This window comes from Sminthopsis crassicaudata, chromosome 1 (assembly GCF_048593235.1).
Source record: "Sminthopsis crassicaudata isolate SCR6 chromosome 1, ASM4859323v1, whole genome shotgun sequence".
Taxonomy (NCBI): Eukaryota; Metazoa; Chordata; class Mammalia; order Dasyuromorphia; family Dasyuridae; genus Sminthopsis; species Sminthopsis crassicaudata.
The window spans coordinates 469,883,866-469,955,954 of NC_133617.1; the positions used below are offsets into that span (position 1 = coordinate 469,883,866).

General features: G+C 34.8%; 1 protein-coding gene across 1 annotated transcript; it reads left to right on the forward strand.

The window, feature by feature from the left end:
- The first annotated feature begins 13,207 nt into the window (after window positions 1-13,207).
- On the forward strand, window positions 13,208-43,001 carry ACSM5 (acyl-CoA synthetase medium chain family member 5). Its single transcript, XM_074280949.1, has 13 exons — window positions 13,208-13,458; window positions 15,594-15,804; window positions 19,717-19,924; window positions 21,654-21,797; window positions 26,716-26,869; window positions 29,782-29,861; window positions 31,355-31,478; window positions 33,356-33,436; window positions 34,767-34,868; window positions 36,379-36,506; window positions 36,626-36,725; window positions 37,697-37,816; window positions 41,227-43,001. Exons 1-13 carry the CDS (start codon window positions 13,252-13,254, stop codon window positions 41,347-41,349), a joined length of 1,782 nt encoding a protein of 593 aa, XP_074137050.1. The 5' UTR covers window positions 13,208-13,251; the 3' UTR covers window positions 41,350-43,001.
- Window positions 43,002-72,089: the final 29,088 nt, after the last annotated feature.

The following is a 72,089-nucleotide window of genomic DNA, read 5'->3' on the forward strand; positions in this document are numbered from 1 at the left end:
CCCCCCCCCAGTTAGCATTTCCATGTACAAAACAGAACACAGAAGAGAATTTTATATTAAATCATGAATCTCTATGTCATACAGCTTAGCTTGCTTTAAAAAAAAAAAAAAAAAGTATATAACAACTTTTTTTTTAACCTCAGGAAATTGGGAGTAAGTGACTTGCCCAGGGTCACACAACTAGGAAGTGTTGCCTGAGACCAGATTTGAACTCAGGTCCTCCTGACTTCAGGCCTAGTGCTCTATCTACTATGCCAGCCAGCTTCCCCTATATAATAACTTTTAAACATTACTTTCAAAACTAACCTGCTTGACTGTGTTTCTTTCTGAATTTCTATTCTCCTATGTGTATTTTTCAAAATGGTTCAATAACTTTCCTCTTCCTTCATCCTCACTTTTTCAGTATCACCATCATTATCTTGCTTCTGAACTTACACACATACACACACACACACACACACACACACACACGCACGCGCGTGCACACACACGTTTGAAAACAGGGGTAGGTAGAATCTTATAACAAATAAATATAGTTAGGCAAAATAAAATCAACATGCTCTGATGGTTTGACACCATTTGTTCTCTGCTAATATTCATAATCACCTTTCCTCTTCTATATGCATGTAATACCATATCATCAGGTCACAGTTCCTCTTGTTTAAGAAACTGTATTTCTCATTCTGCACCTGAAGTGCATCACTCCTCTGACAGAAGCATAATATTTTGCTTGTGAACTATGGCTATACATATATGGATATATGCATTTCTATAACATATGAGCAGAAAATCATGCACAGCAATAAAATCAGTAGCAACATTAATGTGATCTACACATAATTTAAACACTTGGTAGTTGAAGCAGCTTATCAAGTAGTATACTACATTGTTTTATGTCTACTTCATGTAAAATTAATGAAGTTCTGATGTAAATGGTAGTGTGGGATAATTAACTGCGATACTAGCAAAACAATTCTTACTGTATTAAGTTCTGATGTTCATCATGATTTTAGGAGAACAATACAATTTGGCTACAGAGACGGATGCAATCTCTCCTTCAAATATATTATCAAGGAGTCATAGTAAAACTGGATCCTATCATATAGGCATTGCTGAAAGGTTAGCCAAGTTCCTGAGTCTTTTAACTTTGGAAGAAATTCCTTCTGGAAAAGAAGGAGGACGATAAGTAATGTTAGGATTACAAGGTGAGAACTCAGGTGATCTAAACAATTCTCTAGCTCAGAATTCACACCCTTGGTTCAGGCTTTTAAAGGGAGTTTACACCTTCACATTTTGGATCCCGAACATCTTTTGGTTGTCTGTCTTGTATCCACGTGGTGGTAGATACCTTTTCAGGATTCACTTTTGTGGTGCCAACAGCAAAAGAGACAGCCTGAGTGGTCACTGAATTCCTTATCCAAGAATTTGCAATTATGAGTATGCCACAAGAAATAAAAACAGATAATGGACCTTCATATTCTTCTAAACATTTTGCACACTTTTGTGAGCAGTATAAGATTTTACACACCACTGGCATACCTTTTAATCTGCAAGGTCAGGCAATAGTAGAAAGAAGAAAGAGACATTAAGACACTCCTCGAAAAACAAAAGAAAGGGGGAGCCACAGGTAACCCTAGAGAACTTCTAAATTTAGTTCTCTATATCATTAATTTTCTAATTTTTGACAAAGATGCACTGGCTCCGGCAGACAGGTTTTATAACACACCAGAAGGGCAGTGTCCAGTGTGAGCAGCTCCACTGTCCTTAGATAATTGCCAGGTGATGTGGAGAGACCCAGAAAGTGGTGAATGGAAGGGACCAGATAGATTAACTGCCTGTGGGAGAAGGTTTGCTTGTATTTCTTCAGATGGAGAAGGAATCAGATGGGTGCATTTGCATTTCTCTGATCAATAGTGATTTGGAACACCCTTTCATATGAGTAGAAACAGTTTCAATTTCATCTTCTGAAAATTGTCTGTTCATATCAAATTCATATCAAAGGATATGAATTTGTCAATTAGAGAATGGCTTGACTTCTTATAAATTAGAGTCAATTCTCTACATATTTTGGAAATGAGGCCTTTATCAGAACCTTTAACAGTAAAAATGTCGTATTCGCCTTGTCCATCAAAGAAAGATAGAAAAAGAGAAAAACCTCAAAACAAAGGAGAAGATCTAAGAAACATCTGACACTGAAAGAACATGGCTAATAAGGAGACTGTTAAAGATTCCCTAACACAAGAGAAGACTGTTAAAGAACTTTAAAACCAGCAGGAATCATTGGATTTCCTAATACAAGATGAGACTAATGGACAATGGACTTATGGACACTTATAAATTCTCAATTTATGATTATTTGATCATATTATTTGTTACATACTTCTAGCATGTGTTATATTACTATGTTACTATGTATTTATGTAATTTATGTAATTATGAGTAATACCTCCCATATTGATGGATTTGTGTTTCAAGGTCATGACCACCCTATGTTCTAAATCAAAAGAAAGGGGGAGATATTAGGATTACAAGGTGAGAACTCAGGTTGTCTGGACAATCCTCTAGCTCAGAATTCACACCTTTAGTTCAGGGAGTTTACACCTTTGAACTTCTGAAAAGGAGTTTACACAACCTTTGAAAGGAGCAAGTTCATTGGTTGAAGTAATTTTCCCACAAGTCCCTGAGTTCTCAGATGTCCCTTTAAAAGGAGCAAGTTCATTGGTTGAAGTATTTTCTCACTACAATCTCTGCTAGGATAAAAGAGGAGGGCAGGAGGGCAAAGGGTAGTCTACTCTGGGACAGAGTTGGGACGGCACTCTGGAGGAAGAAGAGTCGAGTCTGGGACTGAGCTGAGACAGCAGACAACGGGACCTTCACAATTTGGTGCCCAATATGGGGCAAGGACTTTTGCTTATCCTGACAAGGACTTATTCTGAGCTCTTCAGAGGAGCTAGCCCAGACCTTGACATATAAGCTACATTGTGCCACACATACATACTCTTATTCTGATCTATCAGGGAACTGGAGCATTGTCCATTTCCCATGTAGAAGAAAGCAAGGAAAACAAGAAGTACTGAGGGTTTATGGCCCATCATAGTATACATGCATAAGGACAGAGATGACACAGAATGTTAGTAGAACATATGGTATCTAATTAACAAATGATGGTTGATGAAGAAAATCTCATAACTTAAACTACTTTTCTGGAATCCATGCTGGGAATTTCAATTTAGTGTTTTATAACTTTACTTTTTTTTTACTCTTCTATTGAGAGGGGTCATGGGGAGGAGTAGAGATTCATACCAGCACTACCAGTGCCATTTCTCAACCTGATAGGCTTTATTTTAATGTGTTTGTTTTCTGAGCCATTTGGAAAAAATATGATTGAATGGAAATTAGGAATGAGGGCTAGGAACAATCTCCTCCTTCCTTCCTGTGACTAAGAAATGTTTATCATTTGAGTCCAATTATATTTGCAAGGACAGAGCAAACTAGACTTGTCTGGATAACAAACCAAACCTCCTTGAAATATAGCTTAGTGATACACAGATACTCCTGATTCCTTGATATCCACATTCTTTCTTCAAGAGTAACAGATTTTCCTATTTTAATGACCTAGAAAAAATAACAACAAAATTCATATGGAAGAACAAAAGGAAAAGAATTTCAAGGGAATTAATGAAAAAAAAAATCAAATGAAGGTAGCCTAGCTGTACCTAATCTAAAACTATATTATAAAAGCAGCAGTCACCAAAACCATTTGGTATTGGCTAAGAAATAGATTAGTTGATCAGTGGAATAGGTTAGGTTCATGGGACAAAATAATCAATAACTATATCAATCTAGTATTTGACAAACCCAAAGATCCCAACTTTTGGGATAAGAATTCACTATTTGACAAAAACTGGTGGGAAAATTGGAAATTAGTATGGCAGAAATTAGGCATGGATCCAAATACCATACACCAAGATAAGATTAAAATGGGTCCATGATTTAGGCATAAAAAACCAGATTATAAATAAATTAGAGGAACATAGGATAGTTTATTTCTTAGACTTGTGGAGGAGGAAGGAATTTGTAACCAAAGAAGAACTAGAGATCATTATTGATCACAAAATAGAAAATGCTGATTATAGCAAATTAAAAGGGCTTTGTGCAAACAAGAATAGAAGGGAAGCAATAAACTGGGAAAACATTTTTACTGTTAAAGGTTCTGATAAAGGCCTCATTTCCAAAATATGTAGAGAATTGACTCTAATGTATAATAAATCAAGCCATTCTCTAATTGACAAATTCATATCCTTTGAACAGACAATTTTCAGATGAAATTGAAACTGTTTCTACTCATATGAAAGAGTGTTCCAAATCACTATTGATCAGAGAAATGCAAATTCAGACTAATCTGAGATATACGCCTGTCAGATTAACTAAGATGATAGGAAAAAATGATGAATGTTGGAGGGGACATGGGAAAACTGGGATACTGATGCATTGTTGGTGGAGTTGTGAATGAATCCAACCATTCTGGAGAGCAATCTGGAATTATGCCCCAAAAGTTATCAAACTGTGCATACCCTTTGATCTAACAGTATTACTACTGGGCTTATATCCCAAAGAGATACTAAAGAAGGAAAAGGGACTGTATGTGCCAAAATGTTTGTGGCAGCCCTTTTTGTAGTGGCTAGAAACTGGAAAATAAATGGATGCCCATCAATTGGAGAATGGTTGGGTAAATTATGGTATATGAATGTTATGGAATATTATTGTACTGTAAGAAATGACCAGCAGGATGAATACAGAGAGGCTTGAAGAGACTTATATGAACTGATGCTGAGTGAAACGAGCAGAACCAGGAGATCATTATACACTTCAACAGCAATACTGTATGAGGATGTATTCTGATGGAAGTGGATATTTTCAACAAAGAGAAGATCTAATTCATTCCAATTGATCAATAATGGACAGAATCAGCTACACCCAGAGAAGGAACACTGGGAAATGAATGTGGACTATTTGCATTTTAGTTTTTCTTCCCAGATTATTTTTACCTTCTGAATCCAATTATTCTTGTGCAACAAGAGAATTGTACGGTTCTGCACACATATATGGTATCTAGGATATACTATAACATATTTGACATGTATAAGACTGCCTGTCATCTAGGGGGTGGAGGGAGGGAAGGGAAAAATCGGAACAGAAGTGAGTGCAAGGGATAATGTTGTAAAAAATTAACCAGGCATATTTTCTGTCAGTAAAAAGTTATAATTAAAAAAAAAAAAGAAAGTAAAAAGTGAAGAAAAAAAAGAATAACAGATTTCCACATAATAGTGGAACAGTGATTTGAACTGAATTTCTAAACATATCATTACAGACCAGCTAAATTTTAGAATCAAGTTTAGAAAAAAAAAGTCTTATCTTGAGCAGTTATAGGACAAAAATCAATATTTTTTAAATAAGATCAATGGAATCAATCTAATTATTTCACCAGTAATAATGAAAAATGGAGATTGGTTATCTCCAGCACACAGCACATAGCCAAAATTCTGCTTGAGTATATCTTCTAAGACACTTGGATTCTATCTGTCTCTTTGGCAAAGGCTTCAAATGTTTGGTGACTAAGGCTATTTCTGGGTTCCTTTGGCCTGCTCATTATGACAAAGTACTTTGTTTATATCAAATATAATTACATCATTAGATGACATAATATAATCAATTTCAGTATTTTCCTTTTATTATTTTTTCAGCCTCAGTGTCATGTTTGAATAAATCAGTTTGAATCATAAATAGGGTCTTTTTCAAATCATTAAATTTACTTATTAATTCATATTAACTGACTTTTGCTTTTAATTAAGTTGACCATCAAATTGTATACAGTAAATTGATTCTGGTATGTCTCATATCAATTTTCAGAAAGATCTCAAATGAAATAACTGTGCAAATTTCAAAATGCTCCTTTTTTAAAAAAGTAGTAGTAGTAGTAGTAGTAGTAGTAGTAGTAGTAGTAGTAGTAGTAGTAGTAGTAGTAGTAGTAGTAGTAGTATATCAGCAGTAGTAGTAATAGTAGTAATGGTAGTAACAGAAGCAGCAGTGGCACTAGCACCAGCAGGACTCGCAGCTACTACTACGATATACTCAGTTTTATTGTAATTATGTTGCTCAGTGTTTGGCATACCTATGTACCAACTGTCTTCTTAAGGAAATAATTATCATAACCATAAATGTGAATGAAATAAATTTACCTATGAAATTGAAGTAGATAGGAAAATGTATTAAAAACAAGAATCCTACAATATGTTGTTTACAAGTAAACACCCCTGAAATTTAGAGATACATACAGGGTAAAGATTAGGGGCTGAAGTAGAATTTATTATGCTCTGACAAAGCCACAGAAAAAAGATATCTGATTAAAAGAGATAAGGAAGAAAACTACATCTTGCTAAAAGATACCATAGAATAGATTATGAAGCCATATCAGTATTAAACATATATGTGCCAAGTGGTATAGCATCTAAATTTTTGAAGGAGAAACTGAAGAAATTACATGAAGAAATAGATAATAAAACTATGTTAATAAGGGATCTCAACTTTCCCCTCTCAAAATTAGATAAATCTAACCAAAAAAATAAACAAGAAATAAATGAAGGAGGTGAATAAAATTCTGGAAAAATTGAATATGATAGGTTTCTGTAGAATAGAAGGGAATATATCTTTTTCTCAGCAGTATATGGGAACTACATAAAAACTGACTATGTATTAGGACATAAGAACCTCACAACCAAATGCAGAAAAGCAGAAATCGTAAATGCATCCTTTTTGGATCGTAATACAATAAAGTTACATTTAATAATGTACAATGAAAAGAAACATTAAAATTTAATTGAAAACTAGATAATCTGTCTAATGAATAAATGGGTCAAAGAACAAAGCATAGAAAAAATTGATAATCTCATTAACAAAAATGACAAAAATGAGACAACATACCAAAATTTATGGGATGCAGCCAGTGCAGCACTTAAGGGAAATTTTATATCTCTATCTGCTTAAATCAATAAAATAGAAAAAACAGATCAATGATATGATATGCATCTAAAAAATCCCTAGAAACAGAACAAATTAAAAATCCCCAGTGAAACACCATATTGGAAATTCTGAAAACAAAAGGAGAAATTAATGAAATTCAAAGTAAGAAAATCATTGAACTACTTATAGAGGCTGATTTTATGAGGGGAAAAAAAAAACACAAAATAGAGAGACCATTAGTGAATTTAATCTTTAAAAAAATGAAAAAAAAAAGCCAAATTTCTAGTATCCAAAATGAAAGGGGTGAATTCATCACCAATGAAGAGGAATTTAAGATAATTGTTAGGTGTCATCTTGCCTAATGATGTGCCAGTAAATTTGACACTCTAAATAAAATGGATGGATACTTACAAAAATATAAATTAACAAATTAACAAAAGAAGAAATGAAATATTTAAATAATTCAATTCTAGAAAAAGAAATTGATCATCAATGAATTTGCTAAGAAAAAATATCCAGAACCAGATCAATTCACAAGCAAATTCTACTAACCATTTAAAGAACAATTAATCCAATACTACATGAATTTTGAAAAAATAGGAGAAGAATGAGTCTTACCAAATTTCTTTATGACATAAATATGGTGCTGATACCTAAACCAGGAAGAGCCAAATCAGAAAAGAAAATTATAGAACAATTTTCCCTTGTGAATATTGATACCAAAATATTAAATGAAATACTAGCAAAGAGATTACAGCACCATTTCATAAGGATCATACACTATTGCCAGATATGATTCCTATCAGGAATTCAGGGCTGGCTCAACATTAGAAAAACCATTAGAATTATTGACCACATCAATAACCAATAGAAATCACATGATCATATCAATATATGCAGAAAAAGCTTTTAACAAAATACCCATAATAAAGCACCTATTACTATTAAAAACACCAGAGAGGATAGGAATAAATGAAGCTTTTCTTGCAATGATAAGTAATCTTTATCAAAAACCATCATCAAGCATTATCTATAAGGCTTATAAACTAGAAGCTTTCCCAAAAAGATCAGGGATGAAGCAAGAATACACATTATTACCTCTATTTTTTTTAAATATAGTATTAGAAATGTTAGCTAGAACAATAAGAGAAGGAAAAGAAATTAAAGAAAGTATAATAGTCAATTAGGAAATAAAACTATAACTCTTTGCAGATAATATGAAATTATACTTAGAAAATCCTAGAAAATCAACTAAAAAACTACTTGAAATTAATAATTTTAGAATGTTACAGAATATAAAAGAAACCCACACAAATCAATATTTCTATATATTACCAACAAAGTCTAGCAGCATGAGATAGAGAAATTTCATTAAAAATAACTATACAATATGAAATATTTTGGAATCTATCTACTAAGATAAACTTAATAACTATATAAGTTATCCCAGTCCCAGGCGAAGGAGACAGACTGTGAAGGAAATAATAAAGACTTTGGACTTTATCCCTGACTATTCTTGTGGTGATTATTCTGCTTAGACCACGGCTGGTCTGAAGGGCCTCCAGAAAGCTAGACAGAACATTACAATATGAATGGAACTATAAAAAACTTTTCCCATAAAGCCAATAAAATTGGAAAAAAATATTAATTGCTCATAGGTAGACTTAACAAATTTAATAAAATGACAATTTCCTAAATTAATTAAATTATTCAGTATTCTACCACTCAAAACTATCATCAAAAATTGTTCTATAATTCAAGAAAAAATAATTAAATTGATCTAGAAGAACAAAAGCTCAAGGATATTAAAGAAATCAATGAAAAGAATGTGAAAGAAGGTGATCTAGCCATACCAGCTTTCAGACTATTTATCAAGCAATAAATATCTAAACAATCTAGTACTGTCTAAGAAATAGAATGGTGGATCAGTGGAATAGATTAGTTACAAATTACATTATTAGCAAATGATCATAATAATCTAGTATATGATAAATCTAAATATCCAAGTTTCTGGGAGATAAACTAATTATCTGAAAAAAATCATTAAGGAAATTGGAAAACAGTATGGCAGAAACTAGGTATAGATTAGCATCTCATACAGTACATTAAATTTACACATAAAGGGTAATACTATAAGCAAATCAAGAGTTCATGCAATAATTGATCTGCCATATTTATGGATAAGGAAAGAATTTAGGACAGAAGAAGATATAGAAAACACTTTAAAATTTAAAAAGATACTTTTGATTATATAAAATAAAAGGGTTTGCATAATCAAAACTAGTGCAACCAAAACTATAAGAAAAGTAGAAAGCTGGGGAAATTTTTTGTAACAAATATTACTGATGTAGGCCTCATTTCTCAAATATATGCAAAATGGAGTCATATTTATAAAAATGCAAGTCATGATAGGTGGTCAAAGGATATGAACAAGAAGTTTTTGGACAAAGAAATAAAAATCATCAAGAGTTACATGAAAAATGTTCCACATTACTATTGATTAGAGAATTATAAATTAAAACACTTCTGAGGCACCACCTCATACTTATCAGATGAAAGAAAGAAAGAAAAGAAAGAAAGGAAGGAAGGAAGGAAGGAAGGAAGGAAGGAAGGAAGGAAGGAAGGAAGGAAGGAAGGAAGGAAGGAAGGAAGGAAGAAGAAATGTTGGATGTAAGAGTGTGGGAAAACTAGGACACTAATGTGTTGGTAGAGTTGTGAACTGATTTAATCATTTTGCAGAACAATTTGGAACTATGTTCACAAGCATATTGGGAAAAAAATAGAACCTTTTGACCCAGCCTAGTTTTAAATCCTAAAATACATCAAAAAAGGTGATGAGAGGAATGATCTATTAGTACAAAAATATTTAAAAATCAAATGTCCAGACAAGCTATGTAATGTGCAATACAATATTATTGTGCCATAAAAAATGACAAGCAGGATGATTTCAGAAAAACTTTAAGATACTTCCATGAACATAGTGAAATAAACAGAATTAGAATTTTATACATAGTGACAGCAATATTGTTCAATGAAGAATTATGAATACTTCACCACTCAATGCAATGATCCAAGACAATCCCGAAGGATTAATGATGAAGCATACTACTCATCTTCAGAAACAGAATGGATATTGTTTGAATATAGACTGAAACATACTACTTTTCACTTTCTTTTTTATTCGAATCTTTTTGTACAAAATGACTAATATAGAAATGTTTTATAAAATTGTACATGTGTAACCTATATCTAATTGCTTACCATCTCAAGGAAGGGGAAGGGAAGGGAAAGAGGGAAGGATAGAATTTGAAACTCAAAAATTTAAATAAAAGAATAAAACAAATGAAAAAAAATCAATGAAAGATGGGGCTTGGGGTTGGGGGTGTCGCTCAACCTAGTAATGCTCGTTCATTGCTACAAATTTCTATGTAGTTCCTTGAAGACTGGCAGAGAACATTTTTGCTTGTTCCAAAAGAAGGATGTCTATATGCTTGACTAGAATACCGATTAAGCATGTCTTTAGGGTAATAACAACAGAAAGAAGTGAAGATAGGCTATATTACCCAGGAGGTTAAGTGAACCATGTGCTGAACTTGGAATCAAGAAGAACTGGCTTCAAATCCTAACTCAGAGACATGATAATGATCCTGGGCACAAGAGCTTCCTCCGCTTATCTATAAAATGAGAATAATAATCCACCATACTTACCTTATAGAGCTCTTGTGAGGCTAAAGTGAGATAATGTATGCAATATAATTTCCCAGCACTGAAGCATATTACACCTACCTATTGCTCCTATCACTTTCACATTCCATTTTGCTCTGAATATAATTGTTTTAAGCCCCAAATCCAAGAATATATTCTGGGCCTTAGCCCTGGATTCAGTTGGCAGTGAGTTTTAATTTTAATGAGTTCAGGTACACTACTGGATATAGCCTGGTAACACTAGGAAAATAATACTCAATTACTCCTCCTCCCTCTCATTGCTGCAGACAAGGTCCAAAGTTCTTCTGCACTAAACTGTCTCATGAATTATTGTTAATTTGTTCAGTCATGTTGGGGAATTTAAATGGACACAAGCACTGGGGACTCTTCCTAGTTTGAGTCAAAATAAAGATGCCTTCTATATTTCACAGACTGAGAGGTAGGGTATGAGAAGAATACACACTTGGTTGGTGTACTTTTCTGTAATATCTCTGGCCAAGTGGTTGACTTTCAAATAATTTATGTTGTGACTTTGATTATACATACTAATGTTCAGAGCTAATTGCTTTGAGATAAATGGGGTCATGGTTATATAAGAGATGTCACTAAAATGTTTGCTTAAAAAAAGCCAAAAAATTAACATTCTCATCTCTCCTTACTTTCTTTTTTTAGTTTACTGCTCCTTCTAATCTCGCTTCTTCATTTCCGCCCCCCCCCCCCCAATCTGCACTAAGACTATGAAATACAACTTTTAGCTTTTCTGGACTTTTTTCAATCCTGACCCTCTTAGATGAAAGACTTCCCAGGGACCCCTTTCAGGGGAAATGGCCTCATGTTGTCCAACATGGTTATAAGTTTGGTGGGAGAATGTGACCATTCTCAGTAAGATCATAGACTCAAAGATTTAGAACTGAAAGGAACTTTTGAATCTATTTAGCCCAAACCTCTCATTTTATACATGAAAAAACAAATCCAGAAAGATTAAGTTATTTGCCCAAGAAAGAGGTAGCCAGGGAAAGAGCCAAGATTTTTTGATTCAGAATCCCACATTTGCCATAGAGTATCAGTGCTCTATATCATTGTCTTTAGAAAATTATTAATGTACTCCAAAACATTACTGATTTAATAATTTCTAATGACTAATGACCTAAACTTTTCTTAAAACTTTGTGTATTTTTACCTGTATGCATTCTTTATATAATGAATTCTTGATTTTGCTACCTATTTTTGTGAAGTATTAACTCTTTATTCCTCCCAAAATGTAATTAATTAATGAGTAATATATTACACTTTCACATCAATTATAATACTTCATGTAACAGTGTCACAATCCTGTGAAGTAGATGGAACAAATGCTTAAACATTCAAAAAGATATATAATTTCCTTGATTTACATATTCTTTCCAGTGATAAAGATTGCAGCTCATCTATGTTTGCTATCATGAACAGCTCTTGCCACTATCTTCTCATAAATTCACTACCCACCATGTTAGAGAGCATTCTCACTTTCTCCTGATTGTACTTATATCTCTCTTCAGGATAAAACTAAGGATTCGGGATGTCCATCTGCTAGCTGTCATCCATACCACATAACCAGCTCTTACCTCTTCTTATTATACATTTACTAAATCATATCTTTTACTCATGTTCTTCAAAGCTCCTCATTAATTATATATTGCAATCTGCTCACAACTGCCTATATATTTCTCCATTCTCTCCCGTGTGATCATTGTTTTCAATTATTCAGAAACTGTTGTGTTCCATGACTTGTGGAAATACTGTGGAATGTATTTAAATATTTAATAATAATATTATTACATATTATTTTTTATAATTTATTATTATTAAACAGTTAATATTTAAAAGACGGTCCTTTGTAGTGATATTTCAGTTATTGAAGGGATTTTATAACTTCTTTAAAGTAATATTCCATGATTTCCTCAAATTCTTCATTCTGGCCCAACTCTCTCCCCCCTCTCTCTTTTTTCTCATATGCAATACACATATTGTAAATACTTCTTGAACAACTTCTAATGGTTTTCCATCAAAATATATGCCATCATATAAGCAGCAGATCTACTTGGTCCTGAACAATGCTTATAAATATGTTCCATAAATAGTTATATGCAATTACAAGTCACCATAAGAGAAATATCATTACTCAATAAGGATGATCAACATGATGATCATAAAAGCAACCATTTATATAGTTTTTAAGGTTTGCAAAGTACTCATTTGATCTTCACAATGACACTTCAAAGTAGATATTATTATGTGGATTTTACAGATGAAGAAACTGAAGTTAATGGTTTTAATGATCCATCCATTGTTACATATCTAGGAAATATATTTGTCGATATTTGAACTCAGAATTTTCTCACTCCAAGCCCAGTGCTCTATCACCATATCCCCTAGTGATCACCATATCCTCTACTAGAAATGACTTGACTTTATTTCCTCTTGTTGACATTAGGTATGAAGATCCCACGTTTCCCCTACTACGTATCAAGACAAGTCTGTAGGACCATGAGATTGAAGTTAATTCATCTGTTCCTTCAGCCACTATGGGGCTCCCAAGCCCTCTCTAGGCCATTCTGTTATATAAGCACAGGACTGCTTAGCCCTCAGAAGACATTTGCTGACTTTGAAGCCATTCACCAAGGAAAACAGGCAATACCAGAGTATTTTAATTTTGCCAGTGATGTGCTCGACATGTGGAGTCAGATGGAGAAGGTGAAGTTGGGGAATTTTGACAGACATCACCCTAATGGTGTGTGCCTTAGACCCTGAACTCTTAGGTAGAGAAAAGACAATTGGCCACTGTTCTGAGATCATTTTCTTTTTCCAAGTTGAGCAATATTCACAGAGGCCAGAAAAGGAAGTTGTCCTTGACTTTCAAAGCATTAAAATCATAGATCCTACTTAGACAGGCTTATGCACTGACAATGTCAATTTGCCCTTAAGATAAGACCCCGCAGGGAACACTGGCCCTTTCTTTTCTGACAATAAGGCTAAATGCTTTGAGGAAGCAAATTTTAGGCAAGAGCAGTTTTCTCAAGCAGTGGAATAACTGCCAGTTTTCATTATTGCTTATTTCCGTAATTCTTGTGGGAGGTGCAAATATGCATAGCATATAATTTCCAAAGGACCAAAACTCATCCTGATTTCAGACCTCTTATCTCCCATCAGTTATATACAACTTTCCTCTTCAAAATGACTTCCTTTTTCAAGCTCCTTTAGGGCATAATTTGGAGCCAAGAAATCACAGAACTAGAAACCTTAGAAGTTCACTAGTCCAGTTCCTTCATTTTATAGAAGAGGAACATGAGACCCAAAGAAACTAAACAATTTGCTCATGGTCACAATGATATCCAGCAATGGAGCCAGGATTCCAACCCACAACTTCTAACCCAAATCCAACACTTTTTTTTTACTGTATAACACTTCCGAGGATCATAAAAACCTATCTCTATATATCCTATCAATTATATTATGTGCTGCGGTGGGGAAAATAAAATTAACAGAATCAAGTCGCCAAGAATTTATTAAGCATCATACTATGTGTCAGACATAATATAATATAATATAATATAATATAATATAATATAATATAATATAATATAATATAATATAATATAATATAACATAATATAATATAATATAATATAATATAATATAATATAATATAATATAATATAATAATCCCTGCTCTCAAAGAGATCACAGGAAAGAATATGCAAATAACCATGTACAAACAACTTATTCATGGGATAAATTGGAAATAATTAACAGAGAGGAAGCACTAGAATTAAGGGACTTGGAAAAGGCTGTCTCTAAAAGGTGAAATTTTAGATGAAAGGAATAAGAAAACCAGGAGATAGCTATGACAAAGAAAATCCCCAGCAAGAGGAGGTCTGATAGTCGAGATGTTTAGATTCAGATGGAGAATTTTGTTAGAAAAACAAGTAGGTAAATACAGCCAGATCACAGATTATATGGGAGGGAGAGGGAAAGTAAAGCTAAAGAAAGCTGGAAAAGTGTAGGGGGAAGCAGGGCTTTGATTGCTAAACAGAGGGTTTTTTTTTTTATTTTATTCTTGAAGCAACAGGGAGCAAATAGAGTTCATTGGATTAAGGAGTGATGTGGTCAAACCTGTGCTTTAAGAAAATCAATCTGACAGTGAGATTAGAAGTTTGATTAATTTTATCTACTTAATGTTGAGTTGGGTGGGAAGGGGAAAAGAAGAGAATTAATTCTTCTCCACTACCACTTTTAGTGTATATATTTAAGGACCAGCAGAAGACATCTCTTAGTACTCCCACAAGGCATAGAACTCATAGCTTTTGGCCTTTGGATGTGGTCAATTTCCCTCATAGTTCATTTATTTACTGGTGGGAAGAGGAGAAAGACCCACAGAAAGACCAAAATAGAAGGACATAAAGAACTAAAACCTAGGCAGAGGCATAATATTATGCAAGCAACTCCTCCAGTGTTTGGGACACCATGAAACAATTCTTTAAGCCTATAGTGCATTTCTAAGGGCTAATTGCCTAGCATAGAGCTTCTTGAACTTTTTTCCATTCATGACTCCTTTTTGCCTAAGAAAGTTTCACACAACTCTGTGTGTATAGATATATAAAATAAGCATAGAAATCAAACATTTACTGATAATAAACCATAATTTCATAACCCTCATATTCAGTTACATGATCCCATATGGGATCATAACCCACAGTTTAAGAAGCTTTGGCCTTGTGGACCCCAATCCCCTTGAAAGAGTTTTATCTAGGGATCCCCACTAAAATCTAATACACAATTACTTTTGGCTAATAGATGCTGTTATCTTTTCATCCCTTGTCATTGTCCAGGCTGGAAAAAAGTCACCAAATCCTGCTTTCTGGTGGGTCAATAGTCAGGGAGAGGAGGTAAAATGGAGTTATGAAGAGCTGGGGATCCAATCAAAGAAGGCAGCCAATGTTTTGTCCAGAGTATGCAACCTACGGCCAGGGGATCGATTGCTGGTGATTCTCCCCAGGATCCCTGAATGGTGGTTGGTTTCTGTGGCTTGTATGAGAACAGGTGAGTAAATGGTTTCCTCTAACTTGCAGCATATTGGAGGACTAGTCGCTCTAAATTTAGCAAAGGTGGGGAGTTAGGAAGGAAAGTAGAATGTATTAGATTAGAGTGAAAGAAGTAATTTGCTACACTCATTCCCCTCCCCTAAACAGTTCCTGAGACATTTTAAACAATAAGGAAGTATATATTTTGTATACATATTATATATATATACATATATATATATGTATATACATATATACACATAAATATATATATATACATATGTGTATATATACACATATGTATATATACATATGTATATGTGTATATATATATATATATACACACACATATAAATGTGTGCCATATATATGTCATTGATATTGATAAATATTAGAAAATCTTATTCTGATTAAGAGAGTTTTGAGCTTCTGGGCTTCTTTCAGGAAGATGAAAAGGCTATTACTGGGGTAATTACCCACACTAATATTCAATATGTTTCTCAGTAGTAATCAATCCCCTTTTTCCTAAACTGACCTTTGAGCCAGATCCCTCTTCATTCCTCTGTCCCTACACTATTCCACAGCTTCCTGGGCACTAAAAGTACTTCAAACAGTCATGTATACTGTCTGTTAACAAGTTTTATTAAAATACTTATTAACTTAAAGAAGCTGATATGTCTCTGTGTTTTTAAGTGAATATATATATATATATATATTCAATTAGAAAAACATACACAAATATTATACACACACACACACACACACACACACACACACACACACACACATGACCGATCTCAGTAAGTCCTCACATAATCATTTATGTGCTTAAGATGGGCATTCTTACTCCCATTCTGCTAATAACGAAACTGAGACTTGGAGAGGCTATATGAATTGCCCAAAATCACATGGCAGGAAAATAGAAAAACTTGGATTTGTTTCTTGACTTCCTTTCTAGTGCTCATAATGAAATGAAGACACTGGACAATAAGAGATGGAATGAATAATCACACCATTCTGTTTTTTAAAAATTCATGTTCAGGTTTCAATCCCCGCAAAAGCTTAAAAGGCAATCTGATTATAGTGAGAGAGGAGGATTTCAGGAGTTTTAGGACCTGCTATAAAATTGTTGTTTGGCCTGGACAAGATATTTAACCTTTCTGGGCTTATTTCTTCCAGATGTAAAATGGAGGGACTGAAAGATTAGCTCCAACATTCAATGAATAATCCTAAATTTGAGTAAAGTAGATATAAAGATGTAATAAAGGATAAGATAAAATAAAAGATAAAATAGTCTAGATTTCTGGGTGAAAAATAAATGGATATTCAGAGATAAAATGATAGAGATCTGGAAAAAGAAAAGAAAAATATATATATAGTATATATATAAATGTATATATATATATATATATATACATATATATATATATATACATGTATATATAGTTAGTCCTTCCTAATGTAGAAGAGAATTTTCATCCTTTAATTCAGGATTTTTTTTTAAAAGTATGATCTAATGACTCCAGTCTTCTAAACAGGAATTTACAATTATTTGATTTGTTCTGTACTCATTTATCTGGCTTGATAATTTCACACTAACAAGAATTAAGGAATATATGGTATAATAGCCTGGCTAACATTGAATGATATATTTGATTCATTTGAGTTGGCAGTTTAAAATTAGTCATTCCACACATATTGTTTTCTTTGTCTGTGGCAACTGAAATATACAACATGAATGTATTTTTAACCCAAAGGATCCTGAAATCTTTCATAGTGTTCTAGAGAAATTCTCTTGATATAGATCTCATTGAACAGCCAAAAATTACCATTACAGATAAAGAGTAGATAGTCAAAGAGGTAACTTAATCATTTTTTCAACAATAATATGATTTGGGAGGGGAAGAAAAGTTTCAGGATGAGGACAGGAAAAAAAATTAGTTTTTGGTAGATTACACTTTAAGAAACGAATGAGAGGAAGGACTCTGCCACCAGAGTCTCTGAAGGATTGAAGAAAGGAGCTAAAATGTATCAACCTCTTAATTTTCAACAAATCCAATATCTCTGCAAGGATGGTTAAGTTATACTGCTCGCATTTTGCAGAACAAGTAACTTTTTTCTTTCTCTTTCTCTACAAATTCCCTGAGAGCTAAAACCAGTGCTGTTAGATCTGACTTGAACTTGAAGCTAATTGTCATTGTTACTGACATTTGTTTTAGATATTCTGGCTAAATCTTCAGAAGACTTACTATTTCCCCAGGCAAAAAGAATAAGAAGAAATAGAGAACAAATTTTATGCAGAAAAGAAGGAATGGGGGAATAATATTTTTTTCTTTACAAGAAAGAAGAAATGTAAACATGAGGTGCATGACTCATACATATGTCCATGAAATATAAGTGCATTGCTAGAGAAATCCTTATCTGATTCAAAGAAAGGCAAAGACTTCAATTCTCAACAGAGACATATTTCTAGTGAGAGTTTCCTTATGCATTGTCAAAAGACATAGAAAAGATTGTGCAATATGTTACTGAATCAATTGTGGTTTCAGTTTGACTTTCTCACAGACAAAATTAAAGGAAAAATAATTCTTATAATCCCATTGAAGTCAGAGAGCTAATCAGTATCCACCGGGGGCTACATAACCATAGTTAGATAAAATCTTAACTTGTACACATGCTAGCTGTCTTGGATTATAGTCATCTCATGGGGATTTTGTGATCATCCCATTGCTGTCACCATATTGTCATAGGATTTTTTTATCCAAGATTCCACAAGAGTCTAAGGTGAATCTTATCATGAGGTTTGCAGGACTTAAAGGAAATAGCCAGACTGAAAGGAAAAGAAATTTATCAGTGTGCTAATAATAATAATATTATTACTATTATGCTAATTATACTTTGCTTTACTACCATACTTTATATATGCTTCATATGTTATACACTTATATATGTAATATATAATATATATGATTATTATATCTATATTTTATAACTTTATATGTTATGAAGTTATTTATCATAAAGTTATATATTATAAAGTATGATATATTTTATATATAGTAAATAAACATGCTAAATATACTTTACTAATTGTACTACTAGTAATAGTAATAATAATAAAGACCATTTAGATAATCAGTGGTTTTAGCTAAAGTACAGATTGAGTTTTGATAGCTTTTTAATCTTTGCTTAGAGTACATAGAAAATCAGAATCATTCTGAAACAGAATGGAAATAAGAAATATGTGTTTGCTTTAGGGTTTCAGAAGTTGCCAAAAATCTGGTTTGTTCCAGTGGAATAATATTTTCTCTGTAGTTAATCATTTCAGATTGTTGTTCAGTCATGTATGACTCTCTGTAACCCTGTTTGGCATTTTCTTGGCAAAAGATCTGGAGTGGTTTGCCATTTCCTTCTATAGTTCATTTCACAGATGAGGAACTGAGACAAATAGGGTTAAGTAAGTTCCCCAGAATCACAGAGCTAGTAAATATCTGAGGTCAGATTTAAACTCATGAAGATGACTCTTTCTGATTCCAGGCCTGACCTTCTATCCACCATGCTACCCAGCTGCCTCAAATGAAAATATAAGTTCTTATTGAAGTTTTATCTCAAAATGTTGATATAAATTAGAAAAAATAAAGAATGGCTTCCAAATCTCTACTGGCATTTAGGGATATAGAAATTAGAGCTAAAAATAAAAGAATTTAAGGATGATAGTACAACAATTTCATTTTATAAAAGAGGAAACAAGATTTTAGAAAATGGAAAGGAACTTGATCAATGTCACTCAATAAATTGCAGAATTCGGATTTAGATTCATCTTCTGACTTCAAACCCAGTGCTGTCTGAACGATATCATAATGCTCTTTTGGTTCACTGTGGATCAAGATTATTAATTCTCCAAATTATTATTACTTTCCTTTTTTTTCAGGGGTTGTCATCATTCCTGGAATCTCTCAACTAACTACAAGGGATATCCAGTACCGATTGCAGGCATCTGGTGCCAAAGCTATTATTACCAATGACTCCTTAGCACCTCATGTGGACACCATTAGTGTTGACTGCCCTTCTCTGAGGACAAAGGTGCTTGTCTCCAGTAGTAGCCGGCTTGGCTGGCTGAACTTCAGAGAACTATGCCGGTGAGTTCTGATCCTTTTGGTAGAATAAAACATAGTGAAGAGAGAAAGGAAGAGGAGGGAAGAGGGAAGAATGGAGGAAAGAGGAGAGAAGAAAGGAAAGAGAGAAGGAAGGAATAAAAGGGAAGAAGGGAGAATATGAGGGAGGCAGAGGAGATGAGAGGGAAGGAAAGGAAGGGAGAGGGAGGAAGAGGAAAGACAAGAGAGGGAGAAAAGGGAGGGGAAAAAAGGAGGGAGGGAAGAAGAAAAAAGAGAGGAAGGAAGGAAGGAAGGAAGGAAGGAAGGAAGGAAGGAAGCAAGGAAGGAAGGAAGGAAGGAAGGAAGGAAGGAAGGAAGGAAGGAAGGAAGGAAGGGAGAGAGACAAAGGCAGAGACAGAGACACAGAGAAAGAGAGAGACAGAGAGACAGAGTGTCTCCCTCCCTCCTCCAGAGAGAAGTGTTAAAACTCTTAGAACCTAGAGATCATCTAATCCAACCACTTTTCCCTAAACCCTCTCCTCACCACATCCATCTACATTTTAGATACAAAGCCAGAGAGTGGAAATTCTACTTGGCCAAGTAAACTTGGTTAGGGCCACAGAACTAATTCTCAGCAGAACTAATTCCTTCAATGAAAATGACTATTTGAGCTTGCTTAAATTAGCTACATGGGCATAACCATCAATTCAATTTAATTCAATAATCATTTCTAAGTGCCTATTATGTGACAAAATATTAAAAAAAATAGAACCAAAGTCTGTGCCCATCAGCTGGGGAATGGCAAAGCAAATTATAATGCAACTATAAAGGAATATTGCTGTGTCAAAAAAATAATGAATATAAGGAATTCAGAAAAGCATGCTGACTTATGTGAACTAATACAGAATAAAGTAAGCAGACCCGAGAAAATAATATATACCATGATGACAATACTGTACATGGAAAAAGTTAATATTGTGCAATTATAATGTTCAACCTTGGCTCCAGAAAAGACACAAAAAAGGCCTCACTCTCTTCTTTGCACAAGGATAGTAAACCCTGGGCTAATTGTAGTTGTAGAACAATATAATATAATGTCAGTCTTAATTAGTGTAGTAATTAGTTTGAATAGATTGTTTTTTTTTTCCCTTCTGTTTTATTCTTTGCTACAAAAATGAATTGTTGGATAGAGTATGGGCTAAAAGATATATTTGAAAATGAAGATGTCATGATACAAAATATACCAATATAAACTAAAACTTTACAAAAGGAAAAAAAAGTGGATGGAACAGTGAGCTCCTAAAAAGGAGTAGTGAAAACAAGTTAGAGTGACATGGAGCAGAGACTGTTAGAGTTCCCTGAAAAGTACTTTGTCTATCTCACCAGAGTTACTATGTCTCCTCTGAAGCCTAAATTAAATTTGGGGATTGTTCCAATACTGAGAATTTATGAACTTACTCCACCTTGGGGAGATAATATAAAATGTAAATCTTATAGTCAATTTTTCATTTCAAAGATATAATTCAGTCTATTCTTAGATGATCAAAGATTAATAATAGCAAATCTAGTCAAAGGAGGAATGAATTTTTCTTTTATATATATATATAACTTGTATCCAAAGGGAAGGTCTTAGAGTTGAATAGAAATCTGATCTAGCCTTAGGAATCTAAGTGATTTTTCAGAAAAAAAAACAACAACAGAATAGTTTTAAATTATCTGAGAAAGAAGAGGAGGATTATTTTCATGAATATATATGTATGTTGGGTAATTTTAGACTGGCACCTGAAGAACACAATTGTGTGAAGACTAGAAGTCAAGACCCATTAGTTATCTACTTCACCAGTGGCACCACAGGTTCACCCAAGATGCTGGAACACACCCAAGTCAGCTATGGATTGGGCTTTGCCACCTGTGCAAGGTATAGTGGGAAATATCAGAATAGCAATAATCACCAGTTTTGTGGTAGGTCAATGATTTTGTGGTAAAATGAGGGGATTTAAAAAATAAAATAAAATAAAAGCCATTGACTCAGAAGTGAAAAAGACCTGGATTTATATTCCCATTTCTCATACTTCCTACCTATATAACCTTAGGCAATTCATTTAATATCTGCTGGATATCAATTTCCTTATCTTTAAAAATGAGGGAGTTAGAGAAGATGTTTTCTGAGATCCATTCCTGTGATAAATCTGTGACAATATTTTTTAATTAAATCTCCAGATCTGAGGAAGACAATAGAGCTGGGAGGCAGACTCACTTGAAAAGGCCAAAAGGAAGACTAATTTGAGCTATTGCTAGGTAGATTTTGACATCACTATGACAGTGGCGCTTTTGTGTTGATGGTAATCTGCCCCAACCTGGACCTCTGTCAAAGACAATATTTAATCAGTGCATTCTGAAAGCTACTTTATTCTCATCTTGCCTACAGATCATAAGATTGTTGAAACAATAGATTCACAGAATGGAAGGTCAGTATGGGATATTAGAGATAACTAGGTTCAATTAACCAACTATCATCTATTAAATGATGTGTCTACTATGTGTCAACTAAGTGGTGAGAAAACAAAGATAAGATAGAAACAGTACCTATCCTAAAGGAACTTACATTTGAATTGAGGAAACAGTAGCATATATAAAAATATATATAAAATGAAAGTAAGGTACTTTTACCAGAGAAAACTTTAACAGTATGAGGAAAACTTTCATGTGGAAATGTTTTGATCTGAGCAAGAGATTGGCTTTTTAACCACTAGCGCCCTGTGGGCAATAGGTCAAATGGTCTGTAGCCACTAGGATGTTATTCATATTCTTCCAATCTCTTTTCAGAAATAAAGTCTATAGACACAAGTTTTAAAGACTTGGTGAGTTACAATATGAGTCAGTAGGTCTTTTTCTTTGTACACATTGAACATTGGTCTCTTTTCCTACAAGTGTATACTGCTTTCTTTAGCCATTAGAGTCTATTTTGTGTTAGACTCAAAAGTGTCTCTTTACCCAAGCTTCAAAATCATCATGTAGAGCTTTTATGGCTATAGAGTTAGAATTTGATTTGAGTAGTATCCCACACTCCTTGTGGAATCAGCTATAGTCTATTGAAGTATACTATCTTCTACCCACTCTCTTAATAATGAGATACCTTCTGGGGAAGGAAGCTTAAATCCCCAAGGGATAACATTCTCATTTCTTATAACTCTTTGTCATTCAAATGTTCTTGCTTCTAGTTGTAACGAGGACAAACAAGAGAAATTATTGATCCAATCTAATCAAATTTACATCTACTGCTGACACAATTTCTAATTAAAAAAAAAACTTTTGGCTTGTACTTTCAAGTGATGATGACTCAGATCTCTATATGTCATAGACTAACACAGACTTTCTGATTGACAGAAAGACTGTAGGTAGCTTTCAGGTTTCAAATACATGGGGACCATGGGATACAGCATTTGCATCTATTTATTTTAGTCTTCATTGGCCAAAAAAATTGCTATACTTCTTATAATTGACTAGTGCTACTATTTATCTCTAGCATGAAGCATCCAATTTAGTGTTGGTGTAAATATACATCAGTAGGTTGCCGTCTGTAGATACTTGGAATTTATTTCTCTAATAGGCTGCATATTCCTGAAGGAATCAATAATACTCCCACTTCAAAGTCAAGAAGTCAATTTTTGTTGACAAAATAATCAGTGTCACTATCAGTGCATTTTCTAAAGACAAATGCATTAGATATCTAATGGCCATCACTCTACAGATATAAAACCCCCTGAGATGACATCAGTATGCCAGCCAAACGACAGATTTTGATAATCATAAATCAACTCCAATCTGTTCAAGGTAATATCAGAATAATGTAGACTGAGGGCCAATCCTTGGACACCCTAACAATCCATACCTCTCATTTGGTATTCACAAAAATAGAGTGTCTTACAAGAAATGATAGTCGAGAACAGCTCTGTCCCAACATGGACTAATTCTTAAATATTTGATCATTTCTTGTCACAGAGATCTACAAGGGGTTCAATTCAGATCGGTCTTTTTACTGTCCTGATTTTTATTCTTCTCAAACACAGAATCACAAGAAATCATTGAGAAATTTGGCAATATCATCATAGTTTTTTATCTAGTTCTGATAGTAACTACAAAATTTCAGAAGTCTATAATTTATTTAAAAATAATAAGCTAAAATGGACTTCTATCTTTTTAAAGATAGAGATAAATAATGACTTGTCCATTGAAACATTATGTGATAAGTGGCACTTGTCAATTGATAATTTCAGTGCCTTCCATCTGATCTAATCTTTCCTCATTCTCTTACCTCTTTCCAATTATAATGGTTTCATCTAAATACAATGATACTTTTAGATAGTTCATACTCTCAATTACATTTTTCCATGAGCCATTGAAAAGTGGCTGGGGCCTCTCATGGAGCATGAACTCAAATTATTAGATTGCTATTGGAAAAATCTTTCCCTTAACATCTTCCTTTGCCATAGTGGTCTGACAATACCTATTTTGGAAGTCCAAAAATGAAAAGTGCTCCAATACTGGTTCTTAGAAGGCTCCAGAGCATTTTGCACTCATGACATACTGTACTTGTCTATTTTATGTCTCTTGTTCAGAATTCTTCCTTCTTCTTTTCTCTCTTCTTCTCTCTTCTGATTTAATTTCCCTCTTGTCCATATACATCCAGGCCTTTTTCTAGCCTTTTCTCATATTCCCATTATGAGAAAGACTTCAAAACTCCTTGACAAGCTCATGATTATAAATTTAGAGGTGAAAAGGATCCTGCAAATTAACTGATCCAACCCTCGCATCTTACAGTGAGAATGCATCAGTTCTCAGACAATCCTTTCATTCTTCTAGTACTAGAAAGTTATCCAAGTTGAACTTTCCTTGATGGAGGATTCAGTGATTCTCTGATGTTCTCTATCATCATTTTATTGTAAGTCTCTACCTTCATGTGAACTGATAAGCAGAAAACCTACAATATTCTGACAGTAATTTAAAAAGACTAGAATTGTTCAAGCAGTCATACGCCAAGGGTGTTGGTCAAGAATTAAGGGGTATAGAATCAATCTACCCTCTTGCTAACATCCACATATTTCCAAAAGTACTTCAAGTTCATGCTCATATAAACCAAATATTAATGCTCCTCATATTATGCAGTCATTATCAGTGTATTTACTAAATAATTTCCAAATAGCTGGCTTTTTGAGAATGTTAGGATGCACTGCTATTTCAGGAAATATATTACAGGATGCTTTCATCTCAGCATGGGAATATCTTTATTAGTACCATTAGAGATATTCCTATGATCAATAGTTTCTAGTATGAATCTATTCTTGTTGGGAGAAAGAGAAAGCAATATCAGTGTATCTGAAAAGATATCAAAGCTATAAAAGCCAACCTTTTATCACAATATTACCATAGAATCACAGTAGCATATGTCTTCTAGGAAATGATCTAAGGGACCATCAAGCCCAACTGCCTCATTTTACAAATGAGGAAATTCTGACTTTTCAGAGGAGTTTCAAAGGGTTTAAGTGACTCACCAAACTTTATACAGGTATTAAATATCTGAGTCAGGATTTGAATTCAATCCAATGCCTTAGATCACTTAAGTAACAATTTAATGAAGCTTACATGTAATAATGTAATATATAAGCACTCATATGGTGTATCCACTAAAAGTCACATCAGCAAAGTATAGCTATCCAGTCAGTCTGTTGATGAAAGATTAAGGTGGGGAAGTTGAAAATCCTCAGTGGAGTATTACAATACTAATTTGTTCCCCCTCAAATCCAGAAATCCTAGATGAGTTCCTTAAAACTTGAGCCCAGTCCCACATCCCAGTCATGACCCCCTAAAAGCTACTTGATTTCATATATGTTGCCTCAGAAGGTTTGCTTAGCAAAATTGAGAAATAGAATGAAGCAAGCCAATTTTTATTCTGCATTCCTATCAAATACATAATCACTTCTCTAATCATTCCATAGCTTTGGCCAAATTAGTTTCTTTTTATGGAACTCAATTTTCTCCCTTTTGGGAAGTGGGAGAAGGATAAATTAAATAATATAAATAATATTTGAAGCCCCTTTCTAGTTCAAACATCCTCTTACTTGCCCATCAACTTTAAATAAAATTATAATTATTTTCCCCTCAAGATGGTATTAAGTATGGCATAGATAAGGTTGGATAAATTATGATTCGAATATCTGATGATGTGACATTTCTGGCACACATGTTACACATGTAGTTAAGCTACGTGTTAAACATGTAAGTATTACACCCAGAGAGAGGACTGTGGGAGCTGAGTGTGGACCACAACAGAGCATTCTCAATCTTTCTGTTGTTGTTTGCTTACATTTTGTTTTATTTCTCAGTTCTTTTTCCTTCTTAATCTGATTTTTCTTGTGCAGCAAGATAATTGTCATAAATATGTATACATATATTGGCTTTTACATATATTTTAACATATTTAATATGTATTGGACTACTGCCATCTAGGGGAGGGAGTGAGAGGAAAGAGGGGATAATTTGGAGCAGAAGGTTTTGCAAGGGTCAATATTGAAAAATTATCCATGCATATGTTTTGGAAAGGGAAAGCTTTAGTAAAAAAGACCATATAATTGTTAATTTATAATACTTTCCATAGTATTACTTTATTTTATGTTCACAGCAACCCTGGGAAGTAAATGCTAGTATTACCTCCATTTTGCAGTTAAGGAAACTGAGACAAACTAAAGTTAAGTTTTTACTCAAGGCCACTCAACCAGTAAATGATGGTGTCTATAGCTATATTGCTACAAAGCAAACACTCTTTTTCATGTTTTCAGGAAGTGGACAGACTTATCAGATTCCGATATCTTCTGGAACACATCTGACACAGGCTGGGTCAAAGCTGCCTGGACCTTCTATTCTACTTGGATAAGAGGAGCCTGCCTTTTCATTCACCAACTACCAAAGGCTGACACCAATGTTATCCTAAATGTAAGGACAGAAATTATTTTATTTGTTGGATATATTGAAATTGGATGGGAAAAATTAGTGAAAGTAACCAGACTTACTGAGCTGCAGCAGAAGTGGGGGAAAGGTATAAGTAAATGTAAACTAAGTCCTAGATCTCCACAGAGAAGTAGACAAAATACTGAAAAATTCATGAGGACAGGAAAACCTGAGTTTGAAATCTATCTCAGATACTTACTCATCTATCAGATGGTGATAATATATTCATAGTAGCTGCCTCACAGAATTATTGTGAGGCTCAATATTGTAAAGTAATATAGGTGGATCATTCTGCAAACATTAAAAGGATGTATAATAGTGAATTATGATCCCTTGTGAACACATCGTTTAAGTTCCTTTGTAAATGGTGATCCTTTAATGCTTCAAGGATTCTTGATTTAATCAGTATGAGAATAGCCCTTACTAATACAAATCCATTGCCTTCTATGTCTTGAGAAATGGCTAAGTGAGATGTTGATGAAAAACAATTTAATCATCTGGTGGTGAGCCTAACTAAGAAAGGCTGGTGCTCAAACAGCAAGCACATCTCTCCACCATGAAACTTGATATCAGATTGGCATCTGAAACCAACTGTATGCATCATATCTCCCCCCATCTTGAGAACAAGGATTCTTTTACATTTCTATGTGCATTTCCTGTGCTTAGCCTCTAGTAAGCACTTCCCTAATACTTCATTCATTTATTCATTCATTCATTCATCTTTGATCTACACTTGAAGTTCTACAATTGGACCTTTTGGAGTTTGTTCCCAGTTTTTGACAATGAGGGGTCACCCCAGCACTACAGAGTAGAAATTCAATGAAAGAATAATCATAATGGTTCAAGTAGTTATAAGATTTTATTATTACTAGTTCCTAGATTTATTTTTGGTAGGCATAATTTCAGGTATTTTATATTGCTTAAAATTATTTATTTGGTTGGTTTTGGTGAGGCAGTTGGGGTTAAATGAACTTGTCCAGACTATAACATTGGTGCTCTATCCATTGTGCCATGCAGTGACTCCCAGATTTCACTATTACAAAGCATTTGGCATGTAATATCTCATTTGATGCTTACACTAACTTGGGAAATAGAAAATAGAAATATTTTCATTTTTCAGGGGGTGGAAGAAAGGAAATATAAATATAAAGTCTATATAATACCTACTTTGCACCAGGCATTGTACTAAGCAATTTTTACAAATATTATCTTACTTGAGCTTCACACAATCCTGTGAGGTAGGCATTATTATGCCCCATTTTGCATTATGGGAAGCTGAGGCAAACAGAGGTTAAGTGACTTACCCAGTTAGATCACACAGCTAATGTCTGTATTTGATTTTAGAGCTTAGATTTTAATTCAGGTCTTTCTGACTCCTTCCCTGGAGGGCCATGAACTATGCCACCTAATTGCCTCAGATTGTACAGATGACTTAGAGAAACCACCAAGTAACAAAGAGAAGGCTAAAATTCTAATTTTCACTCCCCTGAGACTAGTGGGTTTTTTTTTCCCTTGGTGTGAAATTATCTGTTCAGGAAAGCTTCCTAAAGCAGGGCAGTCAGGTCTTAAAAAGTAATGACCATGGGGGAGGAGGGGAAAAATTAGAACAAAAAGTTTGACAATTGTCAGTGTTGTAAAATTGCATATATCTGGTAAATAAAAACTATTAAAATAATATAAAAAGAAATGTAAACTAGATCCTAGGACCAGAAAAAAAAAAAAAAAAAAAGTAATGTGTTAACGTAAAGAGATCTAAGGTGAATGGATCTATAACATCTAGAAGCCTTATTCAATTCAACCTTATAGATTCAATTTATATATTCAAAGTCCTGAATACCATTAAGGCTAGGCATTCAGAAATAAAAAAAAAATAATAATGTTGATAATTCAATTCAGTTACTCAAATTTTGTTAAGTGTCTATTATGTGCCAAGTGTTTTGCTGTGCACTAGGGATGTATAAAAATGAAAAGCAATAGTCATTGCCTTTAAGGTGGCTATATTTTGTTTTTTTCTCTAGTAAAAGATCCTAGAAGTTACTGATTCTATTTTTTTTTATTCATTGTGCTGTATTATAGGACCAACAACAGTGTTTACCACAATAGGTACTTAATAAAGTTTGTTGAATTGAATTACTAGATGGGCAAAAAGCAGACTATCCACAAGAAGAATGGAATCAAAGTATAACAATGTATATGCTTTCCTTTGTGTCATTTTTTGTCATTCCATAATCCAAAATAAGTAATTCAAATAATTTCGCTTTAACAACCTACTTACTAAGCACTTACTATGTGAAAAGCAATATAAGATCTGAGATTCATATAGAAAAATAGAATCTGGAGTTTGAAACTTACTGGAAATTACCTTTAATCCTACTAGAAAGTTTAGAGATCTAGCCCAACCAATCTAATCATTTTGAACAAAAGAAAACCAAGGCCTAGAGGGTAAATTTGACTTGCCAAACTTACATAAAAAGCTAAACACAAATGGAATTAAAAACTGAGTATTGTATATACCAAAATAGGGTCTTTTCATTAGCCTTCTCACCAAAGAAGTTTCAAGTAAGGAAAGATAAGATTCAAGATTTATCTACAATAATGAGAAGTCCATTTGACAACTCTCAATTAATGTATCCAAACTCGATTTTCAGATCCTTCTCTTTTCTGCCTCTGTACCTTCCACCTACTTAATACCTCTCTTCAAAAAGCCAACTACACTGTTCCTTGCTCAGCAACCCAGAGAAGTTTTGGACAGAAGAGTTGGTACCCACATATACTGGATATAGAGAAAAGACCTATCCCAATCATCCTTATCTCTGACAACCTGATAAAGATAATCTAGCAAACTCTTTCTTTGTATTCAAGATTTGGTGACCTTTCCACATTTTCTTTTTATTCAGACTCTCTGCCAAATGCCAATCACTACTTTCTGTTGTGTTCCAACCATGTTCCAGATACTTGTGCAGCATGACTTGACCAGGTAACTAATTTTCATTCCATGATCACTTGTAAATACTACAAATACACACATGCATAGAGGATGAACCAAGCATCACTCAGGATAAAAGATATGGACGCCAGTTTCCTCAGAGGACTGACCTGCATTGTGTCTATCTTTTAATGGCTCAGAGAGATGTAAAAGGGCTCCTGTAGATTTAGGCTTTTAAGTATGGTTCCATTGGGTCTGATAGTGCTGATGATCTCAAAGTTGTGGGTTCAGTTAATGTTCATATGAGTCATGTGGTTTTTCTTAGAGAGATCTGCTTCTCAGCCACAGCCAGTCAATGCACAAAGCTAATGCTTTGTGAACATTGGCACAAAAACCAGTGTATGAAGGATAAGCCACCTCAAACAAATCATTGCTTCCTCTGGTGGCCACATAGAGGGTCCTTCTTCTTTGGTTTCTGAAGTTAGCCTGCAAGGAATGGAGCCTTTTTATGTCTTATCAAATTCCTAATCTTCTCAATCTCTCATGGGATGCCTCTTCCCTTTCCTTACGTACCATTTATAATAAATGTAACTTCTACGAATGCTCCACAAACATATAGTAGATTCTGAATTGGTTCTTTGTGAATTGCCTCCCATAAGGGTTGTCTACTCCAAAGGGCAACTCCATTGTTGAAACCTTGATGATCTTTTAAGAATTAATAGTAATTTTCTCATGCAATGCCTAGGAAAAGAATATTTGAAATTGTTGTGCTGACCCAAACCACAACTAAATAAAATTATATACAAGTAAACTTCATTTTGGATCCATGCAAAATATTATGAGTAAACTGAATTTTAATCTTTAGAATCACTGAGGGAGCATGTTATTTAAAAGATCCCTGTGGTAAAATCTATAAAGCAAATCATCTCTCCTTCATTTATTTTATGTGTAAATCATATATTCACATATTTGTTTTGACTTAACACTTGCAGTACATTAGAGTGAAAGGATCTTCCCCTGAGGATAAATGGTATCTGCTCCAAATATATCCAAGGAAAAGTTGGATAAACACTCATTGGAGCTCATAGAAAAGATCATAGATCAAGAGCTGGAAAGGACTTAGAGAATGTTCAATCTAACCTCCTCATTTTATATGTAAGGAAATGTAAGTCCAGCATATGACTTGTCCAAGTCTCAAATTAGGAAGCAATGGAAGACATTCTTGGCCAGATTCACTTTGAACTAGATGACCTTGGAATTCCCCTCCAGTTTTGTGATTTTATGATTCCTGTGGTGTTATGGTGTTGTTCCAGTCATGTCCAACTCTACGTGACCCTATTTAGGATTTTCTTGGCAAAGATACTAGAGTAGTTTTACTTTTCCTTCTCTAGCTGATTTTACACATAAGGAACTGAGGCAAAAACAGTTAAGTCTTACCCAGGATCATATAGTGAATAAGATTCTGGGACTAAATTTGAACTCAGGTTCTCTCAATTCATGTGAAGTCCCTAACCAGAATAACCTTCTCTTCCTCTTCCACAAAGGTACAAATTTAAGAGCCTCAGGCACTGTGTAACAGGAGGAGAGACCCTCAATCCTGATGTGAGAAAAAAATGGAAGAGTCAGACAGGTCTGGAGTTGCATGAAGGTTATGGCCAATCTGAAACTGTAAGTTGTTGCTGAATCCTTGAACCTCCAATGAGAATTGTTCCACTGGCTCCCTCAAATTTGGAATGAACATTTCAGGATCCTAGAATTCTCCCTAGTCTTTTTTATCCTGAGGGTCTGATCAGTTCTGGTCTTATACCATGATTTCTTGAACCCCTAATACTTATTTCTACATCTTACATATACCTCTTACATATATACCAAAGTTTTACCATTAAAATTCTATCATTTTATCTTAATAATAGCTTTCTTAATAACTCTTTTCCAGCCATTCTATTTCTATGTCAAGTTATCTATTCTTCTAGGAACTACATTTAGCTCTATTGCCCTCTATCTCTTGTATAGAGTATAACGTCAAATTTTATTTCTTTGAAATGTCTCTCATTTACTTTTTCATTTTCCTATCCATTATTATCCTCTTAGTCAAGGTCTTCATCACCTCATTCCTGGATTATTATTCCATTCTTCCTTGTATGAATATTATTGTGTTTCTCGTCCTTCACTGTTCTATCTATCCTTCATACTACTATCAAACTAATCCTCCCAATCACTGCTTTCATTATGTCACTCTCCCGTTCAAAAAGCAAAAATATTTCTATATTGTTCCCCCAAATTAAATCTAAACTCTTTTATCTTGCTTTCAAGAATTTCCATAATTTGGTCATATTTTTACCAGTATCACCTAATCTCATATTACTTCACAACATGATACCAATTTCCTCACTGTTACTTGAATTATTTCCTAATCTCCATGTTATCTCATGCTGTTTTAACTTAGAATTCCTTACCTCCACCTCTCCACCAATCCAAACCCTACCCATCCACTGAGGCTCCAGCTCAAATGCAATCTCTTCCATCAAGTCTTCTCCAATTATTCCAGCTGACACGCACCTCTGCCTTCCCTGAACTCTCAATGCCTTACAAATTGTAGGCACTTTACAAACACTTCTTGCCTTAGTCAATGCTACTTGATCAAGTAATGACTTAACTCACTACTTGGTAATTTAGCCTCAGCTTATTCTTGAAGTATTTCATGCTAATACATCAAGAAGTATTTATTGTTCTCAAATCTGTATCCAAAACTATTCTAGGCATTGCGTAAGATACAAAATGCATATAAGCCCAATTTATGTTTTATATATGGATTTCCTTTTCCCCTGACAACAGAACTTTGTTGGGATGATATAATACTGACTAAATACAAAAATTCATTTAATTCTTACGCAATGTATATGTCACAACCAAATTTTGACCTCTAATTAATATCTGTATTGGAGTAGGGGGAGAACAGTAAGAAATCCAGGATTGTGCTTGTGCCTAGATTTTTATTTCCTAAACTATTACATAAGTAATGTTTTCTGTGTGGATTAGAATAACTGGAACTATTTTCTAAGTCTAGATTCCTGCCATGTAATATATGACTTATGGAAATACACTCCTATTATTATGTGTCAACAGACCTTATCAAGTTTCTCTTTGACAACAATATCAGTATATTTGAAATTCTACTATTAGGCATTTATTTGTTTGGGATCAAGAATTACTCTCTCCTAATTAAAATATAAATGCCCTTGAAAGAGTAACACATTATATTTCTAGCATGTTTCCCTAGCATGAATGAACTTATCTTTCCAGATATGAAGGATCTTGGACTTCAAAAAAACATTGGACAAAAGGAAGAGTGAAGAGGGTTGCAAAAAGAATAGAGAGGAGATCAGAGGTGAAGTGGGATATTTCACAAAGAGAGGAGGAGACATACTTTGCTCAAAAGATTGGCAAAGCAGATCCAAATATATCAGTGTTACCAATGATCTCCAATAACAATAGAAAGCACCATATGTGGCAAATGCTTTTACCTAGCATTAATTTCTCTCCAGGCTTTGATCTGTGCCAATCAAAAAGGCATGAAAATCAAGTCAGGTTCCATGGGGAAAGCTTTTCCACCTTACGATGTCCAGGTAAGAAACTTCTGTCTCAACTAAATAGAGGTTAGTTTGAGAGAGAACTAGAAGTCAGGTCTAAGAATGCAGAACAAAAAGCAACCCAGACTTGAGTAACAAAATGTCTAGATTTGAGTACTGACTCTCACATGTTAGTAGTCTATGACTAGACCATTTGATGTCTCTGAGACTAAATGTAAATTGGAGATAATAAACTATCGAAATCTTAGGGGGGCAGCTAGGTGGCTCAGTGGAAAAAGCACCAGCCCTGAAGTCAGGAGGACCCGAGTTCAAATCTGGTCTCAGACACTTAACACTTCCTAGCTGTGTGATCCTGGGCAAGTCACTTAACCCCAGCCTCAGGGGAAAAAAAAGAAAAGAAAAGAAAAAAAATTTTAGGACATATAAAGCAAAGCATGATGAGAAGTTGGAAAAGGATAATCTCATTGTATTCAGCCCTGGTCAGATCACATCTAAAGTATTTTTCTGGAGGTCATGGTAGGGAGATTGATGAACCAAAGATCATTTGTGGTACCTGAGATGGTACAAAGTCAAATGATCATGATCCTGTGAATTTATCAAAGGATATGTTTGATATAGAGAAGATATAAAGGGAAACAACATAACTGGCTTCAGGTATTTGAAACACTGTCGCTTGGAAGAGATATTTGACTGTTTGGGAACAGAGGGCAAAACATATAATGAGGAGAAGATTTGTTATTAAGGAATCAGAGCTATCCAAATGCAAAATGGAGGCTGCCTAGGAAAGGTATTGGACCACTTGTTATTAGAATTCTTCGAGAAAAAACTGGATGTCCCTTTGTTAGGTATTTTGTGTGAGGAATTTTTGTTTCAGTTAGTCTAAGATGACTTCTCAGGGCAGCTAGGTGGCACAGTGGATAGAGTGATGAGCCTAAAGTCAGGAAGACTCATCTCTTTGAGTTCAAATCTGACCTCACACATTTACTAGTTTCATGATCCTGAGGATGTCACTTAACTCTCTTTGTCTTGGTTTCCTCATATGTAATATGAGCTGGAAAAAATAGATGAGAAACCACTCATCTTTGTGAAGAAAACTTCAAATAGAGTTGCAAAGAGACTGAAATGACTAAACAAGATGGTTTCATAGGAACCTGCCAGTTCTGAGATTCTGTTATTGTTTCTTCTTAACCAGCATTGTTGCAGCAAAAGCACTTTATAAACCATCAAACGCAATAGAGATGAAGTTGTTATTATTGTTACTGTTGTTAAAAGCAGATTGTATGTTGAGTGTATCTGTGCTGGAAATATGGAAGATTTAATTCTCCCAAGCTCATTAGGTGCCTTTGTGCCTCATTCTTCATACCAGATTGTAGATGATGAAGGCAACATCCTTTCTCCAGGAAAAGAGGGTAACATTGGCATCAGGATCAAACCAAAGCCTCCTCTCTGTTTCTTCACAGGCTACGTGGTAAGTAAACTTGGTTGCAAATAAGCTGCATTAGGAGCAATCAAAAAGTTTTATTTACAACTTTTGTTTTTGCATTAATTTCATACAAATATATCTCCCCTTTTTCCTTCATGCAAATTCATCAGTCATAAAAAAGGGAAAAAAGAGAGAGGGGTAGTTCAGCAAAACTAATAGATTCACCCATGAAATATCTCACACTCATAGTAGTTTTCCCACTTCTGTAAAGGAAGGAGGAACATTTTCTTCTCTTTTTTTCAGGGTCAAGTTTGAGCATTATAATTACAGTGTTCAGTTTCTTTTTCGATGTTCATTGTGCTTTCCTAGTCCTGATAACTTCCCTTTGTATAAATCTTCCCATTCTTCTCTGTATTCTCCGTATACATCATTTCTTACTGTGCAATGATATTTCATTGCTATCATATGCCATAATTTGCTTAATTACTTCTTAATCAGTAGGCATGTACTTTGTTTCCAGTTCTTTGCTACTATTAAAGAGTGCTGTTGTCAATATTTTAGTGAATACAGGCCCTTTCTTTCTTCTTTTGAACTTCTATGGATTTATATCTAACTGGGTAATATATGGGTCTAAAGTTATAGACATTTTAGCCATTTCTTGGCATAATTCTAAAATGCTTTCTATAAGGATTGGACCAATTCACAGTAGTGTGCTAATTTTCCCATAACTCTTCCAACATTGACCATTCCTATCTTTTATGATTCTTCATAAAATTTGCTGCATTTGAAATGAAACCAAAGTTATTTTATATATATTTCTCTTACTATTGATTATGAGCAACTTCTCATAAGCTTATTCACATTATGAATTTATTTTTTAGAACTGCTTACACAGGTTTAACTTTTTAAGAATCATGTCTATGTGCTTAAGCAAAAGGTTACTGATCAAAGGAACCAGAATTGCTCTGTTTGACCAAAAACTTCTTTTGGGAGATTTTAAATGTATAGTTTGAAGGGATCTAGTCTCTTTCCTATAGAGTACACTAATTCACATAGGATTCCATAGTCTAACTCCCTCATTTTGCAAACAAGGATGCTAAGTGCCAGAAAAATTATGTGACTTGCCCAAGATTACACAGATAGTAAGGGATAGAAGTGAAATTTGAATCTAGATTCTCTGATTCCAAAGTTAACTTCTGATTTCCACTATAACAGACTTCCTTTCTTCCACAGCATGTGTGCTAGAAACAGAAGACTAGACTTAGTAATCTCTCAAAAGTCATTTTATTTTACAATGCTCTAGTTTCAAGAGATAACTACTTCCTAATAAAAATCTTTTATTCTGGGACTAAATATTCACACAGCAACAGTTTCAATTCTAGCTCTTGGTTACTATTTGTAAATTATTAAAAGAAAAAGATCACCAACAGAGAGGGGTAACTGTCCTGCTGAAACTTACTTGAATAAGTACTAATCTACCCAGCAAAAATGTATGTCAACATTTTAAAGTCTTGCCAAGGATATCCTTTCTTGAATTTTCATTGTGTATAATCAGGACAATGCTGAGAAAACAGCCTCTTGCAAACAGGGGGACTTTTACATTACTGGCGACCGTGCCCATATGGATGAAGATGGTTATTTCTGGTTTAAGGGAAGAGCTGATGATGTGATCAATTCTGCAAGGTAAAGATGTTGGTTGGTGTTTTTTTTTTCTCCTGGACCTCTGAATGTTAGGTATGATAATGGGCTGTGGGTAGAACACTGAGGTGATATCAGTTGAAAAAGTCCATTTTTCTTTTCAGTTACCGAATTGGACCCTTTGAAGTAGAAAGTGCCCTGTCAGAACATCCTGCTGTTGTTGAGGCAGCTGTAGTCAGCAGTCCAGACCCTATCAGGGGAGAGGTAATATAGCAAGTTCCATCTTGAGTCTCCATCAGAGATCTCCACAGGTGTAACACATGAATCATTTGGGTCAAGTGATGCACCAAGATATCTACTTGTCCCCAAGTAACTTTCACCCAATCCCAAATCTCTAGAGCATCAGTATGTGAAATTCTACCACTAGAGATTCATTTATTTGTTTTTTAGCCTCTAATTTTCCAAAAAAAACCATACGTCCACTCCAAAAACTTTTCCATGTTTTAACAATGATCATATAAAAAGTTTTTATGTAATCAACAATATTTTGTGGATTCCTTTAGCTTGCAATTGTGAATTTTCTTTAAAAACTAAATATACAAATATTTATTTAATACTAACTTTTTTACAATGCAGATTAATACTGCAACTGCCTATATTAAGATGACAATTCAGTAAGGAGATACAAAGGATATGCTGCACAAACAGAATGATATATTAATGATAAATAAGATACATTAAAAGAGCTGTGAAACTGAGTAGAAAATGTTCATAATTGACTGGGGGAACCATGAAAAATTCCATGAAGGAATTGAGATGAATTATGTTACATAAAGTCAGTCAATCTATAAACATTTAATAAAGATTCCTATGTGTCAGGCACTATGCTAAGCACTGGGAATACAAAGAAATTCCCTTCTTTCTAAGAGATCACATTCTAAAGGAATATCAGTTTGGCTTTTCAAAGTAGTCCTCTCCCAGAGGGATTCTTAATAGAGGATTTTTAAGCATTAATTGCCTCAAAAGTGGAAAAATATGGAAACAAGAAGGTCTTATAATATACATAGAATAGAATGTGAAAAGGAAGAGATAAAACAAGGGAATCAGATAAACTTTCTGTGTGGGCTGATGAGCATTTGGACATTTTTTAAAAGGCTGATTTAATGAACAGAAATTTAGAGTTTCATTTTCTTGGCAAGACAGGTGATGATCTTATGGATTGATTTTCCATACAGGTGGTAAAAGCTTTCATAGTTTTGAATCCAGATTTTATCAACCAAGATCCAGGGGCATTGACTAGGGATCTGCAAGAACATGTCAAAAGGTTAACAGCACCATATAAGTACCCCCGGAAGGTGAGTATCCTAGAGAATTAATACAACCATCTTCTGGAGATTGGGACAGGGGAGTTAATTACAGGTAAGGATTACCATACTCATAGCTAATGAAAAATTGAGGGAATATTTTTTAAGAGAGAGGGAAAGAGAAGAACAAGGGAAAGGAAAAGGGGGAGGGAAGGAAAATAGAAAACTCCATCTCTGACAAACCCAAGCAAAGCAAACATTTATAAATAAAGGCAATAGACCTGGTTCCAAGCAAGGTACTAGGCCTTCTCACACAGACTTGTTTTCAAAACTATCAATTTATATAGAGAGACAAGATATAAATATTAAAATGTAAATATCAATATGAGTTCAATACAAACATAAAACCATAATAAAATAGATGAGAACTGCCACGAGACAGATCCACAGCCAGATGAAATATATTTTTGCTAAGTTATTTCAGTCACATCAGATTCTTCATGACTTCAGTTGGAGGTTTCTTGGCAAAGATAATGGAATGTTTGTCATTTCTTTCTCCAGCTCATTTTAATAAGAAAACTGAGGCAAACAGGATTAGGTGACTTGCCCAGAGTACATAGCTAATAAGTGTCTGAAACCGGATTTCAGCTCATGGAGATGAGTCTTCCTGACTCCAGGCCCAGGACTCTCCCCACTGTGCTATCTAACTGCCCAAAAATATAGTCAAAGATTTTATTTTAATTTAATTTTTAATTTTTAAATTTTAGTTTATTTTATTTATGCTGATTTCATTTGGCATCTGAACTTCCCTTGTACAATGGGAATACTCAAAAGATAAAATCTGCTTTCCAAGATCCACAAGGATTGTGAGGGTAGGTTTGTGATTTAGCAGTATATAGAGAGTCAGAAAGTCAGGAAATCTTGGGCTCAAATTCCTTCTGTGATACTGTGCTACCAAGGCAAGTTACTTAACTCGATGATATAGTGTTGTTACCCAAATCTCCAAGACAATAAGTTGCAAGAGTTGCCTTCCAATATGCAAAGCAAAAGAGATTTCCACACTAGGAGTTTCCGCTCTAATGAAATCACAAATCTGTGTTGTATATTTTGTAAAACCCTGCCCAATGGTATAGTGATAATCAATCACTTAATATTCATTAGCCAGCCCTCTCTAGCATAATAACAAAAGCCTCTCAGATAGATTGTTTTATTTATTTTCACAAAGCACTCTCATCATCTCCTGGGATGGTAGGAGGTAGGACAAGGAGAATGATCTCTATTTTACATGTGACAAAATATTAACTGCTATTTATCTAGAAGTCTAATGTTTGCAAAAATGCACATGATTTCTCATTTGGTTGTCATAACAATGTTGAAGTTAAATATTAATAGAAACTGAAAGATGAGAGAAGTAATTTCAGAGGTTTATGGACTTAGATTTGGAAGGAACTTTCAAAGCAATTTCCTCTAACCCCCTCATTTCACAAATGAGGATCTTTTTATGTAACTTTTAAGTAACTTGGCAAAAGTCAAACAACTAATGAATAAAAAAGCTAGAATTTTATTTTTATTTTTTAATTATAGCTTTTTATTTTCAAATTATATACATGGAAAATTTTCAACATTCACTCCTACAAAACCTTGTGTTCTAATTTTTTTTCCCTTCCTTCTCCCTCCCTCCCCTCAGTCTTCAAGTGATCCAATATATGTTAAACATGTGCAATTCAAGAGGTAGGATTTTAAGCAGGGTTCTGAAGCTCCAAATCCAGCAATTCCACTTCACTAAGATTTTGCCATGATCACATACAATCTAGGACTACCTTTGAACCAACCTCTTTGTGTATTTGATTTAGTATAGTCTTCCTTTTAAAACACTATATTTCTTATAAAGTAAGTCATAAGCAACTCTGGAGCACCACTACACACCTCTGAGATTGGCTAAAATAACAAAAAAAAATTAATGATAAATGTTGGAAGGAATGTGGGAAAACTGGGATATTAATACATTGTTGGTGGAGTTGTGAACTGATCCAACCATTCTGGAGAGCAATTTGGAACTACGCCCAAAAGGCTACCAAACTGTGCATACTCTTTGATCCAGCAGTGTCTCTACTGGGCTTATATCCCAAAGAGGTCATAAAAAAGGGAAAAGGACACACATGTGCAAAAGTACAGCAGCTCTTTTTGTAGTGGCAAGAAACTGGAAACTGAGTGGATGCCCATCAGTTAGGAAATAGCTGAATAAGTTATGGTATATGAATGTTATGGAATATTATTGTTCTATAAAAAATGATCAGCAGGATGATTTCAAAAAGGTCTGGAGACTTATATGGACTGATGCTAAGTGAAGTGAGTAGAACCAAGAGAACATTGTACACAGCAACAAGATTATGTGATGATCAATTCTGATGGACTTGGCTTTTTTTAACAGTGAAGTAATTCAGATCAATTCCAATAGATCTGTGATGGAGAGAGTCATCTGCATCCAGAGAGAGGACTGTGGAAACTGAATATGCATCACAATATAGCATTTTTAGCTTTGGGTTTTTTTTTTTTTCTTTCTCATTTTTTCCCTTTTTGATCTAATTTTTCTTGTGCAGCATGATAAATATAGAAATATGTACAGAAGAATTATACATGGTTAACATATATTGGATTATTTGCTATCTAGGGGAGGGGATAGGGAAAGGAAGGGAGAAAAATTTGGAAAATGAGGTTTTCCAAGAGTCAATGATGAAAACTATTTTTGCATATGTTTTAAAACTAAAAAGCTACAAAAAAAGAAAAATAAATAAAGTAAGTCTCAGGCAGAATCACAATTAGGTCTAGAAAAGTGTCATGATTTCTAGGCCCCAAGTTCTTTCTCATACAGTTTAAGATTTATTTCTGTATCATAATGGTAGAATCAATGATTTTGAGATTAGTAGGTTAATGGGGCTAGAGGCTATGTAATATCCTTGCCCAGAATTTAGGTATTCATTCCCCCAATCTATAAATTGATTATTACCAGCATTTTTTCATATAAACATATAGACTAAAAAATAGATTTTACAAACAAAAGCCAAAATAATCTTCTATATGGTAAAATTTTGTGATCTTTTGATTTTGAAAACCTTCAACTCTTTGACATTTTCCCATCAATATAAGATGTGGTCAGGAGAACTCTTTCTAATTTAACAGGATTAGAGTGGTTTAACATAATCAAAAAATAGTTTAGTATATATCAAGCACTGAGCTAGGTGCTAGAGAGACAAGTATAAAGAATGAAACAATTCAAATCAAGAGATACTGTGGAAATACTATCAGTTACATTGTTCCCCAAAACCTTGCTTCTAGCTATTACTTGCCCCTCTCCTTCCCAAGTTGAATATTGAGCTCATTGAGCACAAGGAAACTAGAAATTTTCATTTATTTACTAATGGGAAATATTTTTATTGTTAATTAGGTGGAATTTGTCCAAGAGCTGCCAAAGACAGTCAGTGGGAAGATTCAAAGGAGCAAATTACGAAAGAAAGAGTGGAAAAACTAATGTGGAATCGAATGCATTCTTATTGGACTTTCTGCATTCCTTGGAGTGGCTTTGAGTTGATCTTCCCCTGGCCTTTACAGAAAGAATGTTTCAGAGATCTATTGAATGAAAAACCTCTTCTAGATCATGATTCAAGGACTCATCTTAGGAATGTACCCTTTGAATAGCCTGAGTGTGCATTGAGCTAATATCCAAAATAATAGGCAGCCAGTAACAATAATAGTTCACATGTAAGTGCTGCTCTGCTCTAGATTTTATAAATTGCTTTAGTCACAATAACTCTCTAATACATGGAATATAAAGATGAGTATTCCCATTCCCATATTATAGAAAAGGAAATGGGTTCTAAGAACTGGTCAGAATATTGTAACTTGGAGCAAATTCAACTGATAAAAGAGGGAAGATAGTTGGAGATGGGGACAGTGCATGAATTGATAACCAAGATAACAAGTCCAAATATGAGAATAGTCACAAGAGAGGAAGCTGTATCTCTCAAAAGTTCAAGTTAATCCATTTGAAAATAGTGGGGAAACCCACTAGTAGAGGAGAACCAAGACAATGGAAGTGGGAAATTCAAAGTCGCTGCATCATGGGATATGATAGGACCAGTAGAGAACTTTTGAGTCATGGTTCAGGTATAGCTGTCACTATGAGAAAAAGTATCCTCCATGTAGAAACAATACTAATTCAAACAAGATTAGAAGGGAAGTAACAAATTGAGAAAATATTTTTATAGTTAAAGGTTATGAAAAGGTCTCATTTCCAAGATATATAGAGGATTGATCCTAATTTATGAGAAATCAAACCATTCTCCAATTGATAAATGGTCAAAGGATATGAACAGACAATTCTCAGATGATGAAATTGAAACTACTTCCACTCATATGAAAGAGTGTTCCAAATCACTACTGATCAGAGAAATGCAAATTAAGACAACTCTGAGATACCACTACACACCTGTCAGATTGGCTAAGATGACAGGAACAAATAATGATGAATGTTGGAGGGGATGCGGGAAAACTGGGATACTGATACATTGTTGGTGGAGTTGTGAAAGAATCTGGTCATTTTGGAGAGCAATCTGGAACTATGCCCAAAAAGTTATCAAACTGTGCATACCCTTTGATCCAGCAATGCTACTATTGGGCTTATATCCCAAAGAAATACTGAGGAGGGGAAAGGGACCTGTGTGTGCCAAAATGTTTGTGGCAGCTTTTTTTGTAGTGGCTAGAAACTGGAAGATGAATGGATATCCATCAATTGGAGAATGGTTGGGTAAATTATGGTATATGAAGGTTATGGAATATTATTGCTCTGTAAGAAATGACCAGCAGGATGAATTCAGAAAGGCTTGGAGAGACTTACATGAGCTGATGCTGAGTGAAATGAGCAAAACCAGGACATCATTATACACTTCAACAACTATACTGTATGAAGACATATTCTGATGGAAGTGGATATCTTCAACATAAAGAAGATCCAACTCACTTCCAATGGATCAATGATGGACAGAAATAGCTACACCCAGAGAAGGAACACTGGGAACTAAATGTAAACTATTAGCACTACTGTCTTCCTACCCAGGTTACTTATACTTTCGGAATCCAATACTTAACGTGCAACAAGAAAATTGGATTCATACACATATATTATATCTAGGTTATGCTGTAACACATGTAAAATGTATGAGATTGCCTGTCATCTAGGGGAGGGAGTAGAGGGAGGGAGGGAGGGGGAAAATCTGCAAAAATGAATACAAGGGATAATGTTATAAAAAAAATTATTCATGCATATATACTGTCAAAAATGTATAATTATAAAATTAATAAAATAAAAAAAAGAAAGAAAAAGAATCCTCCATCCTCCTTTACAAAAAAAAAAAAAAAAAAAAAAAAAAAAAGCACAGTTATAATGTCAGTGCCCTAAAGAAGAGTGGTGTCAATGGATTCAAACCTAGGTTCAGTTCCAGTTTATGTTCTTTAATAAGAAAAACACAGGTCAAAGATTATAATTCTAGAACTGGAAGAGACCTCAGAATTCATCTAATCTAATCACTTTATTTTACAGTTGAGGAAACAAAATCAGGGAAATTGTGTTTTATGGGTGAGAGAAGTTCCCTTGTGAATAAATAAAACAATGATTGAGGTTTATGTAGCACTTTTCAAACCCTGTGTGGTGAGTACCACAAATATTTGTTATCCTTGAATTACGATGGTGAAACAGAAGTTAAATGATTTAAGCAGAGTCACATAGATAGCAAAGATTATATTCGAATTTAGATTTTTCTCATTCCAAAAATAACACTCTTTCCACTGCATCACTTACCTGTCTTATGAAGATAGTGCCTCCTGTTCTCAAAACACCAATATTAAGTCATAGCCCAGCACACAATAATATGGACGCCATATCTTTGTACTTCTGGCCAATAAATTAATTGCTTCTCATTTCAAAACTTTGGTTTTTTCCTCTCATATAGCATGATAAATAAGCTCCTAATTCATAGTATAGAATCTCAACTTTTTTCCATTTGTTTGATCTGTCTTCCTCCCTTTCTCCCACTTCTCTTTGGAAGTAAAAAATAAGACACCAGGTGCTGGAACTCTGTCTTCCCAGAAATCAGCCAGAGTCGGGATAATCAAAAGTCTTTATTCTTGGTCTTTTGAGGTCCCCGACAGGGGATTAGATCTAGCAATTTCCACCTCTCCTTCCTCTCTTTCCACTGCCAAGAGAATGCCTCAATTTCCTCCTCCTACTCCACCCACACAAGTCACTTTCCCTTCTTTGTCCACACCCACCAATCAAGTCACCACAGAATAGTTGGGGAGGGTCATCCTTCAAACATGTTAATAGAGAATTGTCCAATTGGCAATTAGTCTCACTCGCTCCATTATCCAAATGCATTTGCTCAGTTCTAGCCCTTTACAACCAGGAATGAGAGATGGAAGAAGACATGTGAAACAATGGTAAGGGGCTCTTTCTATTATAATCATCTTTTTCTCTGTGTGCTTATTCCCTACAGATCAACCTTGTTCTGATCTCACTTTTTTTCACTTGAAATCTTTACCCTCTAGCTCAATTGTGTCAAATTCAAATGCAAACAAGTGCACTAAATCATACATGGGCCATGCATTATGGGCCACATAGTGCTTTAGTTTTTGGATGTAATGTTATCTATGTTTTGTGGTTTATCTATACATTTTTATTAATTTTGTTATTTCCCAAATACATTTTAATCTGGTTCAGGCCGCCTGTGGGAGTATTGGGAACATATTTGACTGACCACTTGGTATTTAATGTCTCTACTCTAGGTCTGCTCTGCATTTACTTCCACCATTGAATCATCTGCTTCCTTTTATTCCCACTCTATCAATTGTAAACCTTTTCTCCTCCTATTCCTGAGTGCCTAAATGTTGCTGGGAGAAGTCAATCAATCAGACAGCCTATCCAAGCAACTACAAGTTTCCTAGAAGTTCCTGTTAACTAATCTCAAACAGCTCTCATTGCTGTATTGCCATGCTGTTCTTCCCTATTTCTATCATGTATCCCATAATAGTAGCTCTAAAAATTCATTGACCTAAACCCATGTCTCCTACAGTTTACTTAATCTTTCTCTCCTATTCTTTCTTTCCTTTCTCCTAGCCCTCTCTCCCTACTATTCCTTTCTCTCCACCTCTATTTCCCTCTTTCTTTTTCTTCCTTTCTCTTTTTCTACCTCCTCTTTTTCAATCATTTCCCCTACTCTCCTCTCCCCTTATTCTTTTTGTGTTTCTATCTATCTATCTCTCTATCTCTCTATCTGTCTGTCTGTGTCAGTCTCTGTTGTGTCTGTGTCTGCCTCTCTGTCTCTGTGTATGACTATCTGTCTCTTTCTATCTGTCTGCTTATCTCTGTATGTGTGTGTATGTATTTCTCTCACATGCACACATGCACACAAGTTATCTACTTTCCTAAGAAGATCTGAGTCATCTATTATGAGTTTCCTCAGCTTCAAAAATCTTCTCACTTTATACTTTCACACTGCTACTTTGCTCCAGTCTGTGAAGAACAAGCTATATTCTTGTCAAAGTTGACCTCTTTACTTAAAACCTTGATTTTTTCCTCTGCAATTTTTCCTGAAAGCTTATTCTTCTATTTAATGATTTCTTCTTTACTGCCTAAAATTGTATCCAGATCTCCCTATCTTTAAAAATCTTTTATTTGCTTATGCCATCTCCTTAAAGCTATCATCCACAGATACACAGAGAGATTAAAGGGGACCCTTTGCTGACACTGGCTATAAAGAGTATTGATTGGCAACTCTCTGACTCATAGGCAATTATAGGTCACAGTTCCAAGAAAGCTCGAATCCCTGGTGGCAAGTCACAAAAAAGCAGGAGTCCTAATCTCAGTTTCAAGACAAATAGGAGCACTATTGTATGTTTGGGCCCTTCCTGGGCAAAAATAAGAGGACAGACCATGAAAGCAGTGACCATACCTCTCCCAGGGTCATACCATGTAGAAAACACCAAAGGCTTGCATATCCCTAAAACTAGCTCTGAAAACAGTAGGAGAGAGAGAGAGAGAGAGAGAGAGAGAGAGAGAGAGAGAGAGAGAGAGAGAGAGAGAGAGAGAGAGAGAGAGAGAGAGAGAGAGAGAGAGAATTGAAGTTTGGATTAGTATCTCCCACTACCAGATGAGCAGAGCCCAAATTTAACATAAAGTTCAAAATGTAGGGAAATGAGAATACAGTAAAAAAAAAAAAAAAAAAAAAAAAAAAAAAAAAAAAAAGACCCAAAAAAGCTACTAAAGTGTGAGGGAAGACCAAGACCATAAGCTCAGAAGGAAACAACCGTATAAAATGTAAAAACAGCTACAAGCAAAGCCTCAAAGAAAAATACTAATTAAACCCAAACCAAACAAGAACTCCTGGAAATGTTAAAGAGCTGGAAATGGTAGAGGAAAATTAGAAAAAGAAAATCTGAAGAGAAAATTAGCAACTTGGCAAAAGAAGCACAAAAAATACTGAAGATAATAACTTAATAGAATTGACCTAATGGTTAAAAAAAAAAAAAAGGCACAAAAATTCATTGAGGAGAAAAATAATAAGCAGAATAGGCCAAATGGAAAGAGAATATAAAATTCAATGAAGAAAAAAATATTCTTTAAAAGGAATTGTCCAAATAGAAAAAGAGATACAAAAGCTCACTTCAAAAAGTAATTAAAAATTAGAATTGGAAAAGTGGAAACTAATGATTTCATGAAAAATTAAGACATAATAAAGTCAAAAGAATTAAAAATAGAAGATGAAATGAAATACCTCATCAGAAAAACAACTAGAAAATTGATCAAGGAAAGATATATATATATATATATAAACTAAATTATAGAAAGGGCCCAGACATCCCATTTCAAGAAATCATCATAAAAAACTTCTCCAACATTTTAGATCTAGAGGAAACAAAAGAATTGAAATTGAAAGAATCTATGTAATATTTCTAATAAAGATCTCAAAATGAAAACTCCCAATAAAACCATGACCAAGTTTCAGAGCTCCCAGATCAAAGAGAAAACATTTTAAACAGTAAGAAAGAAGCAATTTAAGTGTTGTGGAGCCCCAGTCAGAATTACACAAGATTTAGGAACATTCACATTAAAGGAATTGGATAGCAGAATGAATTAGAAACAAGAATCCAACTATATATTGTTTACAAGAAGCATACTTGAATTAGAAAAACACACATAGAGTTAAGATAAGGGCTAGAGCAGAATCTAATCTGCTTTAAAGCTATACTAGAAAAAGGCAGAGGTAGTAATCATGATCTTAGACAAAACAAAAGCAAAAATTCATTTAATTAAGAGTGATAATTAGGGAAACTATATTTTGCTGAAAGTTATAATAGACAATGAAGTAAAATCAAAAATTTTACATCAAGTTTCTCTGATACAGTACTTATTCCTCATATACCAAATATAAAACTAACTCAAATTTATTTAAAAAAAATGTGTCATTTCCCAATTGATAAAGAGATATAAATAGGCAGTTTTCAGAAAAAAAAGAAATCAAAGCTATATATACTCATATGAAAAATACTCTGATTCACTATTGATTAGAGAAATGCCAAATAAAACAACTCACACATATCAGAAATCACAAACACTGGAGGGAATTAGGGGGAAAAGGCACACAACAAACTGTTGTTTTATTGGACTGGTCTGCCACACTAGAGAACTTTGGAACTAGGCCCTAAGGGCTATAAAGTTTTGTATACTCTTTGACCCAGAAATATTACTGCTAGGTCTGTATCACAAAGATCAAAGAAAAAGAGAAATATTTATAGTGGTCCTTTCTGTGGTATCAAAGAATTGGAAATTGAAAGGATAATTGAGCTCTCTTTGTGGTGGCAAAGAATTGGAAAATGAGTAAATGTCCATCAATTGGGGAATGTCTAAATAAGTTATGGTATATGAAAGCAATGGAATATTATTGTTCTTAGGAAATAATGAAAAAGCTGATTTTAGAAAGGCCTGAAAAGATTTACATAAATTGATGCTGAGCAAAACTAGCCGAACCAGGAATACATTCTGTGATGATCAACTATAAAAGATTTGATTCTTCTCAGTGGTTCAGTGATCCAAGGCAATCCCAATAAATTTCATATAGAAAATGTCATCTGCATCCAAGAGAAAACTATGAATGTAAATCAACCTATTCTTCACTCTTTTTTTCCCTTTTTCTTTTGTTTTTTTTTTTCTCTCTCATGGTTTTTCCCTGCTGTTCTGATTTTTCTCACAACATGATTCATAAAAAACTGTGCGTTAAAAAAAAGTGAATGTACATGTGTAACCAGAAAAAAACCACAAAATTTTAAAAGGAAAAAGAAAGAATTATCATCAGTTAGGGAATAGCTGAATAATTTGTGGCATATGATTGCACCACTGTGTTATAAAAAATTATGATGGGGGTGGTTTCATAAAAACATGGCAAGATCTATATAAACTGATACAAAAATAAGTGAGAAGAGCCAGAAGACCATTGTATCCAATAATAACTATGGGCTTTTCATTCAATATTTTCCCCTAATTACATGAAAAATCAATTTTAGTATCCTTTTTATAAATTTTTGAATTTCAAATTCTTTCTCCTTCCCCTCTTCTCTCATTTAGAGGCAAGCAAATCAATAAAACTTTTATATGTACAAAACTTGTCCTGATGTGAACAAAGACAGACCACAAAAAGATATTTAAAAGTTCCAAAAATCAAAAAGGATCTTTGGATCTGCATTCAGACTCTATCAGTTCTTTCTCTGGAGATGAATTTTCATCATAAATCCTTTGGAAAGAAATCTGGAATTGTGCCCAAAATGTTATTAAACTGACTATATCCTTTGATTCCGGGAATACCACTGTTAGATCTATTTCCAAAGATGATTAGGAAAAAAGGAAAAGAAGAACCCATATGTTCTAAAATATGTATAGCAACTATTTTTGTGATGGCAAAGAAATTCTTGCAATTTAGACAATATTACCTGTCAATTGGGGAATGAAAATGACTGATCAAGTTGTGATATATGACAATGATGGAATTCCGTTGTGTTGTAAGAAATGTGTTATAAGAAACATGGATAGACTTACAGAAAATAATGAAGAGTTAAATGAGTAAAACCAGAGAACATTGTACACAGTAACAGCAATATTGTTTTAAAAACAACTTTAAGTGAATAGGTCATGTTGACTATTATACATTTCTAAATTAATTACAAAGGACTATGAAAGAAGATATTATCTGCATCCAGAGAAAGTACTGGTAAATATAAGCATGTACAAAATGAGTTTTCTTAGATAGATACATAGATACATAGAGTCTAATGGTAACCATCAGGATTGAAGAACAGAAAAAAGAGAAACTTACATGATAACTTTACTACATATTTAAAGGAATTAAAAGGTATAGAAAGTTGTATGTAATAGATTTGAAGTTTCATTTGCAATCAATTTTTTACTATAATATTTTATAGAAATGCTTGTTTTATTCCATAAGTTTAAAATAAATAAATCTTAAAAGGAAAACCAAGGGAAAAAAATCAGTCCTGTGGAATTGTCTTGGATTATTGTATTTAGGAGAATAGCTAAGTCATTCACAGTTGATCATTGTACAATATTGCTTACAGTAATAAAAATGTTGTAAAGATGTTCAACTGTGTAAGATTTGGCTACTCTGATCAATCCAGTGATCCAAAACAATTCCAAAGGACCCATGATGAAAAAAATGTTATTCACCTCCAGAGAAAGAACTATGAATTCTTAATTTTTCTTGCTTTTATTTTAAAATACAGCTAACATAGAAATAGGTTTTGCATGATTTCACATGTATAATTCATGTCATATTGCCTGCCTTAGTGTGGAAGGGATATAATTTGGAACTCAAAATTTAAGAAGAAAAGAATGTTTAAAATAAATAGCTAACAATTTTTATTATTACTAAAGCTTTTTATTTTCAAAACATAATTTTCAACATTCATCCTTGGAAAACCTTGTGTTCCAAATTTTTTTCCTCTTTTCACCCTACCCCCTCTCATAAACAAGTGTTAAAATGTCCAATTATTCTATACATATTTCCACAATTATCATGCTGCACAAGAAAAATAAGATCAAAAAGGAAAAAAATGAAAGAAAACAAAATGTAAACAAACAATAATAAAAAAGTGAAAATACTATGTTGTGATCCACACTCTGTCCCCGCAGTTCTCTCTCTGGATGTAGATGATTTTCTTCATCACAAGACCATTGGACTGGCCTGGATCATTGTTGAAGAGAGTCACATCCATCAGAATTGATAATCGAATAATCTTTCTAGGCTAGCAACAATTTTTAAAAGAATAATATAGAATTAGAAAGTTTTAAAAATGCCATCATCCTAGTCCTCTCTTCTTTTTCAATACTAGAGTTCTAGAAACAGTTGTCTTCTCACTCTTATATCTCAGTTCCCTGTAATCTGGTTTCTGATCTCTTCTTGACTGAAACCAATTCCTTAAGTTTACATTCCCTCTTAACTATCAACTACAAGTCTCAGTCTTAACTATATTGCTCTTTCTGTGCTTTTGATATTCATAGCAAATAAAGTGAATGGACTTGGCACATGAAGATCTAAGTTCAAAACCTGCCTCTGATTTTAGGCAAATCACCTACATTCCTTAAGTCTCAATTTCCCTCTCTGTAAAATGGGGATAATATTTATACTAACCTCCCGGGATTATCATGAGGCTCAAATGAAATGTTCGTAGGGCATCTTGAAAACCCATAAAGTATAATATCAATGTTCATTATTATTGATCATTCCCTCTCTTGTCTTTCAGAATAATTCTCTCCTGCTTCTCTAACTACTCCTTTTCAATATCTTTTTTTCTTTCTTTTCCCCTCCTTTCAATATTCTTTGCTGATTTATCATCCATTTCTTGAAGCTAATTATGGTTGCTTCCAAGGACTCTTCCCTAAAAATTTTTCTCACTCTCCACTGACTTTTTACATGATCTAATCAGCTCTCACAGATTCAATTATTTTCCCTATTCAGATGAAACCTGAAACTTTATTTAGCTCTAACCTTTTCCCTGTATTGCAACCTTAAGTTCACTTAGCTCATCAAAAAGGCTCTTCCTCACCATATGCTTAGCAGAATGAAATATTCACAAAATGTCTACCCATGTTCCAAAGTTTTTCCAAGGCAATCCCATATTACATCATCAAAACTCTCCTGAAAGCAGATTCCCCAGTCTTTTCCATACAGAAAATTGCATTAGCAGCACTCTGTGGGTGTTCATAAGAACCAATTAGGTTCATTGGCCAGTCCTCCAATACATATGGAATGACAAAACTGAGATCTAAAATCATCTCAAAAGATCAAAATGGTTAGATGATCCTAACAAGATTAAATTTGCTTAATATGAAGATATATGATTGATAGCAGAGAGACAATAAGAGAGAGACAGGATGGATGGACAGAGATACAGACAGATAGCTCTGGTAGTAGATAGAACATTTGTTAAAAAACAAGAAAGAATAACTTCAAGGATACTACATTCTAATAAGAGAAGGTGACATTAAACATTGGGAGAATAGGGATGGCAAGATGTTGATGCTAGTTAAAGTAGAGATGGTGTATAGTTAGCTGTGAAGTGACTTGGCATACTCTTGTATATGATATGATGATGGAGATAAAGAAAAAGAGAGTATTATCTAACACTGTAAGAGTGGCCAAGAGAGAGGATTCTGAGAATATGGTGGAGTAGGTCAGAAAATTTCCCATTCTCCAGATTTCCCCCACAAATAACAGTTGTGCCTCAGGGCACATAGGGCAGATAAAAATAAATAGCAGTTAGGGCAGAACAGTGGTCCTTCTGGGACAATCAGAGAAGATCCAAAGAAAGATATTTGCCCGAAGTTTGGTCCCTGTTGAATTGTAAATTCCTTCAGGCCAGTTCTAATGAAACAATAAGCTATGAGCCCTAGAACTAATTGGGTTGGGAGGTAGTATTGATTCCAGCCACAGGAACTTTTACTTTCTACACAGTGTAGAAATTTGTATCCTGCTTTTCTAGAAGATTGAGGGAACTTCTGCTGCTAAGAAACACCAGTTCCAACTATGCTAAGGAGATGCTGCCTTGGATAAGAAGAAACCAGTGCAATGGGGCAAGGATGCTTCAGGCACTTATAGGAGAGTGGAGTTCTTGATTTGGGGTTTCAGGTCAGAGGGGAGACATGAACGAAGACTTGAGGATAGAAGCAGCATGTCCCTTCCTCAATATATAAAGAGAGATTACACTAATAAGCTCTTATAAAAAATAGCCAAAATAAAAGCAGAAAAAAGAGAAAGAACACAATTATAGAAAGTTACTATGGAAATAGGGAAGACCTGAATTCATCTTCTAAAGAGAATATTGAAGCAAAAAGCCTCTCTTATTCCAAAAAGTAACATCTTGTCCCAAAAGTAACCAAAACTCAAAAAAGATTCTCAAAATCCAAGGAGAGAGACTGAAGGAAAAACAAGAAGAACAAGACAAGAAAAATAAAAACAACAAGAAGAAATCCAAGAAAAAATAAGATTTTGAAAAGAAAACCAATTAATTAAAAAAGGAGATCTAGAGTCTTAAGGAAGAAAATTGCTCTGAAAATTAGAATTGGGCAAGGAGGTCAGTGAAGTTATAAGAGAGCAATAAATAATAAAACAAAATATAAAGACATGAGACATCTTGTAAGAAAAAATAACATATCTGAAGAACAGATCAAGAAAATATAAGAATAAGTGGTCTACCTGAAAGCTATGATCAAAAAATCATAAATTAACTTATGATTTTATAATCATAGATTATCTATGATAAAATAATACAAGAAATAATTAAAGAAAATGAAATTAGAACAAGGGGGAGAGTAGAAATAGAAAAAAATCCACCAATCACTACTTGAAGGCATCCTACAAGGAAAAGCCATAATAAAAGCCTGCAGGTCTTGGAATGCTATATAGTGAAGATCTACAGAAATAGGGTTGCAGTCAAAAATATATTCAGTAAAATTAAATATAATGCTGACCAAAAAATGCACATTCAACATAATGCCAGATTTTCAGAATTCTGTGGCAAACAAACCTGAATTTAATCAAAAAATTTTCACAACATCTAAAATTAATTTCAAGAGACTTGATAAGGACAAACTCTATGTTTTATACAAGAAAATATAAACCATATGTCTAAGATAGTCATAAGTAATTGGGTAGATCAAAAGAAAGATTGAGGTAGAGTTGGGTACAATGTAATTTTAAAAAGTAAAACTGTATAGGAAATTATAAAAATAGTAATTATGATATACAAACAAGGTGCAAGAGCAAGAATTGACATAGGTGAATTAAATGGATGTGGAGGGCTGGTCATTCTGAAATCCTACTCTCATTGGTAATGGGTTAAAGAGGGGGGGAAAAAAAAAATATATATATATATATATATATATATATATATATATATATATATATCCAGAAGGATTCAAAATTCTCCAAAATTTATAAATAAATAAGAGGAAGAGGGAATAGGATAAGGCAGGGTATAAAAGGTTGTGCAAATTAATGGCAGCAGGATAAAGTGTGTAGATTAATAGGAATGGAATAAAGAGGGTGAGAAAAGGTGGGGGAGGGGATAAAAGAGAGATTTTTGGGGTGGGGAGAAGTTCAAGCTAGCAAATATAAGTAAAAGTTAATAGAGATAGGAAATTAGAGATATATACAAACACAATAATGATCAAGAGGAGAATTTATTAGAAAAAATAGAGATAATCATTGATCAAAGAAAAAAGTTTCAATAAAAAGAGAAAAATCTGCATTATATGTCAGTTATATTAATATTTTAAATATATGTGTATGTATATGCATATGTATATGTGGTTATGTATGTATATAAGCATATATATATGTACATATATATATACATAAATATATCTGAGCTTAACTGTAGTCTACTTGGGGAAAGAGGGAAGAGAAAAGAGGAAAAAAAGAATAAACTAAAAAAGTACACAGCAGAGAATAAGAAAATCTACAAGGAAGCAAAAAAAATGGATAGTTTTAAATACAATGTCTTCTATTATTATAATTTTTTTTGAAATGGAAATGAATTGTGACATATCCTGTCCTGCTATTTTAAAGAGATAAATACATTTAAAGGGGGGGAGTCTTAATGGATGAGGGGAAAAGATTTCCATAAAGATAAGAAGATTAAGGATTCAAGAGGAAAAGAAGATTTCCATAAGGATAAGAAGAAGAAGGAATTCAAGAGAAAAAGATCTAAAATGGAGCTAAGTATGTTAGTGATAGAACAAGATTCTAGAGGGCACAACGAATACAGAGTTACATGAAGATGTAGAAAGATTAAGATTAAACGAATCCAGGTATTAGAGCACAGAGTATTATCAGGAAAAGGAGGTTTTATCTAAGCAGTTGGTGAGTCTATATCACTGAAATGAGGAGAGGAAAGGGGAGGGAGGGATGCTTTCATAGAATTGAACCATCTTGTTCTACAGTCAATGGTCCTGCAATGCAAAAGGCAGAGCCCATTAGTTCCCCTTCATGCACCAGGGAAAGTCAGAGACCATCCTAGATGAGGTTAAGAGAGCAGAGGTCAGGGGTCTGGAGCTTCTGTCTTGTTGGTTGAAGCAGATTAGTGGGTGGCTCTGGTTATCTAGCAAAGGAAGCTTTATCTAGACCTCATTGCATGACAATGAAGAGGTAAAGCCTTGTTGCTGTGAATCTTTACAGAGCAGTGTGGTGGCAATGATAGGGTCACAGATTGAACACTCTTGAGCTGCCTTGGGCTGGTATATGGGAACAGGGATCACATTCCTTTAATTCATGTTCTCTGTACTGCAAAAGCTCAGAGGTCATTTGGAAGGCTGTTTTCATTAAATGGTGACAGATCACATGAGAATTATTTTAGGAAACAGTCAAAAAATGGTCATGATAGAAATGACTGAACTTGAGCCACAGTTTAAATCTTTCCTCAGAAAATTGTAACTTTCTAACTATGAATAAATCTCTCAGCTTCTCAGAAACTCAGTTTCCACAGCTCTAAAATAGGATAATAACACTTGCACTACTAGTTCACAGGGTTTTATTGTTTTTAGTCATTTCTGACTAAATGTATTTAGGGTTTTTTTTGGCAAAGATACTAGAATGGTTTACCATTTCCTTCTTCAACTCATTTGACAGATGAGGAACTGAGGCAAACAGGAGTAAATTATTTACCTAGGATCACACAACTAGTGTCTGAGGCCTGATTTAAAGGCAGGTCCTTCTGACTCCAGAGTCAGCACTTTATTCACTGAGCCATCTGGCTACCTCAGATTTCATAGGATAAATATGAGGAAAGTCCTTTGCAAAATTCAAATAGCCTTGTACATCAGTTACTATTATTCTAACATTCTATTGATTGCAAACTTGTGGGGGAAGAGAACAGGATATGTTCCAAGCTTTAATCTTCACTAGGTTCATTTAATTATAGAACCTTAGAATTAGAAGGAATATCAAAGGTCATTTGTGCCCTACACAAAGTAGGAATCTCTTCTGCAACAGTGGTGATCCAGGCAATGGGGATAATCACTCCTTTATTAAGTGGCCCATTCCATTTTTAGATAGCTCTAGTTGTCAAAAGTTGTTCATTATATTGAACCTAAATCTTCTCACCTGTAACTTCCATCAATTACTCCTAGTTCTGTCCTCTGTGGCCAAGCAGAATTGAAAAAATCAATAGCATTGATAAAGTACTCCCTAAGTCTTCACATATTCAAACTAAATATTTTCATTTCCTTCAATAGATCCTCATGGGACATAGTAGCTCAGTCACACTCCTCTGGACCAACTGTGTCTTGTGAATATCCCCTCTAAAATGTGGCTCACAAAAGTCAATATAAAACATTTGATATGCTACATTATATGTGAGCCATATCACTATTGTTTTAGATTATTCAAAACTACATAGTATAAGGTTGGAATAGTATTGTGGCATAAGAAATGGTGAATTAATGTATTAGTGGAAAATATTGAAAGACTTGGAACTAAAACAGATGATGTGAAGTGCCTAAACAAGAGAAAATATAGGACATTCAAAATAATGTAAATTTAAGAGCGTTTATTGCTAGCTAGGGACTGAACCCCACCAGAACAGGGGAGTCAGCACTAAGCAGTTTCAGAGACACATAGTTATATAAAAATCCACAAAGAAAATCCTTTCCCAGATAGGCAGTAAGATGATATTTCTTTAAGTTTTATATTTGTCAAGTTGTCAAAGTCTTAAGGTGGCACATCTAGGAGCTGTGTGTGCCTGCAATTGGAAACAGAAAATACCACCTGTGATAGGAAGTGAAGAGCTTGCAACATAGTTCTGACTGCAGACAGAGCTGAAACCAAAATAATGTTCTCACAGTCTCAGGAGTGCATAAGCAGGTTAGGTAAGCGACCATTTCACTTCCCTCTTTTACTTGTGACTTTAGGAACTGGACTCATCAGAGGCCAGGGGGGAATAAGTGGTCCTATCTACAAGTAAAGGGCCTGTAAAGGAGGTCATCCAGGGGGACCAACTGAAAAGTGACTGATACCAAGACATTGATTGGCATTGAGCCGCCTCTCATTCCTCCATCCACTTCCTGACTGCAGATAAGACTCTCTTACTACCCCCAGTTGTTAGCATAGAAACAGCAAACTGTCCTGAGGGCCATACTCCCTGATTAAAACAGAGCAAATCTAAGCCCTGATGATTCTGTGGGACTACCTCTGCCAAGGAGTTTAGGGAGTTCTCCAGGAAGGATATTTGATTTTCCAGGTCCTTTAAGTTCTGGTCCACCTGGGAACTCAGAGCTAACAGTTGGCTGTCATCATGGATCAGAGCAGCTGTCCCAACAGCCATGGAGCCTGCTATTCCTAGTCCCACTAGAAGGGGGACGAGAATTGGAGCAGCTCTCCTTACCCTATCTAACAGACCAAAATGTCCTTCGGCCCTTTCATCAGAGTACAGATAAATCTTAGGGAGCACTTACATAAGTAAGCAAAGCTCAGGGTCTCTCTCCCCCCCCCCCATGGCATTTACGCCTATGCCCACAAAGTAAGGGGGGGCGGGTCCAGGCAGAGCCAACAATTTGTGACAAGGGTGGGGTTGGTCAGGTCTATCAGCCAGTGTACTCCATCAAGGGCTGACATAGAGATCTTAGAGGGAGACAGCGGTCCTCTGGGGAGTGGAGGTTGAGAGGATGTGGGAACAACTGTCGTGGTTTCCCCCTCCAGACGAGAAGTGGTTGTGGCTAGTCTCAGGGATAAAGAGGGGGATTAATAACTGCATTAGGATCTATGGGGATACTTTCTCTTGGGAGGATCCTTTAGATGGTGAACAGGGCTCCCAAATCTCTTCCTGCCACATAAAATCAGATACCCCAGGTCCTTCCCAGTTCCCAGGCCTCATTATGCCATTCTTTCATTATGACTGCAAAAGGATTTCAGGTGCCTTCCTTGTGGTATTGTTGTGACAGTGTTAACCTATGCACCTTAATGTAGGGTCCTTACCTCCCTCAGTCAGCCAATCTACCCAGTGGTACTGGTCAAACCCTTGGCATTCAGATGGGCTGGCCACCAGGCACATATAGCACTGGGTTTTCCCCAACCCTTTCTCCATGCTCAAGGACCCACATCCGTGTGAGGGGAGGGCTGGGTTCCCACACTCCCCTCTTTCAACCTGGAGGGACATTTTTCATGAGTGTTATAAAACACTGCCAGTGGGAGGGAGGGAAATTCCAAGAGCTTCCCAAGAACTGCCATAGATCTAGATAGAACTATGGCTGCCCATAAGTCTTATTTCAGGCCTCCACCTCCCCCCTCCCCAGTAGTTCTTATTAGGTTTGACACATATCTATGGGGGAATAGTGGATGAGCTCCCCCAACAAGGTGGGGGAAGCAAGAGGGAGGCTCAGGCCATAAAAGGGGATAAGATACAAAAACACCATCTTCCTGAGCCGGGTCCTGCAGGCGCGTCGCGAGCAGGGCAAGGCCTCACAAGTGAACGATGGATCCAAGCTTTATGGTGGGCCACCTTCACTGCTGAGGGATTGGAGAGGATGATCTGGTGTGGGCCAGTGCAGCAGGGTTGCAATGAAGAGCCGTGAGGAAATTTTCTGGTCAGGATCCAATCACGTGGGTGGAGGTCTGGTCCAGCAGGTAAGGGTGGGGGAGGCTGGGCAGAGGCATGATAGAGAGCTCTGACTGCTGCCTAGATGTCCTGGAGAGCCTGTAGGGACTTGAAAAGGGAATCATTAATAACATCATAAGTATCGTCCTGTCCCAAGCAGGGAAGGGTGGGAATGGAGCACCAAATAGGCTCCTACTCAGGTCTCACCAGTTCCCAGCCGGGGTTTAGAAATGTGCTCCTTTAGTGTCCTCTTCATGCCTTCAACCTTATCTGAACCCTGTGGTCCATAGGTACAGTGCAGGTGTCCTTGAATCCAAGGGCCTATGCCAGGAACTGAACAGCATTAGAAACAAAAGCCGGGCCATTGTCAGACCCGAGGGAGAAAGGGAGTCCAAACCAAGAGATAAATTCAGTCACAAGTTTCTTGGCCATGACCAAAGAGGATTCAGGTTGGCTTTGAGCCAACCTGAGAAGGTGTCAACAAAAAGCAAAAGAAAACGATATCCTTGAACCCGAATTTCCATGTCCGTGAAATCAACTTCCCAGTGTTCGCTGGGTGTGAGTCCTCAGGGACACAGAGTAGGCATAGTGGGGGATGGGCAAAGTTCACCTTGGCACAGGTCAGGCATCAGCAGGTAGCAGTCTCAGTGAAGGATTTCATTCCAGGTGAGAAAAAGGAACGGGAAAACAGATCATATAAGTGAGTCCCCCCTAAGTGAGTTAGAGAGGGCAGTTTTGAAACAAAGGATAGCTCAAGGTTTTTGGAAGAATCACATGTTCTTCTGCATGGCACCACCAGCCCTGACCCTCAGCTGGGCCAGGAGGATCTTGAGATCCACAGGAGAATTGGTTGCCCATAGGTTTTGTTGAACTCCCCCTTATGGAGTTGGCACATGTTCAAGTAACTAGACTTAAGTTATATCAGTCCTAATTAAGAGGAGGGGGGTTTGCAAACAGGGGGACTGAGGCAGAGCAATTCAGGCAAGACCATTAAGGGAACTGTGGCACAACAGTTCAAATCAACGAATTACCTTCCTCTAGATACCTGGAAGGTCTCAGCAACATAATGTTGACAAATAAGTCAAAATAGAAGTAGAAAAATGCAAGGACTCAATGGCAAGAGCAAGTCTCTCCCTGACAACCCCAAAGTTATCAGCATTACAAAGGCTCCCTGTTGCAGCATGACAGATGGAGCAACATCTCAGCCAGAGAATCCAGTTTGAGATGGACAGTTCACTGTGAGTTAGGTGGTCTACAGTCATTTGTGCACTTAACTCAGCCTCTGTTTGTAGAGCAGCAGGGTTCAAGGACTCAAGGCCCATTCAGAGGGGCAGCCCTCTCCAGGGGAGAAGGGTGAGGCTTGGAGTAGCTCCACCTGTTCCCGCCCAAAGGAACAGACAGAGTTGCAGAAAGGATTAGATTTCTGAGCAGATTATGCACATCAAGGTAGTCAAACTCCAAACTTCCTGATACCAAACTGCAATGTTCTGTGAGAATGACTGAAATACTAATTAAGAAATTGGGGTTACAGAACTGGAGACTGCCAAGTCTCAAAATGCCTGATTTCTGGTTGTTTCTTTAAAAAAAATAGTCCCCAAAACTAAGTCTGCCATGGCAATTCCAACAGAATAAGGGGTTTCAAAGTTAAAACATAACCAGCAGTCACATCCCAATAGGTTTAAGCAAGGACTAAATATGAAAAAGGACTGTTTAAAGAACTCCAATTCAATCTGAACTAGTGAGATAGGGGTGGGGCAGAAGTGCCTAGGGCAAAGTGAACAGGAAACTTGGGGTTCCCATCCTTCCAGGTATTTTTGAGAAAAAATCCACCAATTTCTCCAATTTCCTATCTCTTCCTCCCCCCCCCCACTTTTTCTTTCAGGAAAATGGAATCATTCAAAAAAAAACAAACAAACAAATAAATCATCAAATAACCATCCCACATATAAATCCCAAGAGTGATTCTACACATATCACAGTAGGGTTTCCTAAAAAATCTCTCAAACATAATAGCAATAGTTACACAATTCTAACAATTTCCATCCCAATCTTAAACACACAGTAATAAATGACCCAGTCAGGGTTTAACAGTCATCCACCATTTTCCAATTCCCTATATCAGTCTATCAGGGTCAGGGGGAAAACCTTCTCAGTCAAAAACGGCTTCATGATGATAAGGGCCGAAGACAGTCTGAGATAGAAAGACTGGTCCACAAGGACTGCTGCAAGATGTGGGGAGGCCAAAATAGACTGGCCAACAGCTGCCCATGTAAAGAAACATGCTTGTCTCACAGGACAGCCAAATGCCTGTCAGCTGTATCCCAATAAAAACAACCACTGTTAATTGTCCTCTCATCATTTAGAAACCTTTAAAAACCTGAATAATTATGGACACAAATATCCAGTAACAGATAGATGACCAGGCTAAATACTCATTTGCCTAAATATTTAGAATATAATGATTACATATAACCATATTAGAAACATCAAGGTTTAACATAATTGAATTGCATTAACAAATTCTATTGACCATTGGCTCTGATTAAGCACAGAAGGAAAAAAATACAGAGATATGACTATAACATAATATAAAAACTGATTCTTCAGCACATACAGGAAACAGCATAAAGTAGCCTTAACCCTGTTTTATTCCAGTAATTGTCTCAATGGAGCTTTAAAACTCCCAATAAATAGTAATTACAAGCCAAGAAATTTTGCCTCCAATAACAAATCCCATTAACCAAAGTTTCAGATAAGTTCCAAACAGGTATGTACCATGACCTTATATTGATAACAGTAAGAAATTTGTCTCAGGAAGTTCACAACTCATCTTTCATATCTAAGTAGACAGTTTTGTAAGTTGAACATTATATAAATTATTTTGCTTAAAAATGCCCAATACATAGAAAAATTCTAAATTGCATATTGCCCATAGCAGAAACATTTTCAAAAGGACAAAGAAAAAAACTATTATTTTCAGAAGCCTTTTAAATGATGGGCATAAGCTCAGAATACAATCAATTAAAACTTATACAGCATATCTGATACAGAATATGCTAATACCTTATAATAGAATCTGAAAAGATTCTTAAAATATCAATTAAACTTTTAGAAATAACTCTACCAAATTATAGATCACATTTATGACCATATTCCTTAACCAAGGAAATCATTATGTATCTAAAAAAAAATATTCAGTCAATCAAGTTAAAGGTAGGCCTGTCTCTTTAAAATCACAGTTTGCTCCTTTCAGCAGAAAACTAGGCAGCTACAACTTGATTTAAAAAAAAAAAAGAAACAAACAAACAAACAACAACAACAAAAGCGGCTGGAACACACTTAGTTGGGGGGGGGGGGGGAGAGGAGGGGAAAGGGAAGGCGATCTAAATCTGCACAAAAAATTCCCTCCTGTTCCCCACTCAAGTTTCCCCACACATAAATCCTTCCAATAAAAACTTTCCTTTTTCTCTTTCTGTTTAACTCTTCTCTTCCCCTCAGCTACATACTTTAAACAAATTCTAACCACCTTTCTAACTAGATGCTCCATTGCTAAAATAGCAGAAGCAGTAGGGAGGAAGGGGCATGAGTGAGTGGAAGACAAAAAATCCTCTTCCTCTTTCTCCCTCCCCACGTCTTCTCTTTCCTTACTCCTAAAACCCTTCAAACCTACAACTGCTCCTACAAATCAATCTTTCATAATCACCATTATTCTCCTTTCCTTTCCCATTCAAAAATTTTGAGATTCACAATGTAGTAAATAGCTAAATAACTCCATTAAAACTCACATTCCAGCAAAGCATAACTTATAATGTGTAATGTTCCAGTTAGCTTTCTGGAGGTCCTCCAAATGGGCTTTGGTTTCAGTAGAAGAATCACCATGAGAATGGTCAGGAATAAAGTCTAAAGTCTTTATTGTCTCCCAGTCTGAACCAGTCTCTCCCATAGTGCAGGATGCAGGAGAGCCACCACGAGGCTGATCAAAGATAGAATGTCTGTGACTGACTTTGTCCTCAGTTTATATACTCTATTACAATTACATCATTACAGTATACTGAGTATAAACCAATCATTATATCACTAGGAAACCATTAACCATAAGATTAAATCAATCATACTGAACTAGAGAACTATTATTCACCATGCTAAACTAGATAACCATTGTCTTATCAATTCCACTGAGTTAACAACTTTCTCCAGAGTTCTGGCCCATTATGTCTCCCACTTTCTTTTGTTTTATAACATAGGTGATCATGCCCTCCCTGACTTCTCAGAAAGGGAGGTGAAAACACCAAAAAGGAGGTGATCATACCCTCTTTGATGGCTCAGGAAGAGAGATGAAAACACTAAAGGGAAATGGGGAGTCAAACTAGATTTTGTTAGCAGGTTTCTGAAGGGTCTCACTTGAAACAGATATACATAAATCCATCAGCATGGGAGGTATGACACAAACATATAGTAATATAACACAGGCTAGTAGTGATGTAACAACATGAATCAATATAAGGAATTATGCATGTCCATAAGTCCTAGAAATAGTCCAAAACCCGTCTATTGTCCATTACGTGTCAGGGAATCATGATTCCTGCAAGTTTTGAAGTCCTGCAATAGTCTCATCATGTGTCAGGGAATCCAATGATTCCTTCAGATTTTGAAGTCCTGTATCTGTCTTATCATGTCTCAGGGAATCCAATGGTTTCTGCTGGTTTTGAAGTTCTGCAACAGTCTTGTCAACAATTTTTGATCTTCATTAGTCAATTGCCATACACAATGGGTTAATTGTCATGCTTTTTCAGTGGCACATGTAGTCAGAAATGGAATCACCCAATGTTTCTTGAGTTTTCTCCTTTGTTTCAAGGTTTTTCTCTTTTTCTGTCTCTCTCCAATGGACAAGGCAAATACAGCTTGTTGACACCCATCTGATTCCTTCTCCATCTGTAGAGATACAAGCAAATTCTCTCTCCCAAGTAGTTAACCTATCTGGTCTCTTCCATTCACCACTTTCTGGATCTCTCCACATCACCTGGAGTTTATATTGGAGCTGCTCGCATTGGATGCTGCCCTTGTGTTGGGTTATAAAACCTGTATTCTCCCTAATTGCAATCCCTTTTTCCCATCTGATTGCTTCCTTGCTGATTGATCATGTCTGAGTACGGAACTTCCAAAGACTCTCTGGGTGTACCATCAGCTGCCATCAAGCCCCAAATATTTTGGGTTTTTTTGCCTGGGGCCCTGGAATAGGGCCCCACCACTCATTTCCCTGAGTCAATCTACCCAATGGAAGCCTCTGTTGCATTGTGGACATGAGGTTTGGGGTCTTGTTCTCTCATTCTCTCTTCTCACTCTATCTCTATGCCAACATTGAGCTTTCAGATGCCCTACTTTACCACATTGATTTTTACTTATAGCTTTTGATTTTTGAAATGCATACAAAGATATTTTTCAACATTCACTGCTACAAAACCTTGTGTTCCAAGTTTTTCCTCCTTCCTCCCTTTCCCTATCCCTTTACCCTAGACAGCAAGTAATCCAATATATATTACATACATGTTCAATTCTTCTATATATATTTCCACATTTATCATGCTACAGAAGAAAAATCAAGTGAAAAGGAGAAAAAAATGGGAAAAAAGAAAAGAAAAGAAAGCAAATAATAAGAAAAATGGTACAAATACTACAATGTGATCCATATTCAATCTCCATAGTCCTATCTCTGCATGCAGATGGCTCTCTCCTTCACAAGTCCATTGGAATTGACCTGAACTACCTGATTGTTGAAAAGAGCCAAGTTCATCAGAGTTGATCATCACTTAATTTTGTTGCCACTATGTACAATGTTCTCTTGGCTTTACTCATTTCATTTAGAATCAACTCATGGAAGTTTCTCCAGACCTTTCTGAGATCATCCTGCTGATTGTTGCTTATAGAACAAAAATATTCCATAACATTCATATACCATAACTTATTCATCCATTCCTCACATGACAGGCATCTACTCAGTTTCCAGACTCTTGCCACTACAAAAAGGACTACTATAAACATTTTTGCACATGTAGATCCTTTCTTCCTTTTTATGATCTTTTTGGAACACAGATCCATAAAGACACTGCTGGATCAAAGGGCATGCAGAGTTTGATATTCCTTTAAGCATAGTTCAAAATTGCTCTCCAAAATGGTTGGATCAGTTTACAACTCCATGCATTAATGTCCCAGTTTTCCCACACCCTCTCCAATATTTATCATGATTTTTTCCAGGCATCTTAGCCAATTTTAGATGTATGAGGTGGTTTCTCAGAGTTGTTTTAATTAGCATTTCTCTAATCAATAGTGATTGAGAGTAGTTTTTCACATAAGTGGCTTTAATTGTGATAGGCTTATAATTTTCCTTCTCTGTTTTGACTCTACCTGGTTGAGGTATCAGTATCATTTCCATGTCATATAAGGAAATTGGTAGGACTCCTTCTTTCTCTATTTTTCCAAATAGTTTGCATAATATTGGAAGTAATTATTTTATAAATGTTTGGTAGAATTTACTTGTAAATCCATTTGGCCCTGGAGACTTTTTCTTGAGGAGTTCATTAATAGCTTGTTCAATGTCTTTTTCTAAAATGGGACTATTTAGGTAATTTATTCCTCATCTGGTAATCTGGGCAAACTATATTTTTATAAGTATTCATCAATTTCACTTAGATTATCAGATTTACTGGCATATAATTGGGCAAAATAGCTCCAAATTATTGGTTGAATTTCCTCTTCATTGTTGGTGAGTTCATGCTTTTCATTTTTGACACTAACAATTTAATTTCCTTCTTTTCTTTTTCTAATCAAATTAACTAAAGGTTTGTTTTGTTGTTTTTTCAGAAGACCAACTCTTAGTTTTGTTTATTAGTTTAATAGTTTTCTTACTTTTATTTTATTAATCTCCCCTTTTATTTTCAGATTTTCAAATTTAGTATTTAATTGAGATTTTAAAATTTGTTCTTTTTCTAGCTTTTTAGTTTCATGCCCAATTCATTCATTGATCTTCTCTTTCTCTACTTTATTCAACTAGGCATCTAAAGATATAAAATCTCCCCTAAGAACTGATTTGGTTGTATCTCACAAATTTTAGTATGTTGCCTCATTATTGTCATTCTCTTTGATGAAATTATCAATTTCTCTATAATTTAGTGTTTCATCCACATATTCTTTAGGATTAGATTATTTAATTTCCACTTAATTTTGGTCCAATTTTCCTCTAGCTCTTTATTACATGTAATTTTATTGAATATGATATGAAAAATATGCATTTGCTAATTTCTGCCTTTCTGCATTTGATTTTTAGGTTTTTATGCTCTAATACATGGTCAATTTTTGTGGGGGGTTCCATGCGCCACCAAGAAAAAAACATATTCCTTTCTGTTCCCATTCAATTTTCTCTCAAGATCTATCATACCTAATCTTTATAAAATTCTGTTTACCTCCTTAACTTCTCTCTTGTTTATTTTGCGATTCAATTTATCTAGTTCTCATAGAGTAAGGTTGAGATCCTTCATTAGTATAATTTTGCTGCTATTTCTTCTTGCAATTCTCTAGGAATTTGGATGCTATAATACCTGGTGCATATATGTTTAGTGTTGATATTACTTTATTATCTATGGTGATGGTTAGTAAAATGTAGTTTCATTCCTTATATCTTTTAATGAGATCTATTTTTGCTTTTGCTTGATCTGAGATCAGGATTATTACCCCTGTTTTTTTTTTTTTTTTTTTTTTTTTTTAGCTGAAGCATAATAGATTTTGCTCAAGCCTATAACCTTTACTCTTTATGTATCTCTCTGCTTCAAATATATATAGATAGATATAGATATAGATATATGTAAACAACACAGTGTAGGTTTCTGGCTTTTAATCCAGTCTATTACACACATCCATTTTATGGGAGAGTTCATCCCATTTACATTCACAGTTGCAATTACTAACTCTGTATTTTCTGCAATTCTATTCTTCCCAAATTATACTTATCTCTCTTCCCCTTTCCATCCTCACCAGTGTTTTGCTTCTAACCACCACCTTCCTCAATTTGCCCTCCCTTTTTCAGCCCTTCCCCTTTTCTTATCCTTTCTATTTCTCTTTCCCCTTTTATTAACCTCCCTCTTTCCTTTTTCCTTTCCCTTTTCTACTCCCTATAAGGTAAGACAAGTTTCTACATCAAACTAAATATGTATGATATTCCCATTTTGAACCAAATCTGATAAGATTAAAATTCAAACAATGCTCTTCACGTGTTGTAATTTACCCCCATTTACCTCCCTTTACATCTTCTTCCATGTACAATTCCTTTTCCACTCCTAGTTTCTTTTTTATATCATCACACTAAAGTCAAATTATACTTACACTTTCTAAATATACCCCTAAAAGAGATATAATTCACAAGAGTTATAAATATCATCTTCTTATGTGGGGATGTAAACATTTTAACCTTTAAAAAACATAATTTTTCTTCTCTTTTTACTTTCTTATGCTTCTCTTGAGTTCTGTTTTTGAAGATCAAATTTTCTGTTCAGCTCTGGTCTTTTCATCAAAACTAATTGATAGTCTCCTATTTCATTGAATATCCATCTTTTCCACTGAAAGATAATGCTTAGTTGTCCTGGGTAGTTGATTCTTGATTGCAATCCATCTTCCTTTGCCTTTCAGAATATTATATTCCCTGGAATTCCCTTTATTCCTTTAAAGAGGAAGTTGATAGGTTCTGGGTAATATTGATTGTGGTTCCTCAATATTTGAATTGTTTCTTTTTTGGCTGTTTACAGTATTTTCTCCTTGATCTGATCATTCTGGAATTTAGCTATGATATTTCTTGAAATTTTCATTTTGGGGTCTCTTTCAGGAGGTGATCAGTGGATTCTTTCTATGGCTATTTTACTCTCTAGTTCTAGGATATCAGGGCAGTTTTCCTTGATGTATGAATTTCAAATTGTTTTTCTGAAATTAGGTGATTTAACTTCTATTTCTTATTCTTCTGGTCTGGATATTTTATATTTTTTGCACATGTTCATTTTGCTTTTTGAAAAATTAACTTGAGGCACAAAAAATTCTGCCATAACATCTCATTTTAACTGCATGGATCTTTACAGTTTGTATATATCTTGGAAGCAACATATTGATGGATTATATTTTCTAACCCATTTTTGTATCATCCTCTGTTTATGAGTGATTTCATCTCATTCACTTTCTTGGTTATGCTTGTTTATTGTGTTTTCTCTCCATCATTTCCTCATAATTTTTCTTTTCTTTGCTACTCACTTCTCACTACAAAGAAGAATGTAATCATTTTTGATAATTTTATATTTTATTTTATTTTATAATTTACTTGTATTTTTTAATTTATATGATCTGATCTCATTCCTCTGCTCTTCCTGTCTTCGCCAATTCATGACTATGATCACTGGTTCTTATACTCTGTTTCCTTTTAATTTCCTTTTATAATATGTCTTGAAATGTGTTTTGCTTGTGTTTCTCCCTTTCTCCATTCTGTTGTCCTCTTTAAATCCTCCTATTTTTTTCTCCCCCTTCCCACATAGAATTTAATATATTTTACATTAAATTTAGTGTATAAGTGTGCATATTCATTCCATCTTTTCCCAGTTCAGATAAGATTCAAGAGACGCCCAATCCTCCCAACTCTTCTTCTATGTTTGTATATTTTTGTTTACTCACAATACCCCTTTGCAGTGTCAGTTGCTTCTCTTATTGGTGACTTCCTTTCATCTTCTACATTTTCGGAGTAGGTCCAATCAGGCCTTTATTTATTTATTTTCTTTATTTCTCTTCTGGCTGATGCTAAGGACTTAGCTGCTCAATAACCCTAGAATTTTTTTTGCCTATTAATATTCTTCCACCACCCCTAACTTCTTTTATTGGTAAGTTCTTTTGGGGAGACAAACCTAGGCCAGCTATGTTTCATTTCCCTTTCAGCTCAAAAATCTTTGCTATCATGACTTCCCAGGTAGTTCTTATCAACCTCCAACTTGCCAGACTCATTTTATATATGTATTCCCCTATTATAATGTAAGCTCTTTGAAAACAGAGATTATCTTTCTTTTTGCTATATTTTATCCCTAGTGCTTAATTATGGTGTCTAGAGCACAGTAAGAACTTATATAACCCATGCCCCAGTTATGAGAAAAATAGTAAATTCATTCCCCCTCCATTCTCATTTTTCCCTACTCATTTTTCACCTATAATTTTCTCTCTTCCTTTAAAACCAACACAATAGAACAAAATTATTCCTTTATTCCCTCTATGTCCTTGAAGATCATAGAAATCTGTAGGGACTCATCTCTTATCTGTACATTAGAATATGACTATGTGATTATCATCTAGTCTTCTCTTGTAATTGCTCAAATATATTTCCTTTTCTAGGATTCTCTTGTCCCCTCTGTTTGCATTTCAAAAATTATTCATAGCTTTGTTCTTTGCATCAAGAATTCTTGAAAACCCTTTATCCATTAAAAATCCATTCTCTCCTTCCTCCACCAAACCATTATAATCAATTGTGCAAGAATAATTTCTTTACTGTAATTCTTTATCATTTGTCCTTTTGAATATATTCCAAGATTGTCTTTTCCTAAAAGTAGTTACAATATAATCTTATGTGACCCTGATTGTGGTTCCCTTAGTAGAATTCATCCCTTCTTCCTACTTGTTACTTTTTTCCTTTGGCCTAAAAGCTCAAACTTTCGTCTATGATATTCCAAACTGTTTTTAATTTGGAACTTCTTTTAAGAGATAGACAATGAATACTTTCTATTTTTTATTTTGCCTTCTGTATTAATAGATCTGAGTAGTCTTCTTTATGATTTAGTGAAATACTGATAGTAATTATTTTTAAAATATTACTATAATTTGCAGTGAACCAAATTATTCTTTAATTAAATCTCCAATTGTTTTCCACATTGGTTGTTCTTGGTAGTAGCCCTCTTATGTGTCCTATTTTTTTAACTTTTAATTGTGTTCTAATATTTCTTTTTGTGTCATAGAACTCATTCTGCTTTTCAGGGATCTCATTTAGATAAGACATAATATTTCAATAAAGTTATCTGTCTCCTATTCTAAGTTTTTAGTTCTATTTCCTTTTATTCTCTTCAAGAGTTCTAATTTAATTTATTATGTTTTGTTTCATTTCATCCTAACATTTTTGTAATGCTAATGACCAAGCAATTCTTTTCTCTGAGATACTACTTGTCATTGGGCTGGAATTATACTCAACTTTGGGGATCATATCTTGGATTCCTTTCAATTCAATACAATGAAATATTTCTTTATTATGGTTACATTTATATCTGCTCAATTGAATCTCCAGCCTCATTTCCCAGATTGGGATTTTGTAGCAGGGCTAGACTTCCCTTCCCTTCTTTCTCTTAGATGATAAGAGTATCCCCCTGTTAGGAACTGTTCTCTCTGTAGTTTGGATGTGATTCCCCTACACTTCTGAATATGTTGATTTGTTCTAGAACCAAATCTTTGCCATGATTTCAGATTTTTATCTCCATCATTTTATAGCCCAATATAACTGCTGGCCTAGACCTATTTCTGTTTTCTTCTCTTTGTACAACTCCTTTACACAACAGGAATCATATCATCCTCTATTATAGCCCTAAAAGACTCCATTAGTTATCAGAGATCCATCAGTGTTAGGAAACCTCCAAAGCTCTTAGTTCATTGGTCCAATTGTTGAGGGATTTTTTTAAAATCTTCTAGGACCTGATTGTTCTGAGGTACACACTTTTTAACTCTGTCTCCCTGAAAACTGACAATGAAGGCTGAGTCTGTGCTTTTCTGAGGGGAAGGGCCAATGGCAAAGTTCTCCTCAAGATGTTAGAATGCCCAGTCCATATTCTATGTATGTTTGTTAGTAAATATTTAATAATTAGAGGAGGAAGAAGAGAATACTTATATGAGAAGAATCTAAGAAGTCGTCTCATGGTAGGAAGTTTGAAATTAACTAAGGGATTTAGAAAAATATGGAAAGACATACTTATGAAGGAAAATATTATTCATATTCAGAGAACAAACAAGCATTATACAGTCTTTCATATATATACATATATATATAGCATCTATATGCATATGATTACAAATATCTGTAAATGTATGCCCTTAATTTTAGTCTTCTTTGGAGTGGGGTGGAGGAAGAGGAAAAAAGAACAAAGTAAGAACTGTTCAGCATATAAAAATGTGTTCCAAATCATTATTGATCAGAGAAATGCAAATTAAGACAACTTAGATACCACTACACACCTCTCAGATTGACTAAGATGACAGGAAAAGATATTGACAAATGTTGGAGGGGATGTGGGAAAACTGGGACACTCATGCATTGTTGGTGGAGTTGTGAACGGATACAACCATTCTGGAGAGCAATCTGGAGCTCTACTCAAAAAGTTATCAAAGTGTGCATACCCTTTGATCCAGAAGTGTTATTACTGGGTTTATATTGCAAAGAGAAGGGAAAGGGACCAGTATGTGCAAAAATGTTTGTGGCAGCCCTTTTCATAATGGCTAGAAAATGGAAATTGGATGGATGCCCATTAATTGGGAATGGCAGAATAAATTGTGGTATATGAATGTTATAAAATATTATTGTTCTATAATAAATGACCAGCAGGATGAATAAAGAGAGGCTCACAACATGGCATTTATACTCTTTCTGTTCTTATTTGCTTGCATTTTTGTTTTTCTTCCCAGGTTATCTTTACCTTTATAAATCCAATTGTTCTTGTGCAACAAGAGAACTGTATAGATATGTACGCATATATAATATTTAAGATATAATTTAACATGTTTAACATGTATGAGTCTGCCTGCCATCTAAGGGACGGGGTGGGAGGAAGGAAGTGAAAATTTGGAACAGAAGTGTTTGCAAGGGTCAATGTTGAAAAATTACCCCTGCATATGTTCTGTCAATAAAAAGCTATAATAATTAAAAAAGAAGTGTGTAGCAAAGAATAAAAGAAAACCTATAAAGAAGGGAGGAAATGGACAACTCTGAATGTGCCATATTTATTATATGGGCTTTCTTGAAATGGAAATTTGTTGTTTCATATTGTGAATCCTCTCTTACATTCTGCTGTGCACATGGTAATATTTGTTCGTTTGTTTTCTTTTCCTATTTTAAATTTTAAATAAAGAAAAAAGAAAGTAATAGAGTTTGGGGTGAAAAGAGAGTGCATTAGGGATAGCCTATGTGAAGGCACAAAGGCAGGAGGGGAAGTATTGAGTTCAAAAAACAAGTGAGTTAGTTTAATTGGAAAGTAGAATGAGTAAATGTAAGATGGAGCCAGATTGTGAAAGGCTTTCAAATCAAAGTTGAGGGTTTGAATTTCAATTTAGAAGTAATAGAGAGAAAGAGGAAGGGAAGAAGCTAATGTTCCTCCCTGTGTGTACAGGTACTCTCTGCAATCTATGCAATTATAATTTGCTTTCATGACATAAACATATATTCTCCTCCCATACAAAAGCTATTTTTCATTTTATCTTTATATTATTGATGTCTTGCACCTAATAGGTATTTAATAAATGACTTTTGGATTGGATTAAAATTCTTTTCAGCCCCTGAAATACCACTTCAGCCCTTTTTTGTTCCCTGGATAGCAGACTTAAGAAATTGATATCTCTTTTCATGAGAACAGGTCCTTCCAATAGTATCTGTCCTTTTCCCAAGCTATCATTTTCTGATTGAGAGCCTTGCAGAACTTTAGAATTGAACAAAAACTTAAAGATTGGCAAATACAACTCACATAATTTTTAGATAAGAAATCTGAGGCAGAGTGGGGAAATTACTCAGTCATACAAATAATAAATAAATCTGACATTTGAGTCCAACTGTTTATTTGTTTGTTTTAACTCCAATCTAGTTTGCACTGCACACACATTCTTCCAAAAAAATATTTTTCTACTGATATCCCAGAGCAAAGGACTGAGTCGCAAGTTAGGGTGGATACTTTCACAATGGAGGGATATTCTTAGAACTAGTAGAATGACAAATCCATTAAAGAATAGACATAATAATAAGAGATGAAGCTAGAATGGATTTTAGAGGTAATCTAATCCAATCTTCTTATTTTACAGATAT

Excerpts from the sequence above, each read along its gene's own strand:
- ACSM5 (XM_074280949.1), top strand. The coding sequence starts at position 13,252 with ATGAGATTGAAGTTAATTCATCTGTTCCTTCAGCCACTATGGGGCTCC. Across the intron at positions 15,805-19,716 it reads TGTGGCTTGTATGAGAACAG|GGGTTGTCATCATTCCTGGA; the intron begins GTGAGTAAATGG and ends CTTTTTTTTCAG. Across the intron at positions 29,862-31,354 it reads GTGCAGCATGACTTGACCAG|GTACAAATTTAAGAGCCTCA; the intron begins GTAACTAATTTT and ends TCTTCCACAAAG.